Source organism: Coptis chinensis, chromosome 4 (genome assembly GCF_015680905.1).
Source record: "Coptis chinensis isolate HL-2020 chromosome 4, ASM1568090v1, whole genome shotgun sequence".
Taxonomy (NCBI): domain Eukaryota; kingdom Viridiplantae; phylum Streptophyta; class Magnoliopsida; order Ranunculales; family Ranunculaceae; genus Coptis; species Coptis chinensis.
This window is the reverse complement of record NC_141459.1, coordinates 71,035,877-71,107,965: the sequence shown is the minus strand read 5'-3', so window position 1 is coordinate 71,107,965 and position 72,089 is coordinate 71,035,877. Positions and strand designations below refer to the sequence as shown.

At 36.1% G+C, this 72,089-nt stretch overlaps 3 protein-coding genes, 1 long non-coding RNA gene and 1 pseudogene across 9 annotated transcripts; 3 read left to right on the top strand and 2 right to left on the bottom strand.

The window, feature by feature from the left end:
* Positions 1–3,401: 3,401 nt before the first annotated feature.
* Positions 3,402–8,022, bottom strand: LOC147504642 (putative peroxidase 26; annotated as a pseudogene). The gene is made up of 7 exons (XR_015221029.1): positions 7,959–8,022; positions 7,807–7,896; positions 6,782–6,948; positions 5,633–5,813; positions 5,347–5,506; positions 4,580–4,631; positions 3,402–4,035 (listed from the first exon to the last, which is right to left on the bottom strand). The product of XR_015221029.1 is annotated as a putative peroxidase 26 (transcript).
* A 619-nt stretch (positions 8,023–8,641) lies between these two features.
* Positions 8,642–9,781, top strand: LOC147504641 (uncharacterized). Its single transcript, XM_086605294.1, has one exon. It carries the CDS (start codon positions 8,642–8,644, stop codon positions 9,779–9,781), a length of 1,140 nt encoding a protein of 379 aa, XP_086461420.1.
* Positions 9,782–15,113: 5,332 nt separating this feature from the next.
* Positions 15,114–16,723, top strand: LOC147504640 (uncharacterized). 2 transcript variants are annotated; one of them, XR_015220427.1, is made up of 4 exons: positions 15,114–15,336; positions 15,445–15,527; positions 15,708–15,807; positions 16,624–16,723. It is a non-coding gene; the product is annotated as an uncharacterized LOC147504640 (long non-coding RNA). The 2 variants fall into 2 exon arrangements; XR_015220426.1 differs by lacking the exons at positions 15,708–15,807; positions 16,624–16,723 and adding an exon at positions 15,601–15,659 and having other exon boundaries at positions 15,223–15,336.
* A 23,222-nt stretch (positions 16,724–39,945) lies between these two features.
* Positions 39,946–40,578, top strand: LOC147504639 (uncharacterized). The gene has a single exon (XM_086605293.1). The coding sequence runs from the start codon at positions 39,946–39,948 to the stop codon at positions 40,576–40,578; it is 633 nt and encodes a 210-aa protein (XP_086461419.1).
* A 3,163-nt stretch (positions 40,579–43,741) lies between these two features.
* On the bottom strand, positions 43,742–49,993 carry LOC147504638 (low-specificity L-threonine aldolase 1-like). Of its 4 annotated transcripts, none has more exons than XR_015193083.1 (11): positions 49,779–49,993; positions 49,494–49,640; positions 49,041–49,419; positions 48,487–48,619; positions 48,228–48,286; positions 47,934–47,997; positions 47,289–47,407; positions 46,683–46,758; positions 46,463–46,589; positions 44,848–45,187; positions 43,742–44,039 (listed from the first exon to the last, which is right to left on the bottom strand). XR_015193083.1 is itself a non-coding variant. In XM_086557433.1 (11 exons), the coding sequence occupies exons 3-6, from the start codon at positions 49,056–49,058 to the stop codon at positions 48,112–48,114; spliced, it is 228 nt and encodes a 75-aa protein (XP_086413559.1). In that variant the 5' UTR covers positions 49,059–49,419; positions 49,494–49,640; positions 49,779–49,969; the 3' UTR covers positions 43,742–44,039; positions 44,848–45,187; positions 46,463–46,589; positions 46,683–46,758; positions 47,289–47,407; positions 47,934–48,111. The 4 variants fall into 4 exon arrangements, 3 of the variants coding, with proteins under 3 accessions (XP_086413559.1, XP_086413560.1, XP_086413558.1); XM_086557433.1 differs by having other exon boundaries at positions 47,934–48,129; positions 49,779–49,969; XM_086557434.1 differs by having other exon boundaries at positions 47,934–48,012; positions 49,779–49,969.
* Between the last annotated feature and the right edge of the window lie 22,096 nt (positions 49,994–72,089).

Below are 72,089 nucleotides of genomic sequence, written 5' to 3'. Positions count from 1 at the left end.
GGCTTTAGGCTAAGACCTTTCTATATATACGTGTGTACGTGTATTAACTAATATGTGATTGTGCAGTATTTTATGATATACAACGTTGACACTTAGACATCCATGAAACTAATAACGCGTAAACCAAAAATACATTTATTAAGCTACTCATTCGTCTCTGAAATGATATATAAAATAAAGTTCAATAATGCGTAAACAAAATTTACCGCACTCTTTTAGAACTCTCCACGTCTCAATTTTTAGAATTTAGTTTTATGACTGTTGATGTCATATGTTAGGTGGGCATTTATTGAATGTGCCATAAATGGCCCGTTAGCGTTATCTATGGGTATTCATTGAATGTGCCATGAATGACCAGATTGTTTGGACTACCCTAGAGAGGAACTAAGGTATTCGCCTTGCGGGTTAGTTGTATTCCTTGAATGTACGGAATGTAAGGTTGGGTATTCCTTGAATATGGCGGAATGACCTAAGGTACATAGGTTGTGAAATATGTGTATAAGAAAAGTAATTGATTAATTAATAAGATAAATTAATTTGATTATGCGAGTGTATTTGGGCTTGCATTGGAATACCTATAGGATATCTACACATCTTATATAAAATTGCTAACTTTCTTTGCGGGGAGGGTAGGACTTAATAATATTTTTGTGCAGGACGCAAATGATCTACCCTTATACAACAAATGGATATCGGTAAGTTTTAAATTCAATGGTTTAGATATTAAAACGAAGTTATTATAATGAGTTATATAATGGAAGTTTTGCTTGGGAAGAAGCTATGCGGTTGAAATGACTAACTACCGCCTTCCAAGTTGTGAATGATTAGGTTATGATAGAGTTAAAGTGTTAGTGGGATAAGAAAAGTTTTGAATGTTTATATGTGGTTAGTCTACTCATACCAGCAAATTCCATTTTGCTGACCCATGTTTGCTTTGTTTTGGCAACGTGGGTGTGTTCTTGGGAACATAGGTGGAAGGCAGTGGAACTGCGGCGTTTGAAAGAGATTTGACTTGGAGCAGACCGGGAGTTTATTTTTATTAGGTCTAATCTTTTGGAAGTATGTAATAGCTTAGTTCCTGTTCATATGACATGAGAATACGATGTTGAGGACCTTTTATTCTTAGAGTTTTATATGATGTTTTTGAACGGAAGATAGTCTTCAATAAAGTGATGGTTGAGAAATTTTGGAGATTTTTGTTGTTAAGATTCTTTATGATGTGGGTTTTAGGTTTTGACATGTGTTGTATCCACCCCGTCATAGCCTGGGTTTTTAGACAATTGAATATAGTGATGTTTGAGATATTTATATTTCAAATGTTCATTTTTTTAATTGTTTAGAAATTCGGGCTGTGACATCATTGCAGTTGTTCATACTATGCCTATTTTTCTAGTTTGATTTTTCTGAACTTTCAAATGGTGTACGTTCAGCGAAATAGCAATGGCATTACTAAAGATTATTTAATTTTAAAAGCATGAACTTGGTGAGTAGTAATGTTGTCGTGTAGCATACTAGCATGTCCACTTGAGGTTTGTATGGTGTTAAGAGCATCTCTAATGGTGATACCTACTCAAACATCTACACCAAATATATCTTCAAAAATTTGATGAAAATCATCTTTAGTCTTTCACAAGCACCCACCAACACTAAAAATTTAGGGTTAACAAGTATTGCCCCATTAGATGAGCCAATTAGGGTTTGATGTTGAAATTAAAGTGGAAAGAATGAAGGTCGTTGCACCATTCATCAAATGTTTGGTGATTCAATTGATGGAAAATGTTGCTGAAATCAAAGTGTCACCATTGAACCATCATTGAAGATGCTCCAAGTCCACAATAAGTCTCTAAATCATCTAGTAGTGCGCACTTCAGCTCTATCCAGCCCATGGACCAAAAAAGCCCAGAGCAGCATATGTTCGCTTCATTAAAATGGTTGTGTTGGAGCAAATGCACGCAACCTTAATATGCACTTTGATAGACAGATAGCCTCATCAAACCTGGGCTTATCTGGACTATAAACGGTGAACATACTTTAGCATGTAATGATCCATGGGTATGCTTCAATGATAAGCCTATCCTTATGAAGGATCACACGTTCAACCCCCATTTTGATAGAAAACACTACTGCCAAAGGCATCTTGAACTCTAATAAGGATGGTTGGAATAAATATTTTCTGGAGTTAGTTTTTGTACGTTCCCACAGCCTATTGTTGACCAAATTGTGCAAATTCTTGTTAGACCCTCTTACCTAGTTAGAGGATGTCATAACATGGAAATGTCACCCCCAAAGACGTTTACACTGTGAAATATGCTTACAAACTGTTAGCAAGCTATTCAGAGGATATGGGAAGTTGGAAGTTCTTCTATTCAAGGAAAAACTATTCAGAGGATATGAGAAGCTAAAATAGCAGCGAGAACTCAACACTTTATTTGAAAAACTTATATGGGAGGGTTGCCTACTGGCAATATTTTATTAAGTAAAGGACTGGAATGGGAATTTACTTGCCCTTTTTGCCAGTTATGTTTGGAATCCACAGAGCACATCTTCTTCCAATGCAATTGAATAAGGGGAGTGTGGCTCAGTAGTATAACAAGCATAAGGGTAGACAGTTACCCTTATAGAAATACTAGAGGGTGGATTGATGAATTTCTGTGTTGGTGATTAACGAGAATAAAGAAGAGCATATAAGGAACCTCAGTATATATGCATGCAATCCTTCTGATGTAGGCCATATGGGAACACATAAATAACATTCTTTTTGATGCAGGGAAGAAGAACATAACTTTTATAGTCATGAAAGTGGCTGAAGTATGGCAGAAGACTCTTAAAGCCTTTGAAGATCAATACAACCCAAATTCTCTAACCCCAGTATTCAATGCCATGGAATAAATAATATTGGATATGATGAGTCCAGTACAAATATAGTTAACGTACTCTTTGATGCTTCTTTTAATAGGTCTACTGGCAAAGCAACAATATGCAGGAGTGATAGCTAAGACTGGGGGAGGTGAAGTCTAGCTTGCATATAGGATTTTCAGCTCAACTAACTCAGAGGAAGCTGAACTTGTATCAACTGAAGTGGTTGCTTTGTTAGCAAAGGATCTGGGATGTATGCACTTGCAATCTTCGGTGATAATCAAAATGTCATTAAAACTCTAAATGGCCAACTTGAGGAGTGCTGCTGGAAGCAAAGAAGTGTAGTTCACCATATTTTTACTATTTTGGAGTTTTCGGAACAGTTTAAATTTATTTGGTTAAGTAGATCTGCTATAAGGGAGGCTCATGAATTGGGGTCAGAGGATTCTTCCGCTTTGTATTGTTGAGTCAGGCGTCCAGACTCCAGACTATTAATCTTTGATTAATGAAATACCCATTATCCAAAAAAAATAAAAATAAGGATAGACATATGGTCAAATCCATGTACGATAAATTAACAAGTTCGTAAACAAATAACTCAAACTCTCAAAGGATCACCTATTAATAAATAATAAAGTGTTTAAACTTTAAAGTATAAGCAAGGTACAATACTGATGAAGCTTACATCTTTTTATTTATAATTCAATCATCACCACTGCACCTTGAATCTCATCAGTTATTATAGATCTCTTTATTTAAAAACCAGAAACTTTTCTAGTGCATCTTACTCCATTTCACGTATTAGGAATATCCTAGTTAGGGTAGCGACAATGATGGCGAATCTCTCCCTGAGTTCCGGTAAGGACACCAATGCTTCCCATTCGGCTCATCGAATAGGCCCATGATTTTCGAAAATCCTCAAATCCATTTGCAAATTCTTGGGTAAGTGATATGGACTCCTCACTAGAGAGTAGTAGTTGATCAATCCCAAGAACAGCTTTCTTTTTTAGAACTCTAGACTAATATGAATTGGTGAAATTGTACTTTTTTCCTGAATCTGGATTTAGAAATGTTGGTGGATCTCCTTGTCCTTTCCGTGGACATTTCTTCCTCATTTTAGCTAAAAAGGCTGGGTCCATATTTGGGTCCGGTTTTTTCATGCTCTGGGAATTGTAAGAGCATCTTTAGTAGAGCAACTAAAAAAACACCAAACCAAAAAAACACAAACCAACTTTAGGAGCAACATCAAAAAAACACCAAGCAACTACGCGGTTTTGCCAAAACCGCGCCATATAGCCCACGCGGTTTTGGCAAAACCACGCCACTAAAGCCCAACTAACAGGCCTAAGACCACGCGGTTTTGGCAAAACCGCGCCACTAAAGCCCAACTAACAGGCCTAAGACCACGCGGTTTTGAGAAAACCGCGCCATATATCGCACATAAACTTTTTTCTTTTCTTTCTTTTCCAATCTCTGGCGCGGTTTTGTGAAAACCGCACCATATAAGCCCAATTAGAAGCTCAAGCCCACGCGGTGTTGGCAAAACTGCGTGAGTAATTTGATACAGCACCAAACCTGGAACCAAATATTGGTCGATTTGGTGTTTGGTTTGGTGTTTTTTTGGTGTTTTCATCAACATGTAGTTCTCCTGAAGTTGAAAAAACAACAAATTCTTGAGAATTTAGTGTTTGATGCTAGGTTGATATCACTGCTAAAAATGCTCTAAAGCCTGTCAAGGAGATAGTGACAATGTGTTGAGCTCATGGAGTGTGCCCCTGTAACACGTTCCATAAGCACAATAGATGCAATATCACATGACTCTCCCATATGGAAATGGAAATGGAAATTCAGAAGTAAAATGAATAAAAACATGATATTAGATAGTTAGTTGATGATTTGGTCAAAAAATCAAAGTTGCTCATTAAAACTGTTACAAATGTAGACCAAAATAGTCAGAGCTTGAAGTTCTCTAGCTAGTTCAGCATGAGCGAAAGACAACTAGTTTTCCCATTGGGCCCAATAGTGCCCGAGCCCAATGGGTACTACATCCATTGGGTATGTGGGCTTGAGGTTCTTGAAAGACTGGAAGATAGCGTGTCAAATTGTCAATGGCCACTGGCCAGGTGAATCAAGTTAGCTAGAGGAAGTCAGGAAGGCAACCTTGGGCGTAAGCCATTTACAGAGTTAACAATGGGTTACATGATTTTTGGTTCTTTGTCCAACTCTTTTCAGGTGGTTCTAATTAAATCTCTAATCTTCTTCAGTGTTGAGTTTTGACCATTAAAGTAATTTAAAGCAACATTTTATATGCATTGCATATTTCTTATGTTTCCCACTTGGGATGTGCGTATATAAACCGTAGAATGGAATCAAATTAAACGCGAATTCATCTTAGAACTATTATTATCTATTAATGAAATCAATAACAACAGTAAGTTTCAAAAATCATTCGAAACCTTAGGGTTGAAGGATCAAGAAAGCAGGAATTACCTAGGAGAGTTGTAATATCCACCAAATTTAAACCTTTGGATTGGAAGTAAGAAAGTGCTGATTCAAACGAAATAGACGGTAAAGGTAAGTCAACTGATGCTGCACTTGATCCACGACCATCCCTTCTGCCTGTCAGAACAGAATAAGATGGTGCACCGGCCTGTTTTTGGCACAAGTTTAACTAAGTGAATTCACACAGCATAAATATGAAATTTATTTAAAGAAATGGATGGCGTTCTATTTAAAAGAAGAGGCAAAAGTGGGAACGAGAGGGAGAAATCTGTACCAAATGAACTGCTTCTCTAGCCGCGAGGTGAAGGATGTCAGAACATGACACAACTTCCGGACACCTTGCTTCAACGACTATCTTTAGCTTGTCGACGAAAGCAAATCCCCCGAGACCTATATTTTGAGGTGCCTTCTTCTCTGAATTTGGATTATCCAAAAGAACAGATGCCATCACAACCCTACAGGACATAACAAGAAACGTTAGAGCGCCATACGTATACAGACTTTAAATTGCCTCAATATCAGTAGGTAAGCAGGAATTATCCTAACATGGCTACATGCAACATATAGCACTAGAGATGCACCGTCGATAGCATTCAGACGTAAAGGATTTCATTGTAACCAGGGGATGTGCCTCACTGTTATATTTCTTGACAATTCCTATCAATCTTGCTCAATGTATGACCCTAATAACTGACAAGCCAGGCAATATGGCTCGCTCCTCTCATTGGAGTGAGAGAAGTGTCGATCTGAGTGATTCTAGGTGATACGATGTGTACTGGACCGGAAACTCGGTGTAGCCCTCTGCCTTCGAGGAAGGGGATGGTGTTTACCTATGGGAGAGACTGAGCCGTATGGCTGCCTACATACCCTGCCAAGGGGATCACGCCTGATGTAGTATGTTCTCTTAGTGGAGGGAATGGGTGAGGTAGCGATGGTGAACGAATGATGGTAGGGGCGGCGCTATCAAAGGCTCTAGTGCTCTCTCAAAACCCTCCACCTCTTCTCCTCTCTCCTCAATGGAACCTCCACTTATCTCTCTCAATCTCCCCCGGCCCACCCACCCCCCTCCCCCCTCCTCTTCTAACCCTAGCTCTCTACCTTATATACTCTCTCTGCGGTCCACTACGGACCCTCGATCCCATCTCTCATATGACGTACTGTGGGACTCCACGTGTCACCCTCTGGACTGCGGAGTCCACTCCTTCTCGGCTGTGCTCCTGTACTCCGCTGCGCCATCTGCTTTGGTGCGTCCTCTCCTTTGATGAGTGACACTTGTCTTTCCAGATTGCCTTCATATGTGAGAGATCCACATGGTGAATATGGCACTACACTCAAATTTCTATGGAGAAACTTAATTACAGGGAAACAAACACAGCCTTGCTTAATTAAAAACGAAGTTTCAGACGGAGAATTGCGTTCATACCGTGACAAAGCAGTCAGAATAGACCAAACCAAGAAGCTTTGGGGTAATGCTACGATCTTTGGTCCAAAACAACTTTACTTGGTGCTTAATGAACTCCTCAAGATCATCACAAGTATTGTGCTTCTTGTAAAACTGACGCTCCAATCCTTTCCCATATGGTAATTCAACTGTTGCACGTACTAGCCGTAGAAATGTAAGATACAAGAACAAAAGCCAATAATATGCACAAATGACAACCTTCTTTACTCATGTTTCCTACACTTGCACAAAGAATACTTCTCAATGTGTAGAGATAAGAAGTACTGAGAATTATAAATTATGTCATACTCCATTATAATGTTGTTGGAATCCGCCTCGTAATCCTTGAAATAACTGCAACATTAAGTTCTAATTTAATCCAGTTGAAGTTGATCCTCGAGAATGACAGCTTATATATATTAGAGTTTGAAAATCGTATAGGGCACTTTACAAGCTAGGTTACTTAGAATTTTGTTGGTCTTCCTTGTATGAGGGCATGTGCCAAGGATTGGCAAGTGAGTGAGGTTTCCAGGCATTGAGGGATACAATATTCCTTGGACACCATGCAATCCTAGCTTCATTTCTGAGAAGTGTATGTGGATTTTAAAATTTCACTAGGCGCTCGAAATAAGTTCATTTGCTCGATTGTGTAATTTCACAGTTAGCATTCTTCTACTCGTGAATTTTATGAAAATTTCAGAATTTTTTTGTTTGCCAAAATGAAAGGTCTGAAGAAAGGAAGTAGGATGTAGTAGTCTACAATTCCTGCCTATTTTGTTAGTTTATAAACAATGTTCTGTACACAATTAATATAAAAACTCGTGATTTGGTGTAGACTCCAGATAATTTTGTTAGATTCAAATGGTTAATTAATCCACTGATTGGCATAGTTCATGTTGAGGACATTGTAAACACGAAGATTTTAACATGCATACAAAGAAAACAAGTAATTTGGTCGGTGAAGAAATATAGTTTCTGACTTTTATAGAAGACTAGAGTATGAAGACCTTCAGCTGCCACGTATTGCTCCAGCTCAGCAGCTTCTAGAACAGCTACCTGATTAGTTAGATATAACAAACCAACAGAATTAGTTAAAACTGTATTAGAATTAGTTATAACTGTATCATAGAACTATGTGTATATAAAGAGGTGTAATCACTCAGTGAGATTAATGAGAAAAATTCTTCTGTCTCATTGTTCATTTCTTCTTCTTCTTTGTTCATGGTATCGGAGCCATTGAATATAAATTCTTCATGATCCACCATTAAAGAAGCTTCAACCAATTCAGAGCTCTCTAATTCAATAGAATCATCAGGTTTTACGTCATTTCTTGATTTTACTTCATTTCTTAATTCTTCAATCCTTTTTCTTCATCCTTTTGATTCTTCAATCTTTGTTATAATGACATTAAATTCTACTGTTTCTGCTTCCGCAAGCATGTCTGCATCATCTAATATGAATTCAATAAACATTAGTCATTTTGTTCCTATTAAACTCAACAAGGATAATTTTCTTCTATGGAAATCATTGTTTTTGCCAATTCTTAGAAGTAATAATCTTCTTGGTTATGTGGATGGCTCGCTTGTATGTCCTCAAGAGGTTATTTGTGTTGATGGTACAACAACTGTTAATCCTCGTTATCTTGATTGGGTAAAGCAAGATCAGACTCTTTTGATTTGGATTAATGCAACATTATCTGAAAGTGTGCTTCCATATGTGATTGGAATGTCTACTTCACGAGAGTTATGGAATGTGTTGGAGTGAAGATTTTCAGCAATTACTTAGTCACACCAGCATCAGTTGAAAAACAAACTCCAAGCTACCAAGAAAGGTAATGATTCGATGGGAGAGTTCTTACAAAAGATAAAAGAAATCTCAGATAGTCTAGCTGCTGTAGGGGTTATAATAAGTGATGCTTATTTAGTTTCTCATGTGTATAATGGATTACCATCTGAGTATGAAGCATTTTGCACAGCAGTGAGGGTTAGAAAGGAACAAGTGCTATTTGATGAATTGCACAATTTGTTGTTGAGTGAGGAGTTTAATATAAGCGAAAGAACAAGAAATTTGGTTGCTTCCTCACCTCAAGCATTCAGTGTGAATAGATTTGCTCAACAAGATATGTCTCAAAATGGTTATAAGACCAATGGCTATCAAGGTAATGGCTATCAAGGTAATGGTTATCAGGGAACTGGATATCAAAATCGAGGAAGAGGTCGTTCAAGAGGTCGAGGAGGATACAATAATTATCAAGGAAGAGGATATCAGAACTCACAGAGTTATCAGAACTTTGGTTCAGCAGCTTCTTCAAACTCTACAGTCCCACAAGGTGCAAAGTCTGGTAGCATAGGAAGGGTTCAGTGCCAAATATGTGGACGAACTGGTCATGCTGCTATAGATTGTTTCAATATGATGAACCATGCCTATCAAGGAAGGCAACCACCATCCAAGCTTCAGGCTATGGCTGCCCAAAGAGTATCTACTCCAACATGCGCCAATTTATCTGATGAACAATGGGTTGCTGATACAGGGGCAACAAATCACATGACTGCTGATATTAACAACTTGGCACAACATTCACCTTACACTAGAAGTGACAAAGTCTTAGTGGGTGATGGTCAAAGTCTTGACATCAACAACATTGGTAATTCCTATGCTCATACTTTAAATTCCTCCTTGCACTTGAAAAATATTCTTCACATGCCTCACATATCACAAAACTTGCTATCTGTTCATAAATTCATCAAAGACAATAATTGTTCTATTACATTCACTCCCACTTCATTCTTTGTGAAGGATACTTTGGGGAAGACTGTTTTCCAAGGGAATCATGAGAATGGACTATACCTCATGAAGTTCATGCGTCATTCATCAACTCTACCTGCCTCGCATAAGTCTGCTGCCTTTGTTGGAGTAAAGACCACTGCTCAAACTTGGCATCTTAATTGCTCAAAGCAATGTCTCTCCAAAGTACAGGGTTGATATTTTTCAAACTTCAGTTTTCTTGATAAATAGAATGATCCCTCAAACATTGTCAGTTACACCTTTTGAGAAACTCACCAATAAAAGACCAGATTACTCATTCCTAAAAAAATTTGGGTCTGCTTGTTACCCATGGCTTAAACCATATGTTTCTTCTAAACTCCAACCTAGAAGTACAGAGTGTGTGTTCTTAGGTTATAGTTTAGACCACAAAGGTTACAGATGTTAGACTCCAAAACAGGAAAAATATACATATCCAGGCATGTTGTTTTTGATGAAACAACTTTTCCTTTCAAAACATTATTACCAGTTTCAATTCCATCAATTCCTTCAACAACAAAATCATCTATGATTGTTCCAGCTTTTAATTTTCTTCATTCTACCAATTCTCAATCCAATACTCTTCCTATTTCTAATTCCACTCCTACTCGCAATTCCTTCCCTTTGTCGACAATCCTTCTCAATTGTTTGAAAATAATCACCTTCAAATCTCGAATCAATTCCTATCACTCAAACATCATATCCCAATAGTCAATTACAATCTTCTACTAATCCGTGTGTCAAGCACTTTACTCAATCCCTCGGTTCATACAAGATCAAAGTCGGAATCTCTAAACCAAAGAAAATCTTTAACTTGAATGTTACAAGGCATCCTTTACCATCCGCTCTCGGTTTCACATCTAGAAACTAAAGTACCGACTCCTACATGCTATACTCAAGCCGTTAAACATCCGTGAGGGAGACAAGCAATGCAAGTAGAGTACAATGCTCTCATTCGAGACAGAACCTCGTCGTTAGTTCCATCTGCTCCCCATCAACATCTTGTCGAAAATAAATGGGTATTCAGATTAAAAGAAAAGATTGATGGCTCTATTGATAAATACAAAGCAAGATTAGTGGCAAAGGGATTTGATCAAGAAGAAGGCGTGAACTTCAATCGGACTTTTAGTCCAAAGGGCCAAAGCCGCAACCATTAGAATGATTTTATCATTAGCGGTTTCAAAAGGATTGGCGGGTAAAAACAACTAGATGTAACTAATGCTTTCTTGCATGGTACTTTGAAAGAAGATGTGTATATGATTCACCACCGGCTTTATTGATCCTCCTGAAACCTCATCATGTCTCAGAACTACATAAGTCTCTATAATGGACTTAAACAATCACCCGTGAGAATGGTATGAAGCTTTGATGAATGTTTTGGTTGATATAGGATTTACCTTATCTCAAGCTGATCCTTCCTTATGTATACGATCCACGGCTCAGGACATTACATTTGTTCTAGTGTATGTTGATGACATACTGGTTACAGGGAGTTCTAAATCTTATTGTCAAGCTTTGATTGATCAGCTAAGTACAAAGTTCGTCATGAAGGATTTAGGTGACTTACATTTCTTCTTGGGATTGGAAGTAACAAGGGATAAGGATGGCATGTTCTTAACACGCACAAATGTCTTGGATGTTCAAGAAAACTAAGATGGATGGAGCAAAACCCTGTTCTACTCCTTGTTCTACTTCAACTAAGCTTGATAAAACCAAAGGTGGAGAAGAACCGCATGATCCCATGAATTCAGATCTCTAGTAGGGGCCTTGCAATACATTACTTGGACAAGACCGGACATCGGTTTCTCGCTTAATCAGTTTGTCAATTTACGCAATGACCAAGGAGTACTCATCTTGCTGCAGCCAAGAGGATACTTAGGTATCTAAAAGGTACTATCCAATATGGTATCAAGTTACAAAAGGAAATGCTCAAGTCGAGCATTTTCTCGATCTTGACCGGGTAGGATGTCCTTTTGATAGAAGGTCTACTACTCGGCCTATGTGTTTTTATGGTTCAAATCCTATAATTTGGAGTTCTAAGAAGCAAACAACAGTTTTCAAGATCATCAACCGTTGAATACGAGGCTCTTGCATACACAAATATTCTTGAGATTTATTAGTTGTGTATACCGCTAAAAGAACTGAAAGTTTTTCTGCGGGGATTCACCTATTTTATGGTGTGATAATCTGAGTGCTATTGCCCCTCGTCCATGAATCCAATGTTTCATGCACCGAAACAAAACATATAGAGGTTGATTTTCATTATATTCGAGAACAAGTTACTAAAAAGTTCTTAGATTACAATATGTGTGCACAGAAGACCAAGTTGCTGATATCTTTACAAAAGGATTGTCCACAACTAGATATTCAATGTTACAACAAAGACTCAATGTTCATCCTACTGCAAAACTGATAGAAATCACTTCAATTTGAGGGGGTGTTTTTTTTTTCCACTAAAGTGTGAAGACCTTCAGCTGCTATCAAGCTTTACTGAATACTCATCAAAGCTTGAGGGGGTGTATAGAAGACTAGAGTATGAAGACCTTCATCTGCCACGTATTGCTCCAGCTCTGCTGTTTCTAGAACAGCTACCTAATTAGTTAGATATAACAAACCAACAGAATTAGTTAAAACTGTATTAGAATTAGTTATAACTGTATCATAGAACTATGTGTATATAAAGAGGTGTAATCACTCAGTGAAATTAATGAGAAAAATTCTTCTGTCTCATTTTTCATTTCTTCTTCTTATTTGTTCAAAAGGGGAAAAGTGTTCGCTGGTTCTCACCACCGCTTCCACTGCCAATAGCCAGATAAGGTGTTTCTTCTTCCTTTTCTTTCTCTTTTCTTCTCTTTATTTCTCAATTCTAATTCATGACTAATGAGAATTAGTTTTTTTTTTGTGTATCTGCTAGGGTTGTTCAAGTTAGTTGGTTTGGTACCCAAAAGGAACAACCTTAATACGTCAACAAAGGTCTTAAGCAACAAAACCCTTGCGACAACAGAAGTACTGAACAAAAATACGCTCCACCAGTCCTAATTTATATTTAGTATCTTCCTCTCTCCTCCACTTCTTGGGTTCCTCGAGACTATGGTATGGGTTTCTCATTTTCCCTTTTGCATCTCTCCATTTGGTTTTTCTGTAATCATTTTGAGATGTTGGAATTTGGGGGTTAGGGTTTGAGAGACGTGCTGAGAAATTGAATTTCTTGTTGGGTTTAGTTATGTCGGGTTTGGCATGAAACCCTTAGAACTGTGTTGGTACATTACAAAATTTTCAATTAATTGCTTGAAACCTTTTGTTTTAATTACAGTTTCTGTTACTATTTATTACTTCTTGAAAGTTGGATTCTTTTGTGAGTTTTGTAGGGTGGGTAACTGTTAAAATTAGTTAAAAGTGGTGGTAGTTGTTTATGTAGCTCTACATTTAGAGTTATGAAATATTGAATTTGTGATGAATCTATAGTAAGAAAGAAAATGTTTAAGTGTTAAAAAACTTATTTTGGATTAAGAAGCTGGATCTTGCTTATTGGATGTAACTTGAAGTTTTTCGTTTTAGTTTGTTAAGTGAGTTAGACATTATTTTGAGATATATAATTTCATTCATAAATAATTTTGAGATACACCATCAACTGGTACAACATGATTTATAATAATTTAGTTTCTTGGGTATGAATTAAAACATTTTATATGTAAAAATGATGAAAAAAAAAGTTATTTTTTGTGAAAAGCAGGGCATGGGTTATTTGGATAACCGAGTTATTATTATAAAAAAAAAAGGGCACTTTAGTTTCGGAGAATAATAAGGAGATTATTATGGTAAAGGAAAGTTATGAAGAGTCGAGTTCAAAGGAAGGGGATAAAAATGTACTTACAGAGTCAAGTGAGGGTGAAGAAGGTCATGAAATGAATAGTATTGTTGTAGTAAGTGGAGGTGAGAGTCTTGCAACTGTAAGCGGTATGACTATAAGTGTAGCTGATGCTATTCTGATAAGTTGTAGTAGTGGTGTTAGGATTGGTGAAATTCCTGTTACTAGTAGTAGTAGTAGACGTAGTAATATTGTAAGGGTGCCGCCGGAGAAGAGGTCGTTGTATAAGTTTGGGCAAAGAACTTCTAACTTTCGTGGAGTTACGAGGTAATTTATTTTGTTTGTTTTTTATTATATGATTGGTTTTACGAAATTTTGTGATGTGAATTATGTTATTAGATTAACAGACACAGATGGACTGGGAAATATGAAGCGCACCTTTGGGATAATACTACTATAAGTGAAGGCCAAAAGCGTAAAGGAAAACAAGGTACAATATAGTAGAGAGTTTAAGATGGTTTTTGTGTTGCTGTTTAAGTAAAGCCTAACCTCTATGGTCCAAGTTCGTGTTATTTCAGTTAGATAACTAAGTCAAAATGCTAGCTGATCGAGTTTGATATATACCATGGATTGAAGGCAATGTTTTTTGGGAAAATTTGCATTTTTTGTTACTGAAACAGGGAGTCTTTGTCATGGTAGTTTGATTACTTTGTGATTAAGATGACATATCACCAGTTGCGTATGTGGAGTTGAGGATGTGATTTTTTATTATGACTTGATGTCATCTCGTGTGGGTAAACCTTGTTAGCTAAGCCTGTGATTTCTTATTTGCTCATCAAAGTAAAGTTATTTTTAAGTGTCAAAGTGAGAATCGCACTGCATCTTGGAATATGGTTATATGATTGAATTGTCACGCTTTGCATTAGATGTAATGATTTCTCTGCTCTATATCTGTAAGAAAGTACAAGGTATATCAATCGTGGATCTTAGTCGTGGCTTCAAACTTTAGCCGTGAAAAATTGCCTATCCTTTTTTCCAAAGTTATTTTTCATTTTAGAGTCTATGGATGCATTATCTTAGTTTAGTTTAATGTATACAATGGGAGGGGTCGGATCAGCAAGAAGAAGACATCAAGGGATAGCTGTTATTGTTAGGGGATCAACACCTCCTGCTACATGGGGATGGAGGAGCTAAATTCAGGTAAGTAGCTCTTAGAGGGGGTTTTATGCTTATCATTAGAGATTGCATCTAATGAAACTGTAATAGGAGAGGACTCTAATCCACCTTAAGTTAATCACCATCGAAAGAAGTTTTTGCTTTGTCCTGGCATATGATTCTCTTTTACTATTGTAGCCTAGAACCTTTGATCTTGTTCAATCATTTATGAAATAGACCAGACTCCACACCAGAGCGTTTCTATAGACCAGATCTTGTTTAGCTTGCCTTCTTTTGTTTTGAGTCTTATATATTGAATGGCTTAGCAGTGTCAAGTGATGTTAATTTGACTAAAAATGGTTCTCCTAGTTTTAGAATGTTGTCCTCCCAGAGGTTGAACCCTATGTTCCTTGGGGGCAACCTTTATTCGGATGACATCCAAAGAAAGATCGAGGCATTGCCTGAACTTCGTCCATGAGTTGATAACATTGTGAACCAAATAGATAACAAGAAGCAGTATCAACTTGACTTGGATAAGATTGTTAATAGGAAAGATATTCATACTACTCTAATGATAAAAAACACTCTTAAAAAGTATGATGGAATTTGATCACTATGTGGTTGAAATGAAATTGTGGGACAAAAACTTAATTCCTTTTTTTGTTTGCTCTTATGTCTTTGATCCAGATACACATCAAAGATGTTGTTGTCTGCAATCGATGAAAACCACAAGGGTACTTATGGTTTTCTCTACTTGCCAATTGATTTTAAGGTAGTTTCCTTCAATGTATACCATTGTGATTTATTTTAAATTCGTTTTAGCTAATGTTTGCTTTAGTATTCTAGAAGATTAATGATTTCTTTTATATGTAATACAAAGGAGAGGATAGAGGATTGCGATGCACATCATAGTGTCATTCTTGGATGGTGGTGCTGTTTTGAACCTTCCAATGTTCTAAGTAGGTCGGTATTAGGATTTTAATTCCCTTGTGATTTTGTTTGTCTTGCATTTCATTATGTCTGTCTTTTGCAGTAGAAAACTATATGATATGATACCTCCTGCTCGTGCAACATATGATCTGTACCCTGTTAGGGTGATTTTGTTTGTCTTGCATTTCATTATGTCTTTGTCTTTTGCAGCAGAAAACTATAGGATATGATACCTCCTGCTCATGCAACATATGATTCATACCCTGTTAAGGGCCAAAGATGGATATCTGATGCCCGCTCTCCCACCTCAAAGGTATACTTTGATATCTCCTGTTTCTTAGTCGAAATCCTAGGGTAGTACTGGGTATTTATTTGGCGGGTGGTGCTGACCTTAGCAACCTAAAACATCAGGTGTAGGTAGCGCGCATGCTCACGCACTGAAATTGTGGTTTCCCATTTTTACTGCTAAGTCTCACAAAAAACGTGCTTTTAAACGTGTTAGGTCATGCTTTAAAAAAATGTCAATATGTTCTCTAGTTGTCCCACTCTCAGAGTATTAGCCACAGGCATGATTTTGTTGTACAAGTCATCTAATTACTCATTGAGAATCTCAGAGAACTAGATTTAATGTAATCATTTTGCTTTCAAATTTCATATGACTATTTCAATATCAATTTATTTATTATTATTATTATTTTGTTTTGTTAGTAAAGATTAGAGTTGAGTAATAGACTATGCTTTGGCCTAGATTCTAAAGACATGGCTGTTAAATTTGGTCGAATTATTGTGCTAAAAGCCTGAAGCTTATATCCCATATATGTAACTATTTGCCAAATATACGACTTTATTCATGGGAAACCATAATTTGAATAGCATAATCACTTTAGTATACGTAGTTTAATTTTTGCAAAAAAGAAAACTACTTCTTTTGTATATGTTTTCTTAATGTATATATTTATAAGTTTTTAAATTTTCATAAGGCACGCTTTTAGGGTGCTTTGGATAAATGGAATTTTTAAGTTTAAATGTTTCGCTTTGGTTGCTAAGGTGCTGACTGTTGAGCACTAAGTTTTTATCATTTATATAGATTATTCACTGATGTCCTAACCTGTCCATAAATATATTTCAGAGATCCACCAGAAAGGCTTGGTCGTATCCAGATGCTAACATGGAGTTTCTTAAGTCGAATGGAATGAGTTTAGCTTTTTCATTTTAGGATTGAAGGACATAAGGTGTGTTCATTTTTCATTTTATTATTCTTTTGTTTATCTGATTGTGAACTAGTCTGTTGTAACATTAAGTTAAAATTGAGAATCAATTGAATTCATTTTGTTTCATCAGTTTACCTTCACATTTTTATTGGAATGAATTGTAACTTGTGAATGAATTTGGCATTGTTCAAAATGTAGGAAGCTAGGGAGCTTTTTCTTGACAAGCACCAAGTCTATATGCATGTATCTTCCTACCTCCTTAAAGTGAGAGATCCTTAAGGGTCTCCTTTTATGTAAAAGATTGTTCTTTGTTTCACATATCTTTGATTGTGTCTCCAAATTCAATTTTAGTTAACTAACTTGAGGTGTTTAATCTAGATTAAAGTAATGGTATGTTAATAATTAGTATGTTTTTGTATGGGTGATATACTAGTTTTGTACTCGGTAAGATGAAAATATATTTCTTTATTCATATTTGCAAATATTTTGAACTTTTGATGGAGCATGTTGATAAAGCTGAATCGACTCTTGAAGCATTGGTTTTTTCTTACTTAATTTTTGGGTCATTTATGTTGTATTTTGGGTGGAAAATGTCTAGTTTACAATATATGTATACCTGAAAGGAACTTTGTACTTTGTGTTTTTCTATCATTATAAGATTAATAAAATTATTATTTTTTTAGTTGTATAGTACTGATTGTGGATTGTATTATGTTTAAGTGGTGTGGTGGTAGATTTTGTTAAGAATGGATGAATAGAAGAATTTGGTTGATATGTAATGGAGTGAAGGTACACTTGCATTGTGGGTGGCCCGACCAAAACGAGCCCACAAAATCCATTTTTTTTTTATTATAACAAACTATTAGTAACGGATACATATCCGTTAGAAATGTATAATTGTCAACAATTAATTAGTTGCAAACAAATTAGTAAGCGTTACTAATACATTGTATCGTTTGATATTTGTTATTGAAATTAATTTTAGTAACACTTAATAACCGTCAATAAATTTTGTAATGGATATAACCGTTACTAATATCCGTTAATAATATTTGTCACGCTTTTGTGTCAACACAAGATAACCGTTACTAATATTTTTTGTAACGGATGTATCCATTACAAATATTCTGTTATGGTGTAGTGATGGTAGAGTTGAGCAAGCTAGAGAAGTTCTATATGATGTACAAAGGCAACTGCAAGCCAAGCCTTGGGATTTGTTACTGGGACAAAAAGAAAAGGAAGTACTCAATAAGTATAGTGATTTGGCTCGTATAGAAGTTGTTGAAATCAAGAGTAAACAAGATGATTTATGGGCTAGAGAAAGTGACAAATGCACTGTTTTTTTCTTTAAATCTCTAGAGGAAAGGAAAGTTAGAAGTGGCATATGATGCCTACATAATGCTAATGGAGATATTGTTACTGGTCAGGTGGAGATTATAAAATCTATTGTGGGGTACTATAATGAGATATTGGGTTCTGAAGCGGGGAGGAGATTAGTGGAGATGAGTTCTTTAACAGTCTTCAAGTCAAAGCCATTATCTCACCAGCCATGACTATTCATTTAAATTCATATATCTCTCCTGAGGAAGTCAAAGAAGCTCTTTTTGGGATGAAAGAGAATGCATCACTTGGGCCAGATGGGTTCACTCCATTCTTTTTCAAGAGTTGTTGGGTTACAACTGCTATCCTTAATGCCTTTAAATTTTTTAAATTTCCTAGAGGTGTTAATGCTACCTTTATATGTCTCATATCTAAAGTTAACAATCCTTCCCAGGTTGAAGACTTTAGACGTATTGCTCTATGTAATACCATCTATAAATGTATTTCTAATTAAGGTAGTAGCTAATATGATAAAGTTAGTTATTAATGACATTGTGCAAGCTAATCAATCAGATTTTATCCCTGGTAGATCTGTACAAGACAACATTTTGCTTTCTCATGAATTGCTCAAAGGTTATGATAGGATGTATGGCACTCCCAGCTGCTCAATAAAACTGGATATAAGGAAAGCTTATAATATAGTGAGTTAGGAGGCTATCCTAGCTATGATCAATCAGGTCTTTAATTTTCCTCCTTCTATGTCTAAATGGATAGAGATGTGTATTGCCACTCCTTCTTACTCCATCTTGATCAATATATGGTGCACCTGAAGGGTTCTTTGTAGGCAAGAGAGGTATTCATCAAGGAGATCCACCACCCTAAATGTTTGTACTAGTGATGGAAATTCTCAGTTCTATCATAATGCAGAACATTAACAACAAAGCCATCTCATTTCATTTGAAATGTAACAGAGTGAGATTGTCTCACCTAGCTTTTGCGGATGATGTCCTCTTGTTTTGTAAGGGTGATTGTGCTTCTGTGATGCCTATTAAAGAGTGTTTAAAGGCCTTTGGAGATGCAACGGGGTTAAATATCAACAAGCACAAAACATCTTTATTAGCGGGAAGGTTAAATCATCAGGATGCATGCTTTAGCATTGGCTACTATCTTAGGGGTGGAACTTGTTAAACCTCCTATGAGGTACTTAGGCCTGCCTCTCATCTCTGCCCGATTGGGGATTAGAGAATGTTAACCGTTGGTGGAGAAGATTACAAACTGGAAAGCAAAGTTGCTCTCGCATGTAGGCAGATTACAACTGATCAACTCAGTGCTTATTTCTTTCCACAATTATTGGTCGAGAACCTTTATTCTGCATATAACTATTCTTGAACAAGTGGAAAAGATTTGTGCACAATTCTTATGGACAGGCACAACCATTAAAAAAGGACACAATCAGCTAGTTGGAGCACCGTCTGTCTTCCCAAAGATGAAGGTGGCTTGGGAGTAATAAATTTGCAAAGGTGGAACTCAAGAGCTTATTGTGGTTTAGTTTTCAAACTGGTAATGATAACTAAGTTTTAATAGATGTAAAAACAGTGTTTTTATAGTACTAAATCATACATATCAATCAATAATAATACTCCCGATATCATAGAATAAAGGGGATAGTCGTGTTCGAACCACTCTTGCTTGTACGTACTTGACACAAATTTAGACTAAACAATTATTAACTAATGACGAGAGTAATATGAGGCTACGAAAACAGTAAACTAAGATGTCAAAATAGTGAATTAAAGACGAGAGAAAGATATAGAGAAAGTAATAAATACACCTAATGATTAGTTTCATGCAAGAATCAAATTATTCAATGAAAAGATATCGTATTTAGGTTTTCACGTAATGATCCAACCTAAAGCCTGAAACTTTATCATCCCTATCAACAACCTACATCACTATAGTCATTATTACTAGCATGTAGGATTATTACAACCAAATCTCTCAACTTAATCATAACGATCCTTAGTTTAATTTACTATATGCTTATTTTGTAAGTCATACAATAAACTACTCATTGAAACACATACACAATTAAATAACTCTACTAAGTAATCTATTCATCATTAAGCTTTATAATCACTTCCTTTAATGGGGGGATTAGCCTAATATCATTGGATTATTTAAACTAAGACAATAATATAAAGACAAGAATTGAATATAAAACTAAAGCTTTTTATTGATAGGTTCTAACAACTAATTACTTAAGTAAACGAGAGAGAGAGAGAGAGAGAGAGAGAGAGAGAGAGAGAGAGAGAGAGAGAGAGAGAGACCCTTTTTATATAGGAGAGAGTTAGGATTATATTTTCGTGCATGGGCTAAAAAAGAAGACTTTGGGCCTCCAATGTTAGCCCAAAGTCCATTAGATTAAGTCTAATGAGGCCATAGCTACAGGAAATTATTTCCGTGCCATTTTCGTCCACTTTTACAGCTTTAATTAGGACAAGACTTGATCCATTGAAAAGTTTCTTCCGAGCTGGTCGTTTTGACATAACGTAGGCCCGATTCTGAGGCCCGAGTTCAAAGATACGCCCATTTGAAGTTCCGTTAACTTTTATGTTATTTTTCTACCCGAATTGACTTTGACTAGGCTTGAAAATGTCTTTTCTTCTTGATTCTCGGGCTTTAAACATAGAACTCTCTCAGCAATCATCTTGACTCGTTTTCCATGCAAAATGTCATCTTTAAGCACATAATCAGCTTCAAAACCTAAAATACACAAAAATACGTAAACAGTACTAACTAATCTCGTTAGTACCAAAAATGTGGTCCTAACTAATCTCGTTTCGCAAAGTGCGATTGCATTGACCATATGCAATAAGGCCTTAAACCACTAGGAAGAATTCCCTAGTGGTCGAGAGTTTTCCAGATAAGATACTTACAAACTTCATTTATACTACAACGACTAAATAATAAAATTAATTGTCTCCTAATTTATCTTAGATATCTATACATCTCACTAACAATATAATAAGAGCAATTCTTTTGAAACCTAAGTTAATATTCGCATAATAATCAAATTATCAAAAGATAAACATGCATGCAATGAACTATGCTATGAAATGTAATGGCAGGTCTATTTCTAAAACTTTTGGAATAGTGACCTTAAGTAGGTCCTCACAATATGTCAAGACAAAAATACTCTGATTTTTCCACTCAAGTTTCGCTCACTCCAGTATGTAGTGGGCACATGTTTCCTCACAATCTCAATGACGTCCAAAGGATCCGAGGTCAATCAATCACATCTGCCACTTACTATCACACCAAATTAATCATAATTGAGCTAGAGGTCTTTATTAGGTGATACGGGGCTGAGGTGATGGTTTAAGAAGAAACGGAATGGATATTCAAATAAACAAGTCTAAGATAATAGGGTCTTCAATTACATTTACTAGAAACCGTGTTCTTACTTTGCTTCTACACTTAGTTTCCATCCTTAGCCTTTTTGTTCTGGCTTTTTGACTCATTTGATTATGTTTTTTGGAGTTCTAACTTTTTATTTTATTTCTTTTCTTTGGATAGAAACTTATTTTCTTTTTCTTTTCTGAAGCAACTAACTAATTTTGGTTTTTCACAGGTTTTTCTTTTTATTTTCCTTACTTCATCCTATTTCTCAGACTCATTCAAGATGGGTAGGTTTTTTTTTATTGGTTTTAAAGATGGGTAAAAGATTTGTGATTGTGAAAAGGCTAATGAAAAGGCTCAGAGGGGTGACTAGCGGATAATTACTTATAGGTATGAATTTTTAGCTTTATCAATCCAAAAAGGGCCTAAATTCTCACTTAGGATATGGTATGATGATCAAACAAGTGGATGTGTGATTTCTCTACTCAAATTATATGTCTCATTTGTGTCATCACTCAGATATTCTCTCATATGAGGCTTTTTGGGTAGATTCTCATAGCATATGTAGAATTAACTAGTCTAACCTAGGTCTCAGAAAAATACTGCCAAGTACACTCATACATGCTCATACAAAATATTAATGAAAAGATGCAATGACTATTACCTACATATTAACCTAAGTTTCTAAGAACTACACTTAATTCTATTGCTACTTGAGATTTCTAGACTAATATCATCATGGAAAAAGAAATAATATCATTATCCTAAGTGCATAGTATAAACTATATTTATCATTTTTAACATTTTATAAAGAAAAGTGTGTAATATACAACATAATATGTGCTTACACATTTACAACGTATTTATATACTACCCCCAAACAGAATCATATTTTGTCCTCAAAGTATGGAATGAAATAAATGATAGAGAGTACCATAGAAACGTGCTTGTAAATGGGAGTACCTGAAAAAGAAGATTAATCTATACTAATATAAAGAAATAAAAACATACGCAACTCCTATTTGAGTTCCTCCCATTACAGATATAACATGGAATAATAAATAGTGCTTGGGACATAAGCGGACTCTAACAAAAATAAAATAATACCATAAGTTTACAAATCAAGCATGCGCATATCATGGCTCCTATAGGATTAACTTCCGAAATTCCATGAAATAGTAAAATTTCACGAAATTAAGGTACCTAATTACATTATGCATCCCAATTAAATCAATTTTTCAATATTTCTGCATTCAATTTTAATACATAAAAGTACAATGTGCTACAATTAAATATACCACCCCCCAAACAATTTGGAAGAAGGGGATTCATGAAACACAATTAAATTACTTAACTAACTAACCTAGACTCTATTAGAGTAAATATGACAGGCAAAGGGTGGCAAAAAGTTTTGAAATGAAAGACCAAAATACACCACCCCTAAACAAAATTGAAAACTCTTTTTAAGTTTGAAAATTTTTATGGCCTATAATCCATTAAGGTGGTATTTTACAAAAAATTATATGGTTATTTTAAAGTCAGATTCCCTAGACTTAATGTGGGGTCGTTTTAAGTAAGATTCCCCAAGACTGTGCACACCCCCAAACAAGCAAGAAACTGGGGTGGCACAAGATGGATGATACAAGGTCAACTATAAACTAATAGTCAAAAGATTTAGGGGTCTAGCCATAAAAACATGATACTAAATACACCCCTAAACATAATAAAGTGGTATAATTAGAAGTAATCATGTAGAAGAATGAATGAAAACTTATGCAACCCATCAAAGAACATATGCAAACCATCATGTTGAAGCTGTTTTAAAAAGTTAGAATGACCCAAAAGATGAACTAGTGATACTTTAGGTGAGAAAGGAATGAAGTATGGATCCTAATGTCTTTCATGAGGCTCAGATGATAAAAAATAAGATAAACTAGGTTTCTCACTATACTCAGTCAAAACTTGGCTCTCAACTACATGAATGGTGTACTCATGGGATTGTGTGCTAGGCAAAAACTCTTCACCGTGAGGGTTGAAAAAATTATAGAGGATCTCTAAGGCAAAAAGAGCAAGTGCAAATTTGGGGTTCCTTTGAAATGGTGGAGGAATGGATGGCTTAGTTATGGTAGATGGTTGGATTTCAGGAGGGTGTAACTCAGGTGGATGGTGATTGCTTGGTGGTGGATCCTCACATGCTCTTGAGAACTCTACATCTAACTTGGCTAAATCCACAAGGTTGTGGTTATTGACTTCATCTTTAAGAAATTCATCTATTATTTCCTCATTTGCCAAACTAAATTGTGATTTACATTACCCTAAAGAAGTTACTTCCTTTAATTCTTGCACATTAACTTGTTCATTCCTTAGATTAAAATGATTGATTTCTATTTCCTCACTCTCGTACTTTAAAATAATATAAGGTTCCTCAATGGTATTGTTCGAATTTATTGAGTGGTCATCCAAAACAAGTCCTAAAGAGTCGTCTTCAAGAATTTCCTCATCCAGGTATTGTGTGGAGTCAATACAATGGTTAATGGGAGGGTCATGGGAAGGTAATGGTTCAAGAAATTCAGGGTAGGTCTGAACTAGGTTGAACGGTTTGGTTATGGGAATAGGTTGTTCTACTTATGTGTCGATCTCTGGCAAGGTTGAAAGTTCTGTGTTAGGTGAGGGGATCATGGAAATCATCTGGGCTATGCTCTGAAGCATTTTGTTTTTCTAGGCCATTTGTTCCCTAAATGTTTTTTCATTGTTGGCCCTTTATTCCCTAAACATTTTTTTCATTGTTGGTCATTTGTTTTGTTGAGTCGGCTATTAGTTGGGAAATTCGGTTTGGGTAGGGTAGTTCTGGATGGTATGGTGTTTGATAGTTGTTTTTGGTGGAACTCCATGAATAGTTTGGAAGACTAGAAAACTCTTGAATGTATGGGTTACTATGAAAGTTTGAAAATTGAGGCTCATAATTATAATTATATCCTATAGTAGGCCCAAACTCTTGGTATGATGGGCAATGAGAAGCCCAATGGTAAGGACTACCACAGTATAAACAATGGGAAGGGTTTGCATAATAACCACATGATTGTTGGTCTACATGTTGATAGGCCATATTGGTTTTAAAGATATATTCTATGTTAATTAATATACAAAAACTCTAACTATAAATTTCTAGATAGGCGATTATTTTTTTGTCTACGAGAAACTAATATGGCAGGTTTATGCGTAATAGATCTTAATCTCATTCAAGTTTTAAGTATAATAGGCAATTCCTAATGAGCATGCAAAAATTAGCCTGATTATTACTAGAAATAGAATCTTCTGATAGTAGATTTGATGATGTATAGAGGTGTTACCTGGAGCGTCCTTGCTACGTGTATAAATAGTGCCTTTAACAGCCTTGAAGCACGTCTACTAAAAACTTTTCAAACCAACGGCCAAGACACTTAAGAATTGAGGGAGATTGTCCATGCGTGCACGTTCCTTAATTAGGTAACCCCAATTCTTTGAGTTTTCTAGACACCGCAAAGTATGAAAAAAAATTTATGCAATTACTAGAGTGGTTGGGCATACGAGTATTGTACTGTACTCGTGACGTAATATTGTAATTACTATAAAAAAAATAAATCTATTCTACTTCAATTAGGGCGCGAGTGCACTAAAAAAATAGGCTAAATTGGGCGCAGGTCGCGCTTTGGCACTTTTTTTTTTTGGGTAAATTTAAAGGAGTGTTGGGATCGCTCTGGACAGGCAAAATGAGGGAGCGGGCACGCTTTCAAGTAGAAATAGGAGGGTGAAATTTTTAGGGTCAAGTTACGGGGATGCATGGAGTTGGATTCTCAACTTGTATGCACTAAAACAGTAGCAAAAAACTTTCGGAAAATCGTGAATAGTGAAAACAGTGTTTTGGTGGAAGAAATAGTGAACAATTTTGATTTTTCTAAACACGCTATATATAACAAAGCAAGATGGCAAGCGGAGCCATTTGATAACTAATTTTTGATAGTGTAAAAATAGTGTTTCTACAGTACTAAATCATGCATATCAATCAATAATAATACTCTTAATATCATAGAATAAAGGGAGTAGTCGTGTTAGAACCACTCTTGTTTGCACGTACTTGACACGAATTTAGACTAAAAAACTATTAACTAATGACGAGAGTAATATGAGGCTATGAAAACAGTAAACTAAGATGTCAAAAGAGTGAATTAAAGATGAGAGAAAGATATAGAGAAAGTAATAAATCCACATAATGATTAGTTTCATGCAAGAATCGAATTATTCATTGAAAAGATATCGTCTTTAGGTTTCAACGCAATAATCCAACCTAAAGCCTCAAACTTCATCATCCATAACAACAACCTACATCTCTATAGTCATTATTACTAGCATGTAGGATTATTACAACCAAATCCTCAACTTAATCATAACAATCCCTAGTTTAATTTACTATATGCTTATTTTGGAAGTCATACAATAAACTAAACTCATTTAGATACATACATATACAATTAAATAATTATACTAAGCAATCTATTCCTCATTAGGCTTCATAATCACTCCCTTTAATGGGGGGGGGGGGATTAGCCTAATATCATTGGATTAATTAAACTAAGACAATAATATAAATACATAATGTAAAGACAAGAATTGAATATAAAACTAAAACTTTTTATTGATAGGTTCTAATGGAGGCTACACTACAACTAATTACTTAACTAAACCTAACTAAACTAAAGAAGGAGAGAGAGGCAAAACCCTAATTACAAAGGTACCAATGCTACTTTTCTGTGTTTAATTCCAAAGAAAGCTATTGTGTATAAGGTTGATGAGTATAGACTGATTGCTTGATGTAATGTTACTTATAAATGTGCTGCCAATGTTCTAAGTAACAGGATGAAACATTATCTAGAAGAGTTGATAGAGCTAAATCAGTCGGCATTTATCCCTGGAAGGTGTATTCAGGACAATCTGCTGCTTGCGCATGAGTTTCTCAGAGGATATACAAGGAAGCATGGTCCCCAGAGATGTACAATCAAAGTGGACATTCAGAAAGCCTATGACACAGTCAGCTGGGAAACATTGATTCTAGTCCTTAAAAAAATTGAGTTTCCCAAAAAGTTCATCAAATGGCATGTCATGTGCTTCACCTCTCCTTTTTATTCTATATTGGTGAATGGATGCCCACAGGGGTTTTTCAAAGGCAAGAGAGGGCTCAGGCAAGGAGACCCATTATCTCCATATTTGTTTGTGTTGATCATGGAACTTCTGGGGGGTCTCTTAAAGCAGGGTCTGAACTCACGAAGTATTATCCCATATTCAAAGTGTCGAAGACTTGCCATCAGTCATTTGAGTTTTGCAGATAATGTCCTTCTTTTCTATAGAGGGGAAGCAGCGTCTATTACCGCAGTAAAGGAGTCCATTGATTGCTTCTCCAATCTTACAGGGCTCAAGATTAACTCCATCTTACAGGGCTCAAGATTAACTCCATGAAAACTTCAATGCTCACTGGTAGCATGACAAAGGATGATGGTCTGGCTTTTGCCAATTTGCTAGGGATTCAGAAGGCTACTCCTCTTGTAAAGTACCTCAAATTACCTCTTATACCTCTGCGAGACTAAGCTCCAAGGACTACCTGCTTTTGATTGAAAGAATATCGGTCAAAATTTCAAACTGGAAAAATAGAGCTTTATATTATGCGAGAAGATTGCAGCTTATACAATTCATTCTTTCTTCTTTCCACATCTATTGGGCTAAGACCTTTATTTTGCCTATGGGAGTTCTTGATAAGGTGGCCAAGCTGTGTAACCGGTTTCTTTGGGCTGGAGTGTCCATGCAAACTAAGATGCATAAAGTCAGTCATGCAAAACTGAGATTACACAAATCCGAAGGGGGTTAAGCATTATGGATCCGCGAGTGTGGAACAAAGTGGCATATTGTGGACTAGTCTTCAAAGTGGCGAATAAAGAGGAATCTTTATGGACAAAGTGGACCTGGGAATATCATATAAGGAATAAGTACTTTTGGACCATAAGGATACCACAAGACTGTTCTTGGACCTGGAGATGCATTCTCAAACACTGAAAGACTTCTAGAAAATTCATACGATGTTTGCTAGCAGATGGTGAGGGGACTAGCTTATGGCATGATCCCTGGATGTCATCAAAGCTGCTGATCCATGATAATCAAGCTCGAAACTTGCTGCAGGACTTACCAGATGGCGCCAAAGTGAGTGAACTGATTACCAATGGTAGATGGAATTAGGTGGTAACACAGTTACCAGATGGAGAACTGAAAGTGAACATCCTGCAGACGAGCATCAACCCTAACATAGGGAATGATCTAGTTGTGTGGACACCTTCCAGTAGTGGTAAGTTTACGACTAAATCTGCATATATGGCTATAAAAAAGGTCAGAGAGAAAGTGATATGGCACAAGCTGGTTTGGGGTAAGTTCACAGTCCCAAAACACTCGTTCATAACTTGGTAGCTGTTCGTAGGGTGCCTAGCCACTCAAGATAGGTTGATACACAGGAGGGTTATCACCACTTCAAGATGTTGTTTCTGTAAGGCCCATCCCAAAAATTCGAAACACCCTTTTTTCAACTGTGAGTATTCATGCACAGTGTGGGCAACAATAAAACAGTGACTGGGGTTACAAGCATCTGTTTGTGAATCTACTTTAGAATGGCAGCGTATTTTGTGGATTAGTCGGCAAAGATTGGTGACTAGTGAGATAATCAAAACTTTTGTTTGTGCCACAGTATATGGTATCTGGAATGAACGAAATAACAGGAAGTTCAAACAGAAAACTCACGCAGCTGACACCCTCTCTAGTAATATCATTGAAAGGATGTGAAACTACCTCCAGAAAGTGATAAAAGAAGCAGAAGACACACCTGAAGCTAGGAAGATCATTGCCAGTATCGGTATTGTCTTATCGCTGAAACAGAGAACTCCAATACTAGGACAATGGGTGAAACCACCACTTGGAATGATAAAGGTTAATACCGATGGGGCAGTAAATGCTGAAGGAGCGGGATATGGTAGAGTTCTAAGGGATCAAGAAGGGGTACCAGTAATTACCTACATGGGCTACTCAAATCTTAGATCGGTTATAATTCAAGAGCTAAAAGGAGTTGAAGCTGGGCTTTTAGCAGCCCAATACATGAACTATAAGAACATCTTGGTAGAATCAGATTCCTTGAGTTCAAGTGATCAACGGGAGGGAGATATGTCCTTGGTATTGTTTAGAACTGGTTGCTGTGATCAGAAGGACCATGAGGAAGTTTGAGTCTGTTGTAGTCTCCCATGTGTTTAGGGAGAGAAATACAGTGGCTGATTGGCTGGCTATGGCCAGTACTGTAATGGGTAGATGTAGTCCTTGTGAGAGTCAAAGCACCTTATATATATAACATTCCTCCTATAGCGTATAAGTTAAATGTAATAGTGGAGGAGGATGCTAGGGGTATGATGTACCAAAGAGGTTAAGCTGATTTTCTAATACAGGTTGGGGTCTGCCTAACCCCTAACTGTTTTTTTTTTGAAAAAAAAAAAAAAAGGTTTAGCCTTAATCCACTTTATATAGGAGAGGGTTATGGTTACATTGGCCAAAAAGGGGGACTTTGGGTTAATTAAACTAAGACAATAATGTAAAGACAAGAATTGAATATAAAACTAAATTTTTTTATTGATAGGTTCTAATGGAGGCTACATTACAACTAATTACTTAACTAAACCTAACTAAACTAAAGAAGGAGAGAGAGAGAGAGAGAGAGAACCCTAATTACAACTAAACTAATGAGGGAGTAGCCAATTTAGGTTTAACCTTAATCCACTTTATATAGGAGAGAGTTAGGATTACATTTTCGTGCATGGACCAAAAACGGGGATTTTAGGCCTCAAATGTGAGCCCAAAGTCCATTAGGTTAAGTCTAAAGAGGCCACAATTGCTAAAAATTATTTTAGCATCCTTTTCATCCACTTTTACAACTCTGATTAGGGCAAGACTAGGGTCATTAGAAATTTTATTCCGAGCTGGTCGTTTTGACATAAAGTAGGCCCAATTCCGAGGCCCGAGTGTAAAGATACGCCCATTTGAAGTTCTATTGACTTTTATATTCTTTTTCTACCCGAATTGACTTTGACTTCCCAGCTTTGACTGGGATTGAAAAATCTTTTTCTTCTTGATTCTTGGGCTTTAAACATAGAACTCTCTCAGCAATCATTTTGACTCGTTTTCCATGCAAAATGGCATCTTTAAGCACATAACCAGCTTCAAGACCTGAAATACACAAAAACATATAAACCGTACTAACTCTTATTTATTATAAACATAATTGGCCTAAATAGAATACTATTAAGGGGTTTAAACTACACTTTTGGGTGATTACCAGGTAACAAGAGAGGACACCATATGGGTTGATTAGGTCTAAAAATAGCATATAAAGGAGAAGTTTTTTTGGACCATGAGTATACCGAAAGACTGCTCGTAGACTTGGAGGAATGTTTTGAATACCAGAAAGGAAGTAAAAAAGTTTATCAAGTATTCAATTGCAAATGGGGAAACCGCACTTCTATGCCAAGACATGTGGTGTTCTCGATCACCTTTAATCCAAGATGTTGAAGCGGTGACTGCTTGGAGTTTTCCCTTGAACTCTAAAGTAAGTGTTCTCATGACATCGGGTAGATGAAATACTGAAGTACAAAGGCTAGAATCACAAACTCTAAAGGAAAGCATCTTGGCAGTGGAGATAAATCAACACCTTGATTCTGACTTCATAGTCTGGACACCACATCATAGTGGGCTTTTCTCTTCCAGCAGTGCCTATGCAGCTTTGTCTCTTGAACGAGCAAAAAAGAAATGGTGTACAATGGTATGGGGAAGGTGGGTGATGCCACGTCATTCCTTTACCACATGGCAGCTGTTTTCCAATAGCATTCCCACAAAAGACAGGTTAGTTCGAAAGAAAATTATAAACCAGTCTACCTGTTGTCTTTGTTCTAATAATAAAGAATTCTCTGCTCATTTGTTTTTTGAGTGCCTGATAAGAGCCCAAAACTGTAGTTTTAACCCCTTAATAATCATACTGTTAGACCAATTATGTGAATAATAAGTAAGAGTTAATACTGATTACGTGTTTTTATACATTTCGGCTTCAAAGTCCATTATGTGCGAAAATGTGCCACTTTAGCGAGATAAAGGAGCAAAAGTCGCCAGAACTTCAAGTGCCATATCTTTGGACTCGGACCTCGGAATTGGGCCTACCTTACGTCAAAACGACCGGCTCGGAAAGAGCTTTGCAATGGTCCAAGCCTTGAGCCAATCAGAGGAGCAGAAGTGGACGAAACATCTGTCGAAGCCAACTGCAGCTGAAGAGCCCATTTTGGACTAAAGAAATTGGGTTTTGGGCCCGATTTTCCGGCCCAAAACATGGCTCCAAGCCCATGCACGATTTTTGGATCTAGAAGTATAAAAACAAAAGCTTGAATCTTTATTAATGGCAGTTAGGTTAGGAAGCTAATGTTAATGGAGTTTAGGGTTAGAAAAAAATAGTTAGATCTAGATTAGTTAATTACTTAGTTTTCATTCCATTAATTAGTTTCATTCTTTGTTTTAGCTTAGTTATTTAAATCATTGAATATCATTGTTATTTTTTATTAGATCAATAAAGTTAATTATCTTTATTCACAATCTTAGTTTTAAATTCAGTTTAATTTAATTATGTCTTATTGTTATTATTGTTCTTGTGTTGAGAATGGTAGTATAGAAATTTCACACCAAACACATCACTCTCACCATTGTTCCTTTTGGATTTGATTAGTTGAATTCTATTTAGTCTTGATAGATTGAGAGTGGAACGAATCCTTACTCGTTGTATTGCATGATTATGTTTTGAGAGTAAGAAGAATTGATCTAAACGTAAGAACGGTAGGATTACGTATTAGTGTTCTTGTAGCATTAATATTTAGGATTCTATTATTTTTACTTTTATCAAATGGCGCCGCTGCCATCTTAATCTCGTTCAAGACAAGAATTCAATTGCTTGAATCCAAGGGGCAATCCCCCATTCTCTACCCACCCACCCTTTTAATTTTTCATTCTTGTTTCTTGAATTTTCGGAACTGCTCACTATTTCAGGCATAGGGGCTGCGGATTCACAGAGAAAAACACTGCGGTGAAGGTATTTCTAAATTTTCGAAAATTCTGAAAATATTCATACATAATATTTAATGTGTTGTTGATTTACTAGAATATTTTCAGATTTTTCAAAGTTGGTTTACCTTGTGAAAAAAATACGATATTTACAGTGCTGCATTTCAGTTTTCACACCGTATGTTCTTGAAAAACAGACGAATAAGGTTACTTAGGGAGTTCTAAAAATTCTATAATTTTTACAGGAGTATGTATCCTAATCCAGGACTTTGTAGTAAAAATTTGATGAGTTTTTGATTTGTTTTGACCTCCTAAATAGTAGAGTGTTTCCAGTGTGTTTCTGCAGTGTTGCAAACACTTAATATCTGGAACACCATCCAATAAGGAGAGGTTGTAGACATCCAATTGCTCTAAATTTTTTACAGGAACAACTAGAATCTTTCAGGAGTCTCCAGTAAAAATTTGGAAATTTTTGGATTTGTTTTGATGGGTTAACCATTCGGTTGTTTGTATTGTGTCCGAAAACGGTTTCGCAAACTTTGGAGGGCTGTAGAGGGACTTTCACTGCTCCGATCGATCTGAAATTTTACAGGCTACTTGATAGACGTCTTAGCAAATTACTGTAAAATTTTCAGATTTTTTGGAGTACGATAAAAGGCCTAAAACTTGAAAACCCTGGAGCGCGCCCGCGCCCATGTTGAGCGCGACCCGCCCTTATTCACTTGTAATTTCAACTTACCTTGAGCCCAAGCCCAACCCGCGCCCAACAAGGAAAATTCATCCGAACAGCCCAATTTTCATAGGTAAATGCATATTTTTATTCCTTAAAGTTATTAAGTGTTTCTAACTTGTTAAATACACTTAAATCGCGTATACAAGACGCTATTCAAACGCGTAGCAAGGAGGCATTCAGGTACTCCTTCCACTCCTCGCCTCTTCTGTCAGAGGAGTTTTAATTCTAGTATAATCAGGCTTGTTTTTCATAGAAATAAATACAACACGCCTATCTAGAATTTCACACACTACACTTGCATCAATGGCTAAAGAACAAGAGACTCCTCTCTCTGATTTTTATAAAGCCCTAAACGATGGCCCTAAGTCGGTGCATCGTTCTTACAAACCTAGTGGGGATTTTGAATCCCCTAATATATTTAACTTGTTACCGGTTTTCATGGTTTAGACCATGAGAAGCCTTACCACCACATCGCGTGGGATAGACCAAGTTCTCACTACATTCCATCATCCTAGCGTAAGTCCGGATCAAGTTAAACTTAGGGTGTTTCCTTTCACCCTAGCCGACAAAGGCGGCGTCTTGGTTAACGCCCAAACGCCAAACTCTGTGGACTCATGGGCTCAACTTGTTCAATTGTTCATGGAACAATTTTACCCACCATCAAGACGGATGAAATGCTTCACAAAATTCATTTCTTCAGCCATAATCCTCATGAATCCTTTTCAGAGGCCTGGAATCGTTTCACTGATCTTCTCATTGAATGCCCGCATCATAATCTTGCGAAAGACACGCTTGTTCGTGCTTTCTTCAAGGGGCTTTCACATTATCATAAGGAGGTTCTAGATATCATGACTGGGGGTAGTTTTCTTAGTAAAGGAGCCTTGGAGGCTTATAAATTCTTAGAAGATCAATCTAAGAAGAACAACAATTGGGGAGGAAACGATTCCTCCCGCTCCTCTCCTTCTTCTCGTGAGGTTAAACATGATCCCGAGCTTAGAACTCTTATCGATGCCCTCACTAAAAAGGTAGATGCCATCTCTGTTCAACAACAACCCACTCCAGTCATGAACATTAACTCTACTTTTCGTTGTAATGTACATTTGTAGTCTTGAGCATTCCGACTTCTATTGTCCTCTTGTCTATGCACAAACACCACCACAACCATCACACTTCAACCAGTTAACTCAACATCAAGGACAAGGGAACTTAGGTGACCAGAATAGAGGTTTAGTACCCATAACCCAGAACTATCAACATCAAGACATGAACGCTCAACAAGCTTTAATTCCAATACAACCATCTACAGACAAAGTAGTAGTGACCTTGTTGGAGAAACAAAATCAAATTATGCAACAAAACTCCAACTTGATGAAAGATCAGCATGATCAAAACTCTAATATGATGAAACAAACGATGCAAATGATGCAGTCTTTGTGCCAAAAGGTTATTGACATGTCTTCTAACCAAAATAATAACCAAACCGGCGTGTTTCCAAGTCAAGTAGTGCCTAATCCTAAGTCAACAAACACCGCCTTTGAAATAAACAGTATTTACGGTAATGGTAATATAAACCAAGGGGACCTACAGGCAGTCACTACCCTTCGTTCAGGGCGAGTAGTTGATAACCAAGTGACTATGCCTAAAGATTACCCACAAACTAAAAATGATACCATACCAAATACTATAATAGAAACTGAAGACCCTACAACTGTAGAAGTACCAGTTAAACCACAACCAAAAGGGAAAACATTACAAGATCCAATAATAGAAAGTGAAGACCCTACACCTGTAGAGGTTCCAATATGGATACCTAGATGGAAAACGGATAGAGATAAAGCAAAGCCTAATAATAATTTTATCCCTTCTGTTAAAAATAGCGATAAAGCACCATATCCCCAAAGACTAGTTGTGTTTAAAAAGGACGAGAATTTTGATGAGATTAGGGAAGTGTTTAAAAATTTGACTATAAACCTACCTTTTCTAGAAGCTATAAAAAAGTCTACCTGACACGCTTAAGTTTCTAAAAGAGTTGTGCACCAAGAAGAGGAAAACCAACATACCCCACGAAGCATTCTTAACTCAACAATATCCCTTTTATCCGAACATAACGGAATTGTTAAGTACAAGGACCGGGTCGATCCCTATCAGACAATGCACCTTAGGTGATACCTTCATAACAACTGCTTTATTAGACTTGGGGCGAGTGTTAACTTACTCCCTTTTATTTATATAAACAATCTGGTCTAACAATACTTCAACCAACCAAAATGACTTTGCAGTTAGCCGATCGTTCTATTAAGTATCCCAAGGGTGTAGTTGAAAATATTCTTGTTAAAGTTCAGGATTTTTACTATCCCGCCGACTTTGTTATTCTCGACACGAAGTTGCTCATGATTCCATTCCCATCATCTTAGGGTGTCCTTTCTTGGCAACCCTTGATGCCCAAATCAATTGTCGGGATGGCTCAATGACTCTTTCTTTTGGAAATCTTTACGTAGAAGTTAACATGTTTAGACAAAAAACAGGGGAAACTAGGTTTGCCTATAGAAGGAGAAGTGAAGTCCATTGAGAGTTTTGTACCTCACATTAGTGCGGGCCGACACTTTAGTCCCCACACTAGTAGATACCCCTTATGGAAGAAGACAAGGATCACAATTTCTACTCCCTAGACGTAGATAACATCGAGGAAGATTTCCTTCGACTCCTTGAGTTCTCTCCTATTGACATCCATTCATCTCTTGACGCCATGACGGAAGAAAATTTTTTCGCCCTCTATCCCAGTGATTCTTCTTACCCACCTATTGAGGAATGTCTTGCATATCTCAAAGCCTCTGATGACATAGACCTAAGAACACTAGTTGAACACCATTCACCCACCTCACATCCTCATGTCACTCATTCACCTTCCATCACGAATGTTCCTCACCCTCTACCTTTTCAAAGAACCATTGAGTTTGTACTTGACCTTGGCGTTTCTCCTATGCTTCATAACTATCTAAAACCAACTGGTGAAGAAGTAACACCCAAGGACAAGCCACCTGACACTTTTTCATTTTTTCCATTTTTTCCTTCTCACACTTATCCACATTCCAAGTATTTTCCAAAACCATTCATTTACTCACGATCATTCATTTGGACACCTTCTTATTCAACTAAGTTGCGTCGTAGAAAGTTTTGGAGCTTGATTCTGTTTGGTGGTGTATTCCATGTTAATTATTTGTGGAAAGACCCACAACTTTTTAGATTATTGATATATGGGAAACTGCATGTAAATACATATATATCACTTTAAGTCTAGGGAATCTGACTTTAAAAGACCCACGTTTTAAAACAAATTTTTACAAACCTGTTTTCAAAAATTTGTTTGGGGGTGGGGTGTTTGGTTTTTCCATGCTTGATCACTAAACTTCCTATTCTTACCCCCACCTCGCTCCATTCAAAAAAAAAAAAAACGTTTTCCACTCCAAGTTTTACTTTCTTTTTCATCTAAACTCCGGTTTCAGCCCTTCAGAGCGCGCCCGCGCCCCATCAGAGCGCGCCTGCGCCCTTCACATTTTTGGAAAATTTATTCAGAGCGCGACCGCCCTCATAATCGAAGCGCGACCATACTCATCTATTGGACCTACCTAGAGCTGCCATACGCTTCAAGCCGAGCGCGACCAGCTCAAACACCGGAATTCAAAAATACAAAGAGCGCGACTTCGCTTCTAGTTAGTTAAGGCCTTCGTGCCCGACTTCCTTCGACCCGAAAAATTCCAGTTTTCTGCGGGTTGTTCCTTCGTTCATTCGCAGTTGTTCCGGAGCGTAGTTCGAGATGACATCTCCTATAATAATACCGAAACAGTCTTTCAAAGATTTGTTTCAAAGCACTACTTATGGTGCTTGGTTTCATGAGGTGATCACACACGTAGGGCTGGGAACCGCTTATGGTTCTTGCTAGCATTTGTTCTTGGACTTGCCATGCCCGCTGAAATACAAGACCCATGATGCTATTGGGTAGATAATATGCATGTCTACACTTATGACTTTTGCATGAGGCTTATGGGTCCGGCATTTTCCGTGTAGAGGACCAAGGGACATATAACGTAGCCCTTGGTAGCTTGTCCCTTAATGTGATAATGGTAATGTTCTTTATCATGCTAAACATATTAGGGGAGTGGCATTTTTCTTCCGCGAATGATGCCACTTGCGATGTTTTCCTTGCTTTAGCCGAGGAACGCCGCTATATGACCTTCCTAAGACCTTAATGTCTAGTTTAGCACGAGCCCATAGCATGAGGCATAAGTATCTTCTTATGCCTATATTAGTTTCCCCGTATTATGCTATGTTTCTTTCCTATTTTTGTGCCCGTTTCACGGATTGGGTTGGGGTCGACATTTGTGAGACCCACCAATTATATTATCGAGATCTTTCCGTTACAATGACTTAGCAAGGATGGAGGATACAACCTCATCAGTTGCACCTTACACCCCATCCGACCAAGTGGCGCTTTAACGGGTTAGCATCCGTAGATGATAAATGGCGGCAAGCTTGGCAAAATTATAATGGCATGGCAGATCGAAGGAACCTCACTTCTTTATAGAAGAAGAGGATGACGAAAAACGCTGGAGTGGAGGTAAGTTTTTAGTTTCGGTTAGTGTCCGCTTATGTCCCAAGCAATTTAATTCTGTTAACCCCATAATGGGTGGAACTCTTATAGAGTTGCGTCAGTTTTTTTTATTTCCTATATTAGTATATTCTAACCTTGTTTTGAAGATGTTCCAGAATTTCACGCATTTCCATGGTATTTTTCTACCCTCTTTATTTAAATGCTTTGAGGACAAAGCATGTTTCTTGTTTGGGGGCATAGAAACACGTGTAATTAAGGCATCTGTTAGGATATAGATATGTATAATGTGCACTTGTTTTCTAGTTAAAATTTCAAAATTTCAAAAATATAAATAAAAAGTATGCTATACACTTAGGAATATTGGTATTGTTTTCTTTCTCCATGCTCTTAACAATCTAGAAGTCTCAATGAGGCACATTGCATCGTAATAATTGTTAGAAACTTAGGTTAATATGTAGGTAATAATCTTTGCATCTATCTATAAATTTATTACATGAGTATCTATGATTGTTAGCGATGAAGTTTCTCAAATCTAGGCTAGAGTACTTATTCTACAAATCCTGTGAGAATATAGCCTAAAGCCTTATATGAGCGAAACATTTGAGAAATGACACAAGGGAGAAGTAAAATCCGGATAGAGAAATCACACGCCCACTTGCTTGATCACTAAACCATATCCTAAGCGAGAATTTAGGCCCTCTTTGGATCGATATAGCCGAAATTCAAACCTATGAATTATTTTCCGCTAGTTAAGCCCCTCGAGCCTTTATTTAGCCTTCCATAAACCACAATTCCTTTACCCCTGTTACAAAAACAAAACAAAATAAAAAATCAACCTACCCAATTTAGAATAAGTCCGAGAATAGAATGAGGAAGAAAAGAAGAAGAGAAAAACACGTGTAAACAAAAATTAGTTAGTTGCTTCGTAAAATAAAGAAAAGAAGTTTCCATCCAAAGAGAAAAAAAAATAAAAGAAAAAAAAAAAAAAAAAAAAAAAAAAAAAAAAATAGAAATAAATAAAAACTCCAAAAAATAGAATAAAAGGAGTCAAAGGCCAAAGAAAAGAAAAAAAATATGGCTAAGGATGGAAACAAAGTGTAGAAGCAAAAGTAAATAACAAGGTTTTCTCTAGTTACATAATATGAAGACTCTATTATCTCAGGACTTGTCCTCTAGAATATCCATTTCCTTCCTTCTTAAACCATCTCCTAATCCCCAACACCTAATAAAGACCTCTAGCTCAATTAGGAATAGGTTAGTGTGATAGTAAGTGGCGATGTGTTTGATCGACCCGGCTTCCTTTGTTGTCATTGAGATTGTAAGGTAAAGTGTGCCCACTGCATGGACCGGAGTAGCGAAAACTTGAGCGGAAAAATCGTAGTGATTTTTGTCTTGACTTTTATGTGAGGACCTACTTAAGGACGCTATTCCGAAGTTTTTGAAACGGACTGCTAAGCATTTCATAGCATTACTCATTGTATATATGTTTATTCGTAGATGATTGATTATTATGCATATATTAGCTTAGGTTTCGACATGATTATTCTGTATTCAATTGCTAGTGAGATGTATAGATAGTTGAGACATGAATGAGGAAACAATAGTTTTATTTCTTAGTCGTTGTAGTATAGATGAAGTTTGTGAGTACCTTCACTGGAAAACTCTCACGAGGCTATAACTCGTCCACTAGGGAATTTCTAGTGGTTTAAGGCCTTGTTGCATATGGTCAATGCAATCGCACTCAGCGAAACGAGAGTAGTTAGAACTCCATTTTTGGTCACTTATTCTAATTTCTCATCTTTGCTTGAGGACAAAGCAAAATGCTGTTTGGGGGTGGTTTGATAAGAGCCCAAAACTGTAGTTTTAACCCCTTAATAATCATCTTGTTAGACCAATTATGTGAATAATAAGTAAGAGTTAATCTTACCGACACGTGTTTTTATACATTTCAGGCTTCAAAGTCCATTATGTGCAGAAATGTGCCACTTTAGCGAGATAAAGGAGCAAAAGTCAGCAGAACTTCCAAGTGCCATATCTTTGGACTCAGACCTCGGAATTGGGCCTACCTTACGTCAAAACGACCGGCTCGGAAAGAGCTTTGCAATGGTCCAAGCCTTGAGCCAATCAGAGGAGCAGAAGTGGACGAAACATCTGTCGAAGCCAACTGCAGCTGAAGAGCCCATTTTGGACTAAAGAAATTGGGTTTTGGGCCCGATTTTCCGGCCCAAAACATGGCTCCAAGCCCATGCACGATTTTTGGATCTAGAAGTATAAAAACAAAAGCTTGAATCTTTATTAATGGCAGTTAGGTTAGGAAGCTAATGTTAATGGAGTTTAGGGTTAGAAAAAAATAGTTAGATCTAGATTAGTTAATTACTTAGTTTTCATTCCATTAATTAGTTTCATTCTTTGTTTTAGCTTAGTTATTTAAATCATTGAATATCATTGTTATTTTTTATTAGATCAATAAAGTTAATTATCTTTATTCACAATCTTAGTTTTAAATTCAGTTTAATTTAATTATGTCTTATTGTTATTATTGTTCTTGTGTTGAGAATGGTAGTATAGAAATTTCACACCAAACACATCACTCTCACCATTGTTCCTTTTGGATTTGATTAGTTGAATTCTATTTAGTCTTGATAGATTGAGAGTGGAACGAATCCTTACTCGTTGTATTGCATGATTATGTTTTGAGAGTAAGAAGAATTGATCTAAACGTAAGAACGGTAGGATTACGTATTAGTGTTCTTGTAGCATTAATATTTAGGATTCTATTATTTTTACTTTTATCAGTGCCAATACTCTAAGGAGTTTTTCTCGAGAGTAAAAAGGTTGTTGGGAATTTCTACTAATAATAGAAATGCAAATCAAGAATGGGTTTCTCTGCTAAGATTGTGTAAAACTCCAGAAGTGGGAGAGATCTACAAAGTTTTCTTTTGTGCATCAGTGAACAACATTTGGAAAGAAAGAAATGATAGAAGGTTTCAACAAACCTCTAAACCTTCAAAGGTGGTCTACAACAAGATGGTAAGAGACTTGAGGAATTATTTACAAGTCATAAGACCTGATGTCAAAGACACTGCTACTGCTCGTAATCTCTTCCGCAAACTTAACATCACTACCCAGTTCAAGCAACAAGTAGAAACAAAGTGTTCATGGGTTCCGCCAATAGACAACAGGATCAAAGCTAACGCTGATGGAGCTTTGAACAACAAGGGGCCAAGTCATGGGGTTGTGATGCGAGACAAAGAAGGCATAGTGGTTGCAGCTTTTAGTGGCAGTGGTGGTCATCGGCCAGTGATCTATCAAGAACTCAAAGCTATTAAAGTATGTTTGGAGAGATGTCTGAAAGAAGGTTTTGTTGAGGTAGAAGTGGAATCTGATTCCATGAGAGCACTTAATGATATTAACAAGCTAGAGAAAGCCCCATGGTATTGTCGAGATGTGGCGGCTGCTATTGAGAGAAAAAAGGCTAGTTTTAACTATTTAATATTTTCACATGTATATAGAGAATTGAATAAGGTAGCTGACTACCTCACCGGTTTAGATCATAACCATGAGTTGTCTACTGTATATTTTGCTAGTCCTTTAGATTTTGCTTTACAAACCATTGTAAACGAGGATGCAAATGGAAAAATCTATGTAAGGAAGCATTGATTAATACAGGTGGGGGTCTGCCTAACCCTAGTTTATTTTGAAAAAAAAAAGAAGATTGATTTTTTTTCCACTTTAATCTAACATTAGATGTTGTTGTTATGGGAATTAATCAAGACCTAATCTATCTCTCGACCAAACACCTCAAATTGTTCGATTGTCCTCAAAGTGCAACCTTTCTTCAAGCTAAAGAATTTCTATTTATGTTTTGTATTTATGTAATACTAAATTCCCTATATAGAACTGCTTATAGTGCTTGTAGTGGGAACATTAGAGCTACCAACCATCCCTCATATAGAACTGCTCGCTATATCAATTTAAAAAATGGTTGTTGTAATTTCGGGGACAAGTGCCGATACATTCACTGTAAAGATACGAAAAGACCAATCACTTCTGATTGTCTATAGATTTGTGATATATGCGATGGATTTTAGAAGGTTAGATCAAAGATATTGGTGATTAGTCATCACTTGTCACTTTACTTACGTTTAAAATTTTGATTAATTTTACTAGTCTAGACAGGTGCTATGAATATTTGATTTGTTTTACTATTCTAGAGTCTGGGCATGTGCTATAAGGTAATCTTTAATTGATTAGGTTTACTAGTCTGGACATGTCCATGAAATAATCTTCACTTTATTAGTTTTACTTGTGGAAGTTTGAAATTTGTATAGCACTCTTGCATTTAGTTGATTGCATTGCATGCATACAATAAGTGCTATGAATATTTGATTATTTTTGCCAGTCTAGAGTCTGGGCATATGCTAGTTGATTAGTTTTTTGAGTCTGGAAATGCCCGTGAAATAATCTTCACTTGATTTGTTTTACTTGTTGAAGTTTGAAATTTGTATCTAGAATAGTGCTCATGGAATCATATGCCATTTGCACATTCATTAGATTCATATGTATTATGCATTAATTCTTCTAGGCATTTTGGTATAGTAGATACGAACACGATTGGATTTGTCTAGTATATATTCATGGTGATATATTATTATGTCTAACATTTTTGAATGTTGTGTATCTTTTATTTATTCCTAGATACACCATGGAGGGTTCTATTCCAATCGATAGAAATTGGATTGAATTAGATCACCATGAGGAACACTTTTCTAAAGGGTGTTGAAAAGTTTCTAGAGTTTGCAAAAAAGTACCATCATAATAAGGTATTGATACCGTGTTCGTGTCGCGTGTGTAGAAATTGGGGGGAAGGCATTGACACATGAAACCGTTAAATTTCACGTTTATAAATGAAGGTTTGATCCAACATATTTATGTTGGATTTTTCATGGTTAAAAAAGACAAGATGTGCATGTAGAGTCCAATAGGAATTCTAATGTGTTCAAGAATATGAATGATGCATTTGCCATTGTGGTAGAAGAATTTGGTGGTGAAGACTTGGATGCCTTTCTTGGGGGTTTGGGTCATGGTGTTAAATAGGGACTAGTCGATGATGATGAAGCAGAACCATTAGTGTAGGAGAAAATTTATGAAGAGGCCACGAGTGCTTTATACCCTGATTGTAAAGACTTCACTGTCTTGAAGTTAATTTGTAATTAAGTTATTCAGCATTAAGGTCAAACATGGGTGGTCTGACATAGGTTTCACAGAGTTGTTTCAGTTACTTAAAGTTGTACTACTGCATGGTAATAAGATTCTGAAAGATACGTATCTAGCAGAAAAGTTTGTTTAGGATTTGGGGTTGAATTACCAGAAGATTGATGCTTGCTCTAATGACTGCATCTTGTATTAGGGAGATAACGAATTCTTGGAACAATGTCCTACTTGTAACTAACTAATACATATTCAAGTTTGCAACAATTCAAGACAGAAAAAAAAAATGTGGTAGACAAGTTGCAAAGCAATTGCGGTACTTTAATTTCCAATAGCAGATAGGTTGAAGAGAATGTACAGTGTTGATTGGGTAGCAAAAGCAATGTGTTGGCACTCTACAAATAGATTGAAGGATGGTGAGTTGGGTCACCCAATTGACTCCTCATCTTGGAAGCATATTGATAAAACATACCCAAGTTTCTCTTCAGAGCCTCGTAATGTTCGATAGGGTCTTTCCACTGATGGGTTCAATCAATTTGGAATGCAAAGCACTTCACATAGTTCATGGTCGGTAATGTGTCACATACAACCTCCCCCCTTGGCTATGTATGAAACCGCAATTCACCATACTTGCACTGCTTATTGAGGGTCCAAAACAGCCTGGAAAAAATATATATTAATGTTTACTTGTAGTCATTGATTGTTGAGTTGCGGTCTTTGTGGGATACCAGAGTATTAGTTAAAGATGCTAATAAGGGAGATGTGTTCAACATGAGTGTGGTATTATTGTGGACAATTCATGACCTCCCTACATCTGGAAACATCTCTGGTTGTAGGACTAAGGGGAGACTACGAGAAACAGGGTCTTTGGTGACAAAACAAAATGTCACTGAAAGTCACAGAAGCATTGCTAATACCATTTGACGACGCTTTTTGGAGTGTCGGGGCAACGTTGCTAATGTTATAGTCGGCAATGATATATAGCCACGATATTTTAACGTCGCCAAATAGCAGATATTTACCGACAATTATTACTATCGCTATTTCTCTAATTTCGTCGCTAACTCATTTTGGTACTCTCAATGTAGTAATGTCGCAAAAGATGAACTTTTGGTAACGTTTTTAAAATCATCAGTAATAAGGCATTACTAGCAACGATTTTAACGTCGATAAAGGTCTGAAAATTTTGAAAATTTGTGTTATTAGCAACATTTTAATCATCGCTATAAGTTTAAAAAATTAAAAAAAACAAAGATCTTATTAGCGATGTTTTTATCGTCACTAGAGATATTAGTAATTTGACACTTTGGTTATAGAAGTGATGTTATAGTCGCTAAAGATCTAAAATATTTGAATTTTATGTGTTTTTTGTGATGTTTCTATCGTTCAGAAAGGTAAAACGAATTAAAAAAAAATATTGTTATAAGCGACGTTTTGATCGTAGCTTGAGTAAAAAAAATCGATTAGTTGTGATCATATTCCCACACTACATGAGTGGCAAAAGACTATTTTTATCACTAATATCATTGTCGATTGTGCACCATGTACAATTATACCCCCCCCCCCCCCATTTTCAACAAATAAATTCAAAATAAAATAACCATAACATTAATTATCTTAAACAACAAATTTCCAATAAATAAAAGTGAGTTAATTCACTCCATTAAAAACAAAAGAGAGTTGCATCATCTCCCTTTCATAATTTTTATTTCTAAACTCATCTTAGGAAAAGTATGAACTTAAACAAAAACATTTCTAAACATCCCTGAAGTAGCTTGCGAATGAACCATCTTCACAAAAAAAATGATAATAAAAAAGCATTTAGATTCCTCTAGTGCCTCTTGCAATTCCAAACCGCCATTTCTTCACAAAAACTAATACCAAACCGACCCATTTTGACATAAGGTTATCTGCACAAAGATATTATCTATATATTAGACCACAAAAAAAAAAAAATGGAAACAAAAAATATAATAGTTTCATCACATCAAAATTAAAATCCGGTGAACTATTAACAATTATGTTAAGTTTAAATTGTACCCAAGATCAGTCTAACTAAAGGTTCTGACTCAGACAATATGAAAAAAATGAAAAGCTCTGCCCTCCCTCATAACAAAAAGGATTACCTACCTATCATGCTAATCAACCACCAACAGGAAACCCCACCCCAACACGACCAACGCGAAACAAATAATACCCTCAAAATTACATAACAGAGTAAAAGTAAGATAGACCTATATATACTGCAAGATACAGACTTATAGAATAGAGTTAAATAGAACTAATCCAAACAATACTAGAGAAAGCAAATCTAAAGAAATTAATTTAAACATAAATAAATAAAGCCACAAACAATAGGGGTGGAAGAATTTAGTGAGGAGCTATGAACTAATAGGTCATCTACTCAAAGTTTATGTCTACCCAAATCTCAAACAATTACATACCTAAGATAAGATATGTGACTTTTATAATAAAATTTCGACGGAGTTTCCTCTGTATTTTCAATATTTCATAAATACAATAACCTGTCATAACCTGAAAATCACAATAATATATTTCACAAGACGGTGAAAAACCCATATTCCATTTACCAAAACTGAAGGGACTATATGCAACCTAAAACATTATATGGAGGCTTATTCATTTCGATCAAACAACTATATCCCAATCAAACAACACTAACACATATCAGAAAATAGTTAAATTCATAAATCATACCACATTGAAGGAGGACCACCAAGCTTCTCCATGAGATAGTCCAACTGGTGTTGTTGTTGTTGAATTTATACTGGTGTGTTGCTTGTGTCTCTTGAGCCGCTTCCTTCCATCCTCACAACTCTTCCAGTTGAGACTCTGCCTCCTCTGCCCTTGCTCTCAACTGATCCACATCTGGGTGCTCATATCCAGCCGCATGTTTACGGGATGGGGGTGCCTCGCCATGTCCAAGACCACATTTATAACCAGGTCTTACGCCCAAGAGTTCATCAAAAATCTCTTATTTAGTCAAAGGGTTAGAACCTTCTGGTGTAGGTTGATTTTGTAGTTCCACCATTCTCTCCTGAAAAGAAAACAAATAGATATAACTATCTCACAAAAGTACAATTTAGCTAACTTAAAGGGTAAGTACGAGTTAATTACATAATTATTTTCTGCTTCATGAGAAACCCAGCCTTTTTTCTCACTGAAATGAGTCTTACGATATAGTGTGATCATCCCAGCCTCTTGTTGAGTCTCGAGATCAACCGCACTACAACAAAACAACACTTTTGTGACGGCTAGGAGGCGTCATAATTATTTTTTCTGACGCCTACAAGGCGTTGGAATTTAGCCGTCTTTATTGGTGTCAGAATTATTTGTGACGCTAAGGTGCCGTCACAATTGACATAATTACTGACGCCTGTACGCCGTCAATAAATATGAATTACTAACGCATGTACGCCGTCACTAAATGTGCATTACTAACGCCTCTACGCCGTCCCTAAATTTGCATTTGTCGTCACTATTGAACTTTCGAATTGCCCCAAAAAGGAACTTGGCGCCAAAACAAATTAACGACTCAATACCGTCAGTAATTATAAATTTGTCTTTTTTTAAAATGCTTACTGACGCCTGTCAGGCGTCACAAATTATTATTTATTTAAAAAAAATAATATTTTCTTTTGGTTTCCATCCTCATATTTATATTTTTTTTCCCCTGAAATCGCTTGTATAAATACAACCACATAAACCCCAAACACATAATATAATTAAGACTACAAGCAATTATACACAAGGAAAATCTTAGTAATAACAATCACCAAAATTTGACTAATTCACATGTTTTGTGGTAGATAATCTTAGTAATAACAATCACCAAAATTTGACTAATTCACATGTTTTGTGGTAGATGTAAAATAGCTTCCCATCCAGCAAGCGAAAAACATATATAAGAGAAGCATAAGAATTCTATAAGGAAGCTCAATTAGAGTTGAAAATAAACTGTAATCCAACCGTAATGTGTAGATAACAAATGGCAAAGAAGAAACAAGCATAAAATCTCTCATTTCAAGAATAGGAATCGTGAAGAACCGAAAATGGTGAAACATTCGTACCATAATATTACAAGTCACAAGATTTACAACAAAACAGGGAGAAGCTTCTCCTTTGTTATTGAAAGCTTTACAAAATGAGAATGTTATTTGCAAGGAGAGCTGTTCATATCATTCCCTATACTGTAGCATTACAAACCAGAACTAAAGCAAGAATGCAATGTGTTCACTCCACGTATGTGAAACCAAAATGATAACAATACTACTGCAGAGAAGATAATGGCCAAAAGTGATCATGATCTAACCTAAACTTGTGCAGAGCTATGTCACTGCAATTTCGCTAAGCTGATTTTTCATATGCCTCCCTACTATTTCTCCTTGCACACTCCAAAATTGTTTTATCAGCAGTAATGAAATTGGCAGCAATGGAAGCTGTTGATCACAGAAACAAAGTAGATGTGAGTTTTCTGATTTAATTAGTTAGTTTTATCATCAGTAACAAGAGCTTTGGTCCTATCACAATACCTGAAGATATAATAAGTGCCTGAGCAGTGTAATTGAGGTTACTCTTTGCCTAAGGAAAAACACGAACCGCAACCAACTGTAGTACAAGATGTAAGAAAAATATACTACATGATATTCTAAGAAATTTATACAGAGGGAAAGAGATGATCTGTAATATAAGCACAATGTCTGTTAAAGGGCACAGTAAAGTTAGATGTCAATTTAAAGCAGAGTTTGTTTGATCACGAGTGGAATCAATGTGATTGTAAATGGTTAGACCAAGTTTCTCAGCTACATATCTAAGACAGAGTCTCCAATGACTGCTTATGAAGGCCATAGCGATGAGCGATACCAGCACATTAGGATTTTCCATTCAAGAGCAGCAGTTCCCAAAATAATATTTTATGCTTCATGTGGATTAGTGGATAATACAGAGATGCTAGATTCTCACAGTTGATAATTTCATTAGAAAGACAGGATTTTATATATTCATAATGTGTAGTGACTAAGCAGTGTTGGTGGATCATGTGTTAGTTATTTGCTTCTCCTAAGGACCCCAAACCTAAGTTTCGGCATAAGCATATAATTGCCAAAATTTACTAGCATTTAGACTGTTAAGAGTAGAACCTTTTCAGCACTCCTAAACCTCGGCTTCCAACCACAAGAGAATCAAGCTTCAAGTCATCAACTGCATCACAAAGTTTATCCCTCCGATGGCCCCAATAAATCTTAAACACCACAGTAACCTGCTCCATTCAAGTACAAAATCAAACAGAGAAAAAAGATCATTTAAAATGGTATGAAACAGTTCTCAGGGCTAAATGGTTAAGGAAATATCGAGTTCTGCAGTGCCAACCAAGGCTGCAGTGGTTTAGGAAGTTAATAAATATTCAACCAAAAGAAAATATATTGTACATCAAATTAGCAAGTGAATTTCAAGAGTTCTTATTGCAAAAGAGGTTTTGAGTTCCTTGACAGGTAATATTTCTATATACATGACAAAGTTACAAGACATTCTATATGAAAAACCTGGCAACGTACACTTTTCTATTCAGACATAAAAATGATGCTTTGTGTTGCAAAAACTATTAACATACACTAACAACTTCAAGATGTGCAAATACATTCCCTCTGCATCCTGACATCATAACCAGGATTTATGTAGTCTCGTGTGTGATGGCTTGGGATTTGTTTAGACTAGTTATAAAATTCTAATTTGAAACCTGAGTAAAACCAATTAGCAATAAAATACAATAAGAAACTTAAACACACCTGGATGGGCTTACTGGCATTATCAGAACGCCATGTTCTTCCAAAACCTCACAGAGCTTGCCTACTATAATGTTTGAGCCTTTTAGTGCATCACAAAATACCCGCACAATAAAGCATAAGTAAACTTGTTACTCCATGTAATGTCAATCATCTGGATAATGGAGGATATAGCCCTTGACTAAAGACAGTTCACTAACTGAATGAACCAAACAATGCAGCATAGACACAAACGCATTGTAATTATTTTTTGGTGAAATAGATACAATATTTAAATTCAGAACTAGAGAAGCTAACCATATTTGTCTGTACTGAAGCAGCATCCACTTTGAGTCCTTTGATTTCATTCAGTCCATCTGCATAAAACCAAGTACGATTGATTCGTTTCACTTCATCCATCAAGTTTAAAACTGATGGAAATCACAATCGATAACATCTGCTACTAGATACTAAGTAGCTTTTAGCAATATACATTGCTAATGAATAATGAGACCAGCCAAGGGAATAACGGCGTGATGCCAGAGGTAGCATCAATATATAAGAAAACATAGACAACCTGCTATAATTTTTGCTTTCCTGTGATCCCCCTCGAGCTTGCGGACACTCTCTTGCAATGCAACAAAAGCTGCGACGTATAAGATCCCCACTTGCCTCATTCCACCATCTAATGTTTTCCTCCGTCTTCTAGCCTGAAATTGAAACAAATAAGTTGCTATCAACTCTCTGAAAAGAATATAGCGGCAAAAAAAAAGACCAACACAAAGTAATAAAGTGTCACTTTCTGCCCTTTGTCTACCAAGAAAATAATTAGGATTCATCAAAGCGAAATCAGCAGTAATAGGCATTCTCAACGGCTGATTAGGCATACTCATATCAATAATAACAACACTATTTTGCGGTGATGTTTCTCGTACACATATATTACTTATCTAATTCCATCGTTACATGTGTAATTCCAATACTAGGCAACTACAAATCACATAAAAACATAATCAGCTCAACATTCAATAATTCAGATCCAACAGATCTGAAGACTAACTAAACTTTAATCAATCAAATCTATAGTGAAACTAAATAGATCACATCAAATCAGTAATATTGGTGACTTACAGTTAATGCCTCTGTCATAGTGATGGGAGTTTAGGGAAGTCAATCATGGGAGCTTTAACGAGCTACCTGTTTTGATCAAGATATGAAGTGAAACTTGGAAGGGTGATACAATAAAGAATGATTGTAGAAAAACGCAGATGAACAAAAGATGATTGACGACAAGCTCGTCTGAGACACTTTCAGCATTGGAATCATGACCAATACAGCGCATAGTACACAGATAATTCCACGACTACAGCCCTGTCTTGGCTCTCTTCATTCCTGCAGTGTTGAAAGGAGACATGTTTGGGCTCATGCTTGGGCTTTCCTCCCTCAGTGTACCATTTATCATAGCCAACTCCCTCAATTGTTGCTTTTTGTAGTGATCCAAGGACTCGTCCTGAGAGAGAAAGGAATAAGTCCGAAAAACAAATGAACCAAAGAAAGACAATAGGTAAGAGATAATATTCATACCACAGGTTTCAAGAGATCTTCTAATATTGTAATAGCCTGATTCAAACGCGGTTCTATCAGATCTGCAGGAAATTCATCCTCAACCAATACGCGTAGGGGCTCATTTAGATGCTCATATCCAGGTTTGTCTCTTAGCCAATTTTCTTCCTAAAGAAAAACAAGTGTGTTGTCAAGTTCAGAAAATAGTTTGTGGGAAGAAATCCTATGAAATGATGTCATTACAAGTAAATGAAAATGTTTGTAATTTTCTATACAAATAATCCTTCAATTCAATAAGTGACATACATATATCTTCTTCTTCCAAATAGCTTCCTACCCCTAAATAAGCCTTTGTAACTTCAACACTATCATCGTCGTCGTCGTCATCATCATCACTATCATCATCATCATCTCTATCAACAACATTTACACTCCCATCAACTCTTGACCGTTTGGAACCTTTTTGGATCTTGTCAGGTACATATTTAACGTGGTTCAACAATTTATCAACATCTGTTCCTTTAAGACGTGATGGAGGAAGGTTAAGCTCTTGCTCCCCATTGAAGTGTTTACTATACCTAAAGATAGAAAGTGTTACAACTGCTTATTATACCTAATTTGATTATTTAAAAAAAAAAACAATATTTGAAATGTTTACTATACCTAAATGGGTGATCTAGATCAAGAAACAAGCGGTAGTTTGTGTACACAATCTTCTTACTACAAGGTAAACGCTCCGAGGGAGTATTGTCACCACAAATAGGACATGCTTTATAACCATGTGTCACACAACCAGATAAGTTACCTAGAGCCGGAAAATCGTGTATCCCCCACATCAACATAGCTCTCAGAGTAAAGTGTTCCTTATTGTGCATGTCGAATGCAGGGACTCCTTCTCTCCAGAGCTGATCTAACTCATCAAATAGTGGTTCAAGGAAAACATCAATGTTTGTAGTCGGTGCCTTCGGTCCAGGTATTAACAAAGACATCATCTGAAAGTCGGATTTCATGCACAATGAAGGTGGGAGATTGTATGACACTAATATGACAGGCTAACAACTGTAGCCAGTTGATTGAATGCCACGAGGATTGAAGCCATCAGTTGCAACTGCAAGCCAAACATTACGCCCCTTATTAACAAATTTTGGCCATCTCTCTTTAAATTGTGTCCATTGGACTGAATCAACAGGATGTCGCATATAATCCCATGAAGGTGTTGCTCGAGCATGCCATGTCATTTCCCATGCTAATGATGGTATCGTATACAATCGTTGGAGTCGTGGACCTAAAGGAAAATGTCTCAATACTTTTTTAGGCATTTTGGATTCCTTCCCTATTTTACCCTCCATTTTATATCTAGGTGATTCGCAATGAGGACATATCGTCAAATCTTTCTTTGTCCCATAATACAAGATGTAATTATTCTCACATGCATCGATGCGCTTTGCTTTCATCCTTAGGTCTGTCAATATTTTCTTCATTACTGGCCACTTTTCAGGTAAAGTATTTTTTTTTTGGCAACCAAGTTCTTAGCATAGATGCAAGTTCACACTATTTCCGGACCAACCATACTGTTTCTTCAACTCATGAAGCTCTACAACTGCAGATAGAGTTGTCACAGGACCCTCACATGAAAGGTATAATTTTTCTTCAGCTTTACTTTTGTATTCAACATACTTTTTATCCAAATCTGGTTCGGGAACAAAAGGTTGTTCAAAATCAGAAATTTGATCAGTATCCCCTCCATACACATCACCCCTTACACCTTCATGTACGCCATAACAAGCATCAACAAGATTCTCTAACCCAAGCCCTCTATCTTCAATGTTTTCATCTTCAACTATGTCTACCACAGGATACTTTGATTGTTTTTCACCATGTAAGGACCATAGAGTATACGTTAGATCAAAACCATTTTGAATTATATGCCTTCAGACTTCGTCAAACACCAATCTTTTCCCATTCCGACATGTTACACAAGGACAAGGACATGTTGTCAACCCTTCATACTTTTTTTGTGCCAAATCAATAAAACCAGCTACCCCTTCCTTATAGACGGTGCTCACTCGGTTTGGTTCATGAATCCACTCTTTCTAAATCGGCTGTGACATTCTACCATTATATAGATACAAAGATAAGAAAGAAAAAAGAAAGATAACTCTCGAGTTAGTTAGTTAATTTGAAGCAATCATAGATGACTTAACACTATTATTACTAAGCTCAATTACTTGTCAGTCTTGAAAGATTTTCAATAGAGAGACTTGACAATTTTTTGATCATGCTACTATTCTAGCAACAGAAATCACTATTCTACCAATAGAAATTAGGGAGACAATGACTTCAAAGTTCAAAGCCATTCAAAAGCACATTCACAATCAAACTATGTCAAACGTCAAAGCATTCACAAAGTAAAAGAACATTATATTATATATCGTGTTGTGAACAAAAGAATTGCATCTTTCTGTTATCAATTTATTACAAAAGAATTGCATCTTTCTGGAGACATCAGGTGTTGTGAACTTGTTGTTTAACTGATATTATATATCGTGCATTCTCATTATGTTTTTGTATTCTCACTGAAATATCTTGCAGGAGGCACATGTTTTTTTTCCCTTTTCCGGATTTTATGAATACATGCTAGATTAAAGGAAAATAATGGAAGTATTGAAATAATGAAAGATCCTATTAGAAACTATGTATACAACCAGTTGAGTTAAGAAAGATGTTACTATGTCATGAAGCTATTCTAGAAGTATAAATCTTCTTTTGATAAAGTAGTAGTAGTTATTGTCTTTTCATTTTGGTTTATGCATTTATATTGCAAAATCAAATTTAGTTCAACATTAGGTAATTTTCAAGTATGTTCATTGTAGTTCTCCTGTTGTAGTAATGGGCACTACTTGATATTATTGAACCTCATAGGTAAACAGAGTTTATCTGTCTAATTCACTTACCAACCAAAAAAAAATGTTCCATTAATTTCTAACCAATGGACACAATAAAGATCTTGAAAAGCGAGTTCTGGGGAAGCGAGTATGCAACCCTCAAAAGAGTTGCCCCAATATCTGTGTATCCTGTCTCAAAATGCCAATTCGCACACATTTTCAGCAACCAAATATTAAAATGTCAATCTAAAGGCAATGACTCTGAAGCTATAGATATTATGAAATAAAAGATCAAAAGTTATAACAGGCTAAAATCTAGAGTCACAAACCGAAACCATTTTATTTTTGTAATGCCTAACAGTGCTACCAGCCACAAGTGGCATCACTGCAACATATTAAATGGCTTTCCCCTCAACATCCCTCTTCCGGAAAATCAAAATGAAAATTCCATATATTATCGTAAGGACTAACACTAGAACTTCAAATTGACTTGTATATTACCGTGGTATAATAAAGACTCAAACAATCATTTTCCCAATTTATCTATTTCAAAACATAAACCCAACTATATTACAAATAACTCAAACCATTAAAAGCAAAAATCCCAAAAAAACCTAAACCCTAAAATTATAAAAAGCCAACAAATAATCAAACGTGTAAAGCTTTGTAAGACTAAGTTCGAGACCTTACCTCAAACAAATGGCTAGCGAGTTAAGTGAGTCTGATTCTGCGTTAGGATTTTGAGATTGAGACTGAGAAGAAAGAGAGATGAGATCGCGAAGAAGATGATACTGTTGAGACTTGAGAAGGGTTCAACTTGACGCCCTCATCTCATGTCACATGCCTAACACGTGTTTTAGTGGGACGGTTTATAAAAATAACTCTGACCCCTATTTGTCGTCACTATTTTTCTATGCATTTTTTAAATAAACTAAAATACATTTCTGAATTATAGCGACGCTAAAACAAAAAACTGACGCCTACATGCCGTCACGTCCTTTCTAACGCCACTTTGGCGTCACAAAACCAAAAAAGCCTCCGTCACAAAAATGTTGTTATGGTGTAGTGCCGGTTATGTCGTTTCAAAAGACAGACAAACTTCCAAAGTTAGTACTAAAAAAAAAATTATTTATAATATCTAAAATTAATCAATTAAGTGTACCATGTCAGCACGGATCTGCACAAAAGATTTTGAACCAACAAAATGGTTGACGACGAGGTATGAGCGGCTGTATTGGTTATGCGTACTAACATCCTGGGTTAAAACAAATAAACAATGCATCATAAAAAGAACTATTATAATGTGTGTAAGTAAAACAACTAGCCCTTTAGCACTACCACTTCCCACATTGAATTTGGCCGCCATAACCTCTTCTTTAAAAAGAGGAGTAAACTCACTTACCTTGAACTTATCTATTTCCCACAGATCGCACCATCTCTCCCAAGACTCTTGTGATACACCATTAAATGGGTGTTGAAGCTTGTTCACATTATTTGGAATGCTCACGTAGTACTTGTGAAGGGCACACCTATGATCTCTGAAATGATCCATAATATAATTATTAACAGTAGTTTTGACATGTGGTAGATGGATGTCCATGTCAAACTTTTCCTACAAAAACAAATGAATAAATACAGACAAAGATATCATAAAGACGTAATTTTCAGCACGATGATTTAAAGAGTTTAGAACATCAACCATGTTCTGATGTACTCCGATTTCTTCCTCTTTCTCTAGAACATCAACCATGTTCCTATGAACTATCTTCTGTACAACTTGCCAATCACCACGCAATTTGGTGTCTGCCACATAGAATGTACACTTGACTTGTTTGTGTGGCCAACACAAATGGATCATCTTTATACCACTTCCTAGACACATTAACACTAATGAAATATCTATCTACATGGATTCCTATTTTTTTGTTACTAGCGTCCCACCAATCACTTGAAAAGCCAAATTCGTTTCTCAAATATATATTCTAACTCTATAACATCTGCCAGGACACCATAAAAGTCGATATCATTTGATTGGTTATCTCCTTTAACAACCACACCACTATTTTGAGTCCGTAGAGTTTTCTCACAATCCTTGGTATGAAACCTAACTCCATTGATAATGAGCCACTATATCGAGTCACACGATGATCGGGACCGCATGATAGTGAATATAAATCATCAGTTGCCTCGGGAGATTTCTCATAATATAGTTGTTCCATCTATCAAATGAAAAAAATAATAATAATTTAAGATCTTTTGTAATCGAGTGAACCTAACTACATGATGTCAACTTAATTTAGCACTTATGCCAGCCCGGAACCATTCAGCAAAATGCTATTCTTGCCTTTGTTCCAAATCATGAGAGCTGTGCTTTTGTAGCTTAACCATATGCTCACTACAAAATGAGTATTATTATCTTTTGTGATTGATTTAACACAACCTACACAAGACACATCTAATCAGAAAAGACACTTACTCTAAATATGATGATATTTCTTCTGAATTGTTTAACACATAATATCGAGCCTTGTTGAAATCCTTTGGACTCATTGTTATATAATTCGGAGCTCCCAGTGGTCTAACATTATGTGAGAAACACATGAAACCCCTTGGTTTGTTTCACTTAACCACCGTCATAGTTACGATTTTCACGGTTGAACCGCGTTTCAATTCCTTGGAGATACATTGAACAAAAAGTGAGACATTCAGAGTCAATGTACGCTTCTGCAATGGAACCTTCTGGGTGTGCCCTATTACGAACATATTGTTTGAGAGTTTTGAGAAATCTGCGATAAAGTGTTATATAAGCAAAGTTAGATGAGGGTATCAAAGTATAATAGTATTTTAGAACCAAAATGAGTAAAATATAGTTTATGAACATCACCTCTCAATAGGATACATATACCGATATTGTACAGGTCCACCAACTATTGCCTCACGAGGCAAGTGGACTGCCAAGTGGACCATGACATCAAAGAATGCTGGTGGAAAAATCAATTCGAGCTTACAAAGTATCACTGTAATGTCCTTTTCCAATTTCTAGAGTAATTCTACTTTTAACGTTTTGCAGCAAAGCTCTCTAAAGAAGAATCCTAGTTCAATTAGAGCAGAAGATACGTCACTAGCCAAACAACCACGAAGTGCAACTAGGAGAACTCGTTGTAAATGTACATGACAATCATGACTCTTCAGTCCATGTACTTTGCAGTCTATAACATTTACACATCGAGAAATGTTTGACTCATAACCATCTGGAAACTTCACCATTTTAAACCACTCGCAAAAAGTCCTTCTTTCAACAAGAGACAATGTATAACATGCAGGGGGTACAACAAATTTATTACCCCTTGGAATTAGATGCAACTCTTGTCTAATACCCAATTCAGCCAAATCCAACCGAGCTTTTGCTAAATCTTTTGTCTTCCCATCTAGGTTTAACAATGTCCCTAAAACACTTTCACAAATATTCTTCTCTGTGTGCATAACATCAATGTTGTAGGGTAATTTAAGGGTACACCAATAGGGTAATTGAAAAAATATGCTATGTTTTGTCGAGTTCAACTCAGTCTCAGTACGCTTCCTCTTCTTGTATTATGGATGCTTTCCATAATACCCTTGTTCCTCAACATGTTCTAACTGCTTTAACACATCTTCCCCAGTTAACGTGTTAGGAGGCAACCTACTCCAATTGTTTCCACTGAATAACTGCATAGCACGCTTTGTCAAGGGATGTCGTGGTTGCAAAAAACTGCAATGGTTCATATAACATAACTTCCTGCCATTTTTCAAGTACATAGAACATGTATCCTTGTTGCAAGTTGGACATGCTAGTTTTCCTTTTGTAGACCAACCGGATAAATTAGCAAATGCAGGAAAGTCATTTATAGTCCATAGTAATGCAGCGTGCAACCGAAATGTTTGTTTCGTTACGACATCATATGTATCCACACCATGTACCCACAACTCTTTCAGTTCCTTTATTAATGGCTGTAAATACACATCAATGTCATTTCCAGGTGCTTTAGGCCCAGGGATAAGGAGAGACATGAAAACGAACGGCTCCTTCATACATTTCCAAGGGGGCATATTATACGGCATAAGTAGCACTGGCCACATGCTATAGATACTGCTCATGTCAGAAAAAGGGTTGAACCGACCGTCATGTTCCTTGCTATAGATACTTGCTAGGCCAAGATGGACATTGCGGGGATCACTAGAAAACCACTCATGTTCCTTGTCAAACTCTTTCCAAGCTTTAGAATCAGCAGGATGCCGAAGTATATTCTCCTCCCCAACTCGCTTTTCCTTGTGCCATCTCATGTCCTTAGCGGTCATCCTCGACATAAATAACCACTGAAGTCTTGGCTTAAGTGGAAAATACTGTAATACTTTCATTGGTACTTTTTTAGTCTTACCTTCATTAATTTTATACCTCGATGCATTGCAAACAGGGCAATTTTCAAGATCCTTGTTCTCTGTCCCCCAGAAGAGCACACAACCATATTGGCATGCATGTATTAAGATATAACCTAGGCCCAGATCCCGCAGTAATTGGTTAGCCTCATAGTGAGATTTTGGGAGCTTCTCACCTGCAAGTAGTGCTGACTTAACCAATGCAAGGACCATGTCAAAAGATTTGTTGCTCCAACAATTAATTATCTTCAAATGGAACATCTTCATGTGAAAATCCAACGTGCTATATTTCTCACACCCCGGATAGAGAGGTTGGCGCGCTTCGTTTAAGAGTCTATCAAATGACATTGTATTTGCATCACTCGTATTATGATGGCCAGCAAATGCACCCCCATCAGTTGCATCGGGTATGTAACTACTATGTGTTGGATGTTCGACGCCTGATTGTCTCTATGTGTTGATTGTCTCACATCTTCAAGCATGTCATCCAAACCATCATAGCGTACACCTTCACCACCTAAATCAGTATCATCATCATCGTCATCACTTGCCACGTCTAAAGGTTCTCCGTGGTATATCCAAGAAGTATAATCTTTGTCAAAACCATTATCATACAAATGATCTTTTACTTCTTGGAAGTGTTGGTACATCCTATTATTGCACTTCTTGCATGGACAACGGGCCCTACTTGCACCGTCTAAATGATTGCTAGCAAGAGCAATAAAATCCCTAATACCTTGGGCATATTGAATAGGCCTATGTGGCATATTTAACCAACTCTTATCCATATTTGTTCCTATTAAAAATTCATTAGACAAAATGATCATTTAACTGAAAATAATAAATAAACATCAAACACCATGCATTTTACAACATTTTCCACATTAACCATATTTGTCTCCTTATGACTCAATGATTTAAATGTGTGAGCCTATTTAACATATCACATTCTAAATTAACGTAAGGTCATGTTTGTTGCTATTTCTCAACTATTGATTTTCTAGTATGTTACAAGGTTCTAAAAACATGGTATGGGACTAAAAACAAGCTATTTCCCTCTCACTACATGCCAAATATATAGGAAGCAAAAACGAGGCTGCTACTATATGTACTTCAAGGCACTGGATTCAAACTCCATTACTGAACTCATTTTAAGAATAACAAATACTAGGATGCCACTAGACCTCAGATAAACTTGCAATAACTCGTCACTAATAAGACTATTACGAAACTAACTCATAGGTGCCTATAGAAGAAAATGGGTCAATATAATCTTGTTAAGTTATGTAACGTCTTGACAATTCAGATTAACTAAAGAGACTCATTAAGAATATATATCCAACGAATTAACTTATCATACCCAGTAATTAAAAATGAATCCTAGTATATAATCATACATGCAAAAAATCAAAACTGCAAGAAATAATTTATCTTTCAATATATAAATTATGTCACAAACATAAAACATACCCCTTTCAGTAGTAATCATTAAGCAAGACAAACTAAACAAAACTTTGTAAAAATATTTAAGAACAATAAAGAAAACAATAAAAGGTGAAAGCAAAAATAAGACTTGCAAAAATTTAAGAGAAAATAAAAATCAACTCTATAAAATGTAGGCTTTGACCAGTAACTAGAATGTTCGTTCCAAAATTGAAAACATAAAATTATGTGGGGTATGGAAACATAAAAATCAATTAAATCAAGTAGGAGATCCAATCATCAGACTATGTATCAGCCAGGCTAATGAAATCTACTTGATCCAAACCTATTATGTTCTTCTATCCCTAACCAAATCATGTATTTTCACTCTTGTACAGTATGAAGTGGCTATCATATAATATTAAATTCTATTCTATAGTGATAATAAAAAGGAAATAAAATAGGTGAAGAAAGTGGGTGCCATAACATGAAAATGAACTTAATTGACAATTCAAGTAGTTGATATACAACCCTTACAAGCAACCCATGTTATAGTCCAACAGATTATTAGACCTACACCTAGGAGATACTAACCTTTTGTTTCATAAATCTTTACCATGCCAATTCAATACTCTAGGATCAAAGACTAACATATAATCTCCTCAGGTGAAAAAAGACTTCAAGTTCTTAAAAAAATGTGTTGGGCATCCCTCTCTCCCCTCTTTCATAATCTAATCATCTAAGGTGTATGTATATCCCCTTTCTATTTTTCCTATTCCAAAATTGAGATTGATGGGTCATTGTAAGCACACCACCTCTTGGTTACTTTAAGCAGGTGGTGTCAAGCATACATATAAACTTGGTATTCATAGCGACCTAATGCAAGCCCACCTCCTCCTCACTCTATGCATGTGACACCTAGCACTTCATATTATATATACACAAAAAGTAAAACAATGAAACACCTCATGGTATACATGCATACCAATTAAATGCAACAGATAAATATAAAGCAAGGTGGTCCCTAGTTGGCCATACTAAGTTATATCTTCAATTACCAACAAGAAAAGCCAACGCCACATATATATATCCTACAAAAATCGATCTAGAATTGAGTTATCATGTGAACGAACCTTGATTTAAAGTTTCAACTTACATAGCAAGCAAAAGAAAAATCATAAAGACAACTAAGACGCCAAAATAAATATACCAGATGATGAAACAACAAAATTTGAGGTAGTTGATGTTGTTGGAGTGATTACCCACCTATGAGAGCATATAATAAATACAAAAAATTATGTTAGAGATGTGTTGTACTCTTCGGTGGACTGTAAGATTAAAGAGACGTTGTCGTCGTCTATTATCTCTTTATGAATCTACATAGCTATGAATTTAGACCCATATATAATAAGTTTTATCAGTCCTAAACCTTGTAAGTTTCGTCTTCACAGTCGCACAAATAGGAAACCATGTAGAATTCGAACTAAGAACAAAAGAAGTTTTCTGCAAAATTATTAGTAACATCTAATTTCAAATTATTAGTAACTTCTAATCCCATTTTCTACAATAAATCGAAATCACACAATTATATTCAATGTACTGTAAATCTGAAATTAAGAAATAGCTTAAGGTTCATTCTTATCTTTTTTTTTTTTTTGAAATTGTTTTTTTCTTTTGTTATAACGAAACTGAACGAATTTCATGATAAAGTTAGAACAAAGAATTTTTCTCGCCCCCACCAGATTTACATCTAATAAATCTTATCTTCATTAATGGAAGAAAGAGAATAAGAGATTGTATAGAGAAGGAAGATAGAAAGGATGTACCTTGTCAATTTGATTTCGTGAAAGGGGACTGACAGCTTACTTCTTTCGAGCTAATAACTGACGTATTCTTTTTCTATTTCTAAATTGAGCCCGTCACTACTTCATTCTAATAAAGGTTAAAGAGGTGAGAGGTTTATCGGGGAAAAAAAGAGATGAGCGAGAGACGGCTCTAATAAAGTAATAAGTAATAACTAGGTTTTTCTTTTTTTTTGTTCTCTCAAGTTTTGCGTTTTTGTTTCTAAATTTGGCCAAAATGTAGGCACTATTTACCAAAAAGGGGCCAGATCTAGAATTTTTGGGCAGGATGCAAAATATTCTCAGAGCTAATTTTTTTTTAGTAATTATTGGCGACGATGTTAACATTCCCAATTATCTTTTTGTTTTGCCATTTTAGCCAAAATTATTACCTACCCAAACCAAAACGTTGGCAAAAATAATTTCTAGTGACGATTAATAATAACATAGGAGATAAATCATTATCAACGACGCTAAAATTGTCGTTGTAGCTCAACAGTTTTTGCCGACGTTTCTTTTGTAGGAAAAAAATAATCTAATAAATAAATATTTTATCAAGCCATTTGGCAACCTAAAAAATCGTCACCAAATCTCTATTGTAAAAGTAAACCAAAATGCACTCAACGACGTTGATAAATGTCGCCAAAGTTGATAATTACTGACGTTTTGACAGCGTCGTTAAATATTTGATCGCAAAGACCCTGTTTCTTGTAGTATATATATTTGCTTGCCCCCTTTGTGGTCCCAATACTTCCACTTTGAGACTCGTTCATGGGAGGAAAAATGTTTATCTTGACACAAGGCGATTTCTAAGGCAGTCAGATCCAAGCAAATTAGATGTGAGAGAATCAACTTTCAACAAGAAAGAAGAACACCGTGCACCACCAACCTGATTGTCTAGTAGGAAGGTTAAAGAGCCGATTGAGCATCTTAAATTGAAATGGGTAAAACATAAGAAAGGGAAAGGGAAGGCTGATGATTCTGAAAAGGAAGATGATGTCAATGACTCTTGCTTCTACAAACAATCAATATTTTCGAAGGAGCTAGATTATTTGGAGGAGCTTCCCATCTTTAATAACCTTGATGCAATGCACATTGAGAATATCATATGCAAAATACTTATTACTACGATGTTCGACACAGTAAAAACCAAAAATGACATTAATGCACGCAAAAACTTGGAGCTCTTGGGGCTTAAAAAGAAGTATTAGTTGATTGAAAATGCTTGTAAGAAGAAATGTGGGGTTTTGTGTATGTTTCGACCAAACATGATCAAAATACTAAGTGATGACGAAAGAGATGAAGAACATAGAAAAGTAGTGAAAAAGCAATAGTGATCGAGTGAATGATGAGACTGTACCTTTCAGTTGCCTATGTACCCAAATTATCGATGGGAGTCTCAAGAACGTAGTTCTGTATGAAAAATAGTTTGGTATTTATATGTGTAGAGTAGAGATTTCTTGTAGCTCAAGTAATCGTAATTGAACATAACTCTTAATTGATAATTATCTCTTTGATAAGAAACGAATCTGGACATAAATTAATGTACGTAAGTGGCAAGCCATATGGCTAGGGTTCAGCCCTAGACACATGAGTTAATAGGCCTGTACATCAATCCATGGTATTGTCAATTGGGTTTTAGCCCAGTCGATTAAACGAATAAATTGGAGATCCCTACTAATAGACATTTGCCATGTAGGTGGGGGTCGAAACATTACTTGAGGAGAAAGAGTTGTTTTTTACTACTTTAAGGAATATGCATGTACTAGTTGGCTTTAATAGTAATTGGAGGATTATTGCCAATGAGGGATCGTCTATGGAGTTAGAAAGGATGAAGTCTCATGATTATCACATTTTAAAGCAACATTTGCTCCTAATATTAATCCAACATGCGTATAAAAATAGGAAAGAGGCTCGAAATGTTCTACTAATTAAGCTTTTGTACCTTTTTCCGTGCTCTATGCTTTAGGAGACTTGATGTTAAGTCACTGGTTATACTTGAGATGGGTATGGTCCGAACTTTACATGCAAACTTCAAATATGTTGTGGTTAGGTAGTCTTGAATTGACTAGTTTTGTTTATTAATCATACATTTAATCCAAGTGGATGCTACCATTAGGATAAATAAGTAGAAATACACTATTACGATCCACTTTAACGAAAGTAATACATCTTAAGATTTTGCCCTATTTATTTTTCTTAGTTCTCCTTTAAGGTGTATACATCGTTTGTGCTGGACCATCACTTTCTTTCTTGATAACTACATGCTTCTCTGACTTTCACCACATTCTATGGTCAAGTATGGCTGCCACTTCAGGGCGAAGGTCATGTAATACTAAAGGCCCAACTATACCATTTCCAAAAAGGTTGAAATAGGATAAGAAAATTGTTCTTCAACTAACTAAAGACACCTTGCAGCCTTGCATTCCTGAACATTAACTACTTTTCCCATGGTTTTGGTATGTGGCGTAAAACCTGTTTTCTTGTAGTGTCCATTAAACTACTTTACAAGCTTTCTTCAATAAAGTTCATTCTTTTTATTATTGTTTTCATTAATGTCTTCTCTAATTTATGTTCTAGTTAGTATTCCAATGACAATAGACTAATTACTCCCATTAGGAGGATTTCTTTATTGTTTGAAGGTTGTTTATTGTGTAAGAATTCATAACTTTGGTTTTAATATTTGTTTAGATATAAATAATATTATTAATTGAACTAAATATTATTGTGATTAGATTGAGAATATTTAATTGTAATTTTCCTTCATAGTTGTTTTTACTATGAGACACATATTAATAATTAGGGATTAATAAAGTTCTTGACTTTGTGTTAAAACATTGCGTGACAACATAAAGGAGAGAACTTTACAATAAAAAGCGGATTTTTACATGGAATAATCACTAGGTGGATTTATTATTATTTCTCCTAACTCATTCTCCCTTAGAAAAATCTCATATTTAATATTTGCTTTAGTAATGTAGTTAAATTTACTAGTATTAAAAGTAGAGTAGAAAATCCAAATAGTAAAAATTCTTCTCTCTTCCCCATTGATCTGTCTCTAAATTGTTTTCTTTTCCACATTTTTGAGGTGGTTACGAAACCCTAACTTAAGCTATAACACAACACTTATTTGAGAGTAAGGTATTGACTATAATCTAGTTTAGTGAGTGTATTTATTATATTCATCAAATTAGCTTATATTAGTAATAATATACTTGAGCAACATATGTTCTTGTCAATAGTGCATATTATTGTTGTAGTTTCTTTAATGTTTGTGGTATATTGTGTTTTGCATGTAAGTTTGATTAGGTTGAGTAACCATTGAATTGTGGATCTGCATGACACTGTTTTATATAGCTCGCCTCACAAGAGAATTGGTAAGACACCAGCTTACGAAGTATGGAAAGGTCTTGGGCTTGTCCAAAAATGCTTCAAAATGTGGGGGGTACCTTGTCATGGCCATTGTGAATGAATATAAAAGAAAAGAAGTGTTTTGAGACCTAGAACTATCTTGTAGATGTTCATTGGTGATAATATAGTCTTGCAGATACCACATTAGTTGTCATGAGTGATAACAGTCTTGCAGATACCACACTATTATTGAATGTCTTATATGCTAATTTATTTGAGGTTGTGTTTTCTGTGAAATGGGCATAGAGTTGTTGAATGTTCATAATGAACACATAAGAGAATCCCATAATTTTTGAACAAGCAAGCTAGAAATTTGGAAGACTATCAGTGAGTATATCCACCATTCACAGTGATGATGTTTATATGTTTCGTGAGGAAGATTCATTAACATATAATGAAATTATCTGTTTACGAGAAGTGTCATTTTTGAAGGATACAACTCCTCTAAACTAGACTTTTGATTTACACAATCATTAAGAGGTAGTTAATACACCTCTTAGGGAATCTATAGGTTGAATTTGGATATTCAAGAGAAAACTAAAATGTGATAGTTGTAGTCCAAAATACAAGGCTAATATAAATAGCCTAGGGCTTTTATTGAGAGGAAAGAGAAAAAATTTATACTATTTTGGAACCTTGCTCATGTAACTAGATTTTCTTTTTCAGAATTTTAAAGACTCTAGTTGAGTAGCTGTGATCCATAATTTTATTCGTCAAATGGTTTTCTAAAAACTATTCTGAAAACGATAATCTTGATGAAGAAAATTATATGGATCAACTTGAGGAACTACAATACCAAGTAGTATTAGGTGATGAGCTTAAGGTATACAATTTAGTTAAATCTTTCAATGAGTTGATACAAGCGCCTATAAAAAAAAGGCATGAGAAATTCGACATTATCTTGGTGTCTTTTGGATATCAAAATAACGTTGTTGATAAATGTGTATACGTTATTTAGTGTAAAGCAAGGCATATGTGTTTATCTCTCTTTGTTTAGATGATTTAATATCATGAGTTCTAGCATTGAGAATATTTATGAGATAGAAAAATTCCTATTTGAAACACATAATAGACTGACATTGGAAATATTGATAGTTCATTATATGTTGTTTATCTCATTTCTGTAATTGCTATATTCAGTTGTCAAGATGTTGACATTTTAATATAGGATCAGAATAGGAATTTATTTCCTAATACAACTATGCTTACTTGTTAGGCACGTCTTCAATTAGATCATATAAAAACCCCTCAAGCCCTACCTGGTTGTAGCCCACAACGTACCTTAAACCAAACCAACCAGATGGTATAGGGAAATTTCAAGCATTATAGAATTGAATGACTGGTGTATATATGAGGTATAACTTTTGTTGGTTTCATTATATTGTTAGAGCACTTTGGAGAAATATTTTTCATTGAAAAGAGTGGGAATTATGATAGTAAACTTATCAGTCAAAGCCATAGTCAGTAATTCATTTTCCTTGGACTCTGAAATGACAGAAGATGAAATAAAGCAAGTGATCTTTGAGATGGAGGACAATAAAGCACCTGGCCCAGATGGATATACTCCTTTTTTCTTTCAGAAATGTTGGGCTACTATTGGTCTTGAATTTATTTTGGCAATTTAAAATGCTTTTAGATTTTGTAAACTCCCTAGAGGGGTCAATGCAACCCTTCTTTGTCTTGTTCCCAAAATAACTAATCCATCTCGAGTAGAAGAATTTAGACCGATTACCTTATGCAACACTATATATAAGTGCATGTCTAAAGTTCTAACAAATAGACTAAAATTGGTGATTAATGATTTGGTTTACCCTAATCAATCAGCTTTTATCCCTGGCAGGACCATACAGGACAACATCTTACTTTCTCATGAGCTTCTGCGAGGGTATGATAGGAAACATGGCACTCCGAGGTGTTCTATCAAAGTAGACATAAGGAAAGCTTTTGATATGGTTAGCTAGGACATTATACAAGTTATGTTGAAGACCTTCAAGTTCCCTCCTCTTATGTGCAACTGGATCCAGATGTGTGTTTTCTCTCCTTCTTATTCAGTGATGATTAATGGAGCTATGGAAGGATTCTTTCCTGGTGCCCAAGGCTTGAGACAAGGAGATATATCTCCGTATTTGTTTGTATTGGTTATGGAAATTCTCAGTTGTATTCTCTTAAGAAGCATCAATGAGAAACGAATCCAATTTCACCCTAAATGCAAAAGAGTGAAACTCTCACACCTTGCCTTCGCAGACGATGTCCTTCTCTTTTGTAAAGGGGAGAGCAACTCTATTCTTGCAGTTAAAGAATGTCTCCTAGAATCTGGAAGGGCAACTGGACTGCACATCAATACTCACAAGACCACCATCCTTACTAGTGCCCTCAATCATCAAGATGCTCAATCATTTGCTTCTATATTATGAGTTGAATTAGTAAAACCCCCAGTCCGGTACTTAGGCCTTCCTTTGATCTCTGGAAGGTTGGGCATAAGAGAATGCCAACCTTTAATTAAATGAGTCGCCCAAAAGGTTACAAATTAGAAAGCCCGACAACTCTCTCATGTAGGAAAAGCCATGTTGATTATGTCAATTCTATTATCCTTCCATATATTTTGGGCTAGAATGTTCGTTCTACCTAAAATGGTTTTGGAACAAGTTGAGAAAATCTGTGCTCGCTTTCTATGGTCTTCTAATGGTTTGCAAAAATCCTTTCATCATGCAAGCTAGTGTACCATGAGTAAACCAAAATATGAAGGAGGACTTGGATTTGTAAATCTTCAATGATGGAACCGGGGAGCTTACTGTGGTTTAGTTTTCAAAGTGGCTGTTAAAAAGGAAACTATATGGGTGGATTGGTCTTGGAAGCATCACATAAAAAAACAATTTTTCTGGACTATGACAACCCCGAAGGTCTGTTCTTGGTCTTAGTGGAAAATTCTAGATGCTAGAAAGGATGCTATGAAGTTCATCAAGTATATGATCACTAATGGTGAGAATACACTGCTATGGCATGATATCTAGTGTGGCAATTCTCCTCTCCTGTTCAATGTTGAAGCCTTGTCCGCATGGCAATTTCCTTTGGATGCCAAAGTCAGTTGTTTGTTAGATAACAGTCACTGGAATTACCACGTGCTTCTAATGCCATCTTCTAATCTCAAGACTGAAATTCTCTCTACCATCATCTATAAGAATCTCCTTCAAGACAAAATAGTGTGGACCCCCTACCAGAGTGGTTTATATACCTCTAGTAGCGCCTACACTGCTCTCAGTCCAGTTAGAAACAAAGTGAGGTGGTATAGTTTTGTGTGGGGAAAATGGGTTCTGCCGAGACACTCAAGACATGTTGGTAGCTTTTCTCCAACACTATTCCCACCCAAGACCGTTTGGTGCAAAGGAAAGTCATTTATCATTCAACATGTTGCTTATGTAATAGCAGTAGAGAACATTCTAAGCACCTATTTTTTTGAGCGTCCTTACTCCCAACAAATCATTTCCAAGATTAAACAGCTTCTGGGCATCTCTACAAATTCTAGAGCTTCTAATCGAGAATGGTTGTCCATCTTTAGGCTTTGTAAAAGGCATGAATTAGGGGAAGTATACAAAGTTTACTTATGTGCTGCAGTAGACACCATCTAGAAAGAGAGAAACAAGCGTAACTTTCAGGGTTCAAGCAGGACCGCATTGGAGCAATTCAACAAGTTGGTACGGGACCTTAAAAACTACCTAGTAGTTTTGAAGCCTCAAGTAAAGGATTCGTTGGATGCTAGAGCTCTATGTACCAAAATAGGACTCAACTTGCTGTTCAAGCTCCTGGTGTACACTAGTTGCTCTTGGGATCCACCCCTTGAAAATAGAGTTAAACTCAATGCTGATGGAAGTTTAAGCAACAATGGTATTGGGCATGGAGGGACAATACGGGATAGCCAAGGTCAAGTTGTTGTGGCTTTTACAGGGATGGCGGAATGCAATCAGTGTTATTCCAAGAACTCATAGCTATTGAAGTCGAGTTAAAAAGATGCCTCCATGAGGGATTTCTAAAAGTGGAAGTTGTGTCAGGTTCGTTAAGGGAAGTTAAAGCTATTAACAAGCAAGAGAAGCCCCCTTAGTACTACTTGGATTTAGTCACTTCCGTTCAAAGTTTGAGTCTCCTCTTTGAATACATCTCCTTCAGTCATGTAGTAAGAGAGACGAACAAGGCAACATATTATTAGGCTTCTATTAGTCCGGCACATGAGGCACAAAATGTAATTTCTTTTTCCTTTGTTCCCCTCTAGCTTGATCAGCCCCTTCATAGTATTGTGGAAGAGGATGCTCAAGTAAAAACTACATAAGAATTTCTTGAGCAATACAACAGGTGAGGGCCTGCCAATCCCTAGCTTAACTAAAAAAAAATATGATAGTAAACCTATGTTGACACTTCTTGTGGCAAATATCCATCTTATGAAAAGTAATATATGTGTTTCTCATACTAAATATGTCAATATCATTGGTAGCCTATTGTACTTGATGGATTATGTGAGACATGACACTGCCTATGTTAATGGCATATTAAGTTGATAACCCATTGTTCTTATAATGAACAATGTATGTATATTGTCAGATTATCCAAGTGTTATAGCGGAGCCATTGATTATGAACTTCTATTTAGTAGATTTCCATCATTATTAGAAGGGTAATGTATAATAAACTAGATCCAATAGTGTTTATGTGTTAACCCTTGGTGGAGATTGAATGTCTTGGATATCATCCAAGCTAATCGCCTTAGAGAATGCATGTGCTGAGGATGAGTAGGTTAACAACCTCTTGCCATTTCTTCCCATTGGCTATAAACAGCCTCCTGATGTGTATATACTTTGCAACTGTCTCATTGCAATAGTTAAGACATAAAGAAATATATGCAATATAATGGGAAAAGTATACATATAAGTTTGAGATATAACTTAATCAAACAACTACTAAAGATTATGTTAGGTCAGACTTAGTTTGGCCACATGTCTGACCGTGCCACTTTTGGAGGCAAGTGGTTATACATCTAGGGGGATGGTGTTTATGCCTATATATAGATCCCATAAAGTAGGTTTAAAGTGCAAAACAAGTCACCTCGTTGTCTTATAGTACTATCGTCTTATTTAGTCTGAGATCGATGTCCCACCCTATGACGAGATGGTATTATAGTATACATTGTATAACTAGAATTGTAGTGAGTAAGGATAAGTTTTTTTTTTTACTCTTAATGGATTCCATTGCCCATATTTTAATGAGGTGGTGTATTTAAGCTGCAATGCACACCTGATGGAAATCTAACTATATGAATGTAGAATTGGATCGGTTCTTATGAATATTTGGGCAAGTATTCTAGAGCATTCATGAAGAACAGGTAGCGTAGGGCCAAAAAACACAACACCGCAGAACAAGCAATACAATGAGTGTGGGTGCACATTGATCATCTATTTCACTACAAGGGAATGTTGGTTCAAAGAATTTATTCTACCACTTTCACGTGATATGAGATTTGTTGCCCTATGAATAGTTCAAGCTCGTAAGGCACTAATATCTTATGCACCAATATTTGGCACTTGGTTAACCTTTTTATATATCTTATTTCAAAATAGTGGGGGACTATAAGTATTTTAAAATAGTAGGGGATTGTTGGTATTCTCCTTTTGTGTATTTCAAATTACTTTAGGATGCTCAGTTAGAGAAGATGAAATAGTGTGTTCCTTCTCTCTTTCTATTTTATGAGATAGTCCCACATTGGTCGTTGGAAACCGATTTTGCACTCTCTATTATTGTTTTAGTCCCACATTGGGAGTTAGCTTTTCGTGAGTGACATTGAACCTCTATATAAAGGTTTGTAGTCATCGACCAAAAATGATTATTCAGAAACCCAAAACCTTTTCTTTCTTTTCTTCCAGCCACCAGAGAGAGTTGTGTTGCTGTTCTAGAGAGTAGCCTATTGGATTGTACCTTAGGTCTACTTTTGTCATTGAATCATGTGAGTAGAGACGCATGTAAAGCCTTTTACACCATCTGAGGGGGCAAAATCTCTTCTTAATTAAGGACATCCCACTACACCATAACAACATTTTTGTGACACTGGGTTTTTTTCAATAGTGACGCCAAATTGGAGTCAGGAATATTGTGACACCATTTTGGCATCACTAAAGTACAAAAACCATCACCGATAAATTGATAAGTATTTCATTTAAATTTTGAGGAGTTTCGAGAAATATAGTGATGGCAAGCGAGCGTCAAGGTCTAAGAATCCAGGAAATTACAACTCGGGGGACCGTGTTTTCTCTCGAATAAATTACAACTCAAAAATCTATTCCCATCTCTCCCAACTACCGTCTCTCTGTATCACTCAGGCACTCCTTTCCAGTCCGATGAGTAAACCATGCTCGCCTTCGATTAAAGTGGCACTCCAACTAAAAATTTCAAACCTTCAGCCATCGCTCAATGAATCTAAACACTCCTTACATCCATCGGTAGTAAGCAAAAGATCTCTCTCTCACCCTCTCTATAATGATAACCCATTTCAATTTTGGATTTCAGGGGAAACCAGTTTTTATTTTTACTTACTCCTCCATATCCGAAAAAGCTTTGATTTTCCTTAAATCCCTAAATCTTTCATCTATTCTCTCGAGCGGTGGAGGTAACAGATCGACCTGGTGAATTTCGTACAGAGATGCAATCAAGTCTGTCCCTTGAGTTTTTGCTTCACAGAATTGAGGGTTTGTTCTTTCTCCCCATTTTCATTTGATCAATTTTAAATTTTGCTAATATTTTACTTTTTTCCACAGTTCTTTTCTCCCCCTTTTTCTCAAAGTTCAATATTGCAGGTTTAGGTTGATTGTATTGTTTAATTAGACTGAGTTCTAATTGAATTGATGTTTTTTTTTAAAAGGGCTCAAGTAGAAATGGAGAAGCAGGAGACAAAGCTACCTTGGTGTACTGATAAGTTGCTTTAGGTAAAAATACTGCTTACTCGATCCATGTATATGTTTTTCACTTTGTTAATTCGACTTGGTTAACCTGTTTGAGATGTGTTCTTCAATATTTCAACAATGTTCGGATATTTTTCTATTGGTAGTTTGGCGCACAAGTAAGGTAAAGTGTTTGGATAGTGAAGTGTTGACTTTGCTTGGATATCTTGTACTTTTAAATGCTGATCAATTCCAGTAAGTTATTTTCTTTGATTTATTTCATGACATTAACAAGCCATCTAATTCTTTCATGCCTAACACCACAGTCATCTTTGCGAGGAGTCATGGTGTGAAATATAGTCATTTATAGGAAAATGAGACTTCTTAATTAAGGACAGTGAATTCATGCACCTTGACAGTCCATTCTTCCTCTGTCCTTTAGTTCTATTCGATTATCTAACCACTTATCCATCAATCTAGTGGGAGTGATTATATAGCAAGGCCCATAACATTACTGACACCCAAAGCTTCAGTAGATGTAACTGATTCAACTTCAGGGCAGACACAATTTCATGCTAGAAAGGATGCTACTGGTTCACCATCAGTGATGGCATCACCTCTATTTTCATGGATGACAAGATACATTTTTTTTTTTAAATAAAAAGTTTAGAGGTTATGGCCGACCTCAACCTGTATTAAGATAATCTCTGAAGTATATGGTTCCTTTCCTGTCCTCTTCTACAATAGAGTGTAACTTAAAGTCTAGAGGAGGGGAGAAGGAAATAACCTGATTATCTGATGATCTATATAACTTCAAAAGGTACTTAGCTGCCTGATTACCCTCTCTATACACATGCTTAAAAATACAATCCACAAAATAACTTTTAAGGGATATTATCTGGGCCACTATATTGGTGCAGTACCACGGACTTCGAGTAAGGCCATTGATGATGTTGATAACACCTAGAGAGTCAGAATTTATTTCCAGTTTTGCTATACTTAAGAATTAGGCTTGTTTAAGGCCCACAACAATAGCAAAGAGTTCTTGGAAGATGACAACTTCCCGCAAATCCCAAAAGAACATTCCCCTGAGAGTCTTTGATAGTACCTCCATACCCATTACCTGATTGCTGCACTTAACCATCTGTGTTGAGCATATAGTAATCTTCCTCTGGGATCCTCCAAGTGCAACTGATTTGCTCATGAACAGTGAAGTTAAGGTTTAGTCCTAGTCTAGCAGGCAGAGCTCGATTTGCTAGTGAGTCATTCACATCTGACAGGTTTCGCTGAAGATAGATCTTCATATAGGACATGATCTTGAAACTGAGCTATTGTTCCGTGAGCTTCAGGTTCTTTTTCTTCCTTCTATTTATTTCGCACTAGAGCTCATGCACCGTGGCTCTAACAAAAGCTTTGTATATCTCCATAGCTGAAGAAGTATGGCTACAAATCCTAAAGATGTTGTACCATTCTTCCGTAGAGTTCTTTACAATACTAGATATACCAATGTTGCTTTCGACCATTTCCCAAACTTTTTTTGAGTACTAACAGTCGAAGAAAAGATGTTTGGAGTGTTCTGCAGAAAAATTGCAAAAGCTACACAGAGAATGGTGCAAAACTTTCTTTTGGATCAATCTGTATTGAGTGGGCAGACAGTTAGCAAGAAGTTGCCATAGAGTGAAGGAGTGTTTAGGAATGGACAGCTTACCCCATACAACTCTATACCATT

Coding starts and splice junctions, on each gene's coding strand:
- LOC147504641 (XM_086605294.1), top strand. CDS start 8,642: ATGGGAGAGTTCTTACAAAAGATAAAAGAAATCTCAGATAGTCTAGCT.
- LOC147504639 (XM_086605293.1), top strand. CDS start 39,946: ATGGTAAGAGACTTGAGGAATTATTTACAAGTCATAAGACCTGATGTC.
- LOC147504638 (XM_086557432.1), bottom strand. Junction 48,287..48,486: donor GAAAGCAAAAATTATAGCAG/GTTGTCTATGTT, acceptor GGTTTTATGCAG/ATGGACTGAATGAAATCAAA. Junction 48,085..48,227: donor CTTCAGTACAGACAAATATG/GTTAGCTTCTCT, acceptor TCCATTATCCAG/ATGATTGACATTACATGGAG.